This window comes from Pleurodeles waltl, chromosome 3_1, assembly GCF_031143425.1.
Source record: "Pleurodeles waltl isolate 20211129_DDA chromosome 3_1, aPleWal1.hap1.20221129, whole genome shotgun sequence".
Classification (NCBI taxonomy): Eukaryota; Metazoa; Chordata; class Amphibia; order Caudata; family Salamandridae; genus Pleurodeles; species Pleurodeles waltl.
The window spans coordinates 631592723-631664811 of record NC_090440.1 but is presented as its reverse complement, the minus strand read 5'-3'; the positions used below and the strand labels follow the sequence as shown (position 1 = coordinate 631664811).

Below are 72089 nucleotides of genomic sequence, written 5' to 3'. Positions count from 1 at the left end.
TACCGCCTAAGGTCAGTAGAAGCATTTCAGTAACCAATTTTGTACAAACTGAAGTTTATATATTGCCTTCCTGGTTGTGTTTTTAATGTTAAACTTTGTTGTAACTGAACTATCTGTGTTGTATTTGCTTTTGCAAAAAATGAAATGTATATCATTTTAATTTTGGTGTGATAGTATTTTGCAAAGTTCGCACACTGCCCTTTATTTTATCTATAGACTTGGGAGTTCCTTTGATTTTGTGCTAATTAAGACCTTGTTCCCTTGCTTTATAGGAGTTTGATTTCAATTTTTTGTGTAAATTAAAAAATATAAAGTGAAAGGATGTAGCATTGTAGGTAGAAATACTTTATTCTGTTGTTATCAGCAACCATAAAAGCACATAAAAACAAAATAAAATTAACATTAGTTGTTTGACTTACGATCCAAAAGTGGCTTACATCAATTAGTAGTGATAAAAACACAGGGATGTAGTTTGTGAAAAAGCCTCAAGACATTACAAAAACTATTAAGAAAACATCAACAGAATTGTCTAAAAGCCTTTTCTGGCCTTCAATACTGCGCATAAATAAACTGCAAGACCATTACAAACTTTGATTGATGGAAGAGTTTATAGGTACAGAAAGGCAGGACAACACTGTCCTATTTGTAAAGATTTAAAAAATTGTATTAAAAATGTCTTTCTCTGGTTAGTGTACAATTTACAAAATAAAACTGTATGTATTTTACTTTGTATCGAGACTGAATCACAAGGACAGTTCTCCAGTACAGTACTCCAATCATTCATTACAGGAAAACTAACTAATCAATGCAATGTCTCTAGTCTGAAATGAATGAGAACAAAGGGATGCCTAGGATTCAAAACACACTGCAAATATGGTTCCATGCCGTCCGTCATCTCCATCAGTTGATTCCTCATAAAATTTGGTTTTTGTGCTTCCATAGCCCACCTTAAATCAACCAGATGGGTAAGGCATTTCATGTTCTTTCCTGGCCAGTGTTTCCATTATTTCTGGTATAGCATAATAGTCCGGATGACCCAAGTCTATGAAAAAATTCTTAATGTACTCCAACCAAGGAATTTGCAATGAATAATTTGAGGTTTGACAATCTTTTATAATCGCCCTATTCAGACTTGCATATTCTGAAGACCAGACTTTGTGCCATAGCAATACTGGTTGTATCCTTATTAAGTGTGCAATGTGCGTAATCCCTAGTTCTGAATGACACACAAATGATGAAGTGGATTTCGAAATATTTAAAAGTGACTTTAAAAAATCATTTTCCGCTATCTGCAATGCATTGTACTTTTAAAATCCCCATAAGCCTGCCCCATCCATTGCAACAGAAACACATTTGGCACTATAAATTGTCAGCATGTCTTTTAGAGTGATCCTCCCTACTCGTTTGGAAAACTTTTTTATGGCCATCTTAGTTTTAATAAATTGTAGTTTCCTAGAGCTAATGCATTGGGACCAGGTACCTTTATAATCAAACAGGATTCGCAGGTACGAGAATGTCGGTGTAACATCTATTTTCTCTCCCTTTATTGTAATGGGGCAGTTTTTAGTAGTCTTAATGCCACATTTCATCACATGTTTTGGAGCGATTAAATCTAAGGCCTAGTTCTTCCATGTAATTGACAAAGGTTGCCAGAAGACACTGCAAAGCTAGTAGGGTTCCTGCCATAAGAACGGCATCGTCAGCATACATAAGAGCTGGTATCGGTCGGTAACCAATTTGTGGTGAATCATTACATTCATTAACTAACACTGACTCAAGTTTGTTTATATATAGTGAAAAAAGGAAAGGCGCTAACACGCAGCCTTGTCATACCCCTTGATTTATATTGAATGAGCTGGTGCACTCCCCGTGCACCCCAAACTGTGCCTTTGCTCTGCTTCCAGAGTATAACTCCCTTATGAATGTGAACTATAGTTTCAGCTACCCCCAGTTGCAACAAGGTGGACCATAATTTACTGTTGCTCACACAATCAAACGCTGAAGTCAAATCTACAAAAGACTATATATAGGTTTCCTTCCTTGACCTTGGTGTATTTACCAATCAAGAATATCTAAATTTAGAGCCTGTTCCACCGTTCTATCCTGCACGAAAGCCATATTGCAAGCCTGTTAAGATATTATTTGTTACAGCCCACTCCTGTAATCTGTTCAATATAATACAACCAGCTATCTTTGCAAGAGTGTCGAGAAGCGAGATTGGTCTTTAACAAGCGGGATTATGACGTTCGCCTTTTTTAAAATATTGGTACTATAATGAACTCTGCCAGGTTGAGATAAACCTGTGAACAACATGCTATAAGACCTGTGTCAATAGAGGGTCACAAAGAACAATGCTCGACTTATATATGTCCACTGGGACTCCGCCTGGGCCTGGTGCTTTCCCACTCTTGCTTGCAATAATGGCTTCGATAACCTCATTTATACTAAATGGTGGAGTAATAGTCAGCAAATCACCTCTAAAGACATCTGTATCTAAAGTTCGTCATTTTTTAGCAGTATATTTCGGAGAATTGGGCAATCCATCCTCTTCCGTAATAGCTATTTCTATGCTGGGAGATTCACTTTCTCCCAGCAACGGAGAATTTACTACCTTCCAGAACATAACATTATTGTTTTGAACGCTTGCTTCGCACAGGTATTGCAAGGCCCTTCTTTTATACGTTTTTTCCTATTTTTTACGGCCTTCTTATACTCCTGTCTAAATATAGAAATCACACTCCTACTTCTTTCTGAATTATGTAGGGCCTTCTTGAGATTTTTATAAGCCTGTGTGCATTCAGAGTCAAACCAGCCTTTTTTTTTTGGGGGGGGGGGGGGGAGTCCTGACATTATCACATTAATACTGAGTGACTTTTTAATCCCATGGGTGATTGCGGTGAAAGCTCTGATACATTCTTGTGGGTTTATTTTATCATTAAGGAAAATCTCGAAGTCTTTAACGTGGTCACTAAGCAACTGCTTCATAAAGCATATTGGTTCGATCTCAGACCAGTGTAGAGAATACCCATTTCTCGAGTCCAATTCTATATTACTAAGATTATCCACCATTCCCACGTGCTGCTTTTTATCTGAAGGCAAAGAAAGATGTATGCTTTGAGGATAGTGATCGCTAAGTGCAATATCATACATCTGGAGATTAGATACGCTGTGAGAGAAATTAATAGATGTTAAAATAAAATCTATTGTTGTATTTGCGCGTCTGCCACTAAAGGTGGGTTTAAATTGCAAATGACTGCCCTGAATTCCACTTCAAAATGATGAATCAAACTTAATCATGGTGTCATTCAATATGCTACCATAGTAATTGTGGCTAAAATGAACTTGGGCCTCATTACCCCCTACAGATAGGCCACCCACTTTCTCAGTCAATTGTGTACATAAATATGTGTTGAAAATCACCTCCCCATACCATCAAAGTCTCTCTCCTGGTGGAGTTACACACTAGTCCCAAGTCATCCTGCAATTGTCTAATAGCTAACTTTAATAGATTTTGTAGTTTGCACAGAATCAGCTGATAGAAAACATTTAAAGTTAGGCTAATCGCCTTTATCAGGTCGATCTTATTTCAAATGTAAGTACAAAGCCCCCCTTTCAACCTGCTGTGTATGGAAGGGATTGCAGGAGTATGGAATGTCCCAATATCCTTTTATATGTATGGGATCTGCAAACCTGGGCCAATATTTATACTTTATTAGCACTGCATTTGTGTCTTTTTTTTACGCAAGAGTGACACAAACTTACACAATACAGTTGTATTTTGTAAGTTTGCGCAACTTTTGCATCAAAAAATGACGCAAATGTGGTGCTGAAAAAGTATAAACATGGGCCCAAGTCTCTTGGAGGCATAAACAAGAATATGGTCCAATGAAGCTGTCAACACCAGGGCAGTGCGTGCGCTATTGGCGACTAGAATGCAAAAACCCAGCACTCTCAAAACAACGTAATTTTATGCATTGTGCTGATATGTTGTTGTTTAACCTTTTGCATTGCAGAGTTTAATCCTGAAGACTTATTTTTAATGTGTTTACAAATACTGTTCATTTGCAATGTATTGCTGCAGGTTTTCAGAGTGTGTTAGGGTGTGGTTCCTTTCCAGGGCCTTCAAAGACTTTCCCTGCAGCATGCCTGGGTGTGGTTGTGGGCTGGGCCAAGACTCTATAAAAGGGAGCCAGCCCAGCTCCAAGTGCTCACTATTCAGAGGTCCCGGTGCAGAGCAGCAGCTACTTCCTGAGCTCCTGTCCTGGTGGCCTATTTGATCTTCCAGGCGTCTGCCCTTCATTCTTCGTTGGTGATCCTTGTTCTGGGCGGTAAGACGGTGGTTGGGCTGGCCTCCTGACGCCGTTATTGAGAACTTTCATATTCTTGGCCTAATTCTTTAATGATTAACAGATTACTTTGCGCGCTACCATTTCTTGACATTTACATGGTGGCTTACGAATCGGCAAGACGCGCGATTCGTTTCATGTTGATTTAATCTTGTTATTCATTGCGTGCTACCATTTCTTGACATTTATATGGTGGCTTACGAATCGGCAAGACGCGCGATTCGTTTCATGTTGATTTAATCTTGTTATTCATTGCACGCTACCATTTCTTAACATTTATATGGTGGCTTACGAATCGGCAAGACGGGCGATTCATTTCATGTTGATTTAATCTTGTTATTCATTGTACGCTACCATTTCTTGACATTTGTATGGTGGCTTACGAATCGGCAAGATGCGCGATTCGTTTCATGATGATTTAACTTGTTATTCATTGTACGTTACCATTTCTTGACATTTACATGGTGGCTTAAGAATCGGCAAAAGACGCGCGATTCGTTTCATGGTGCTTTAATCTTGTTATTCATTGTGCGCTGTTATTTCTTGGCATTTACATCGTGGCTTACGAATCGGCAAGACGCATGATTCTCTCCTTGAGCTTAATTCATGTTGTTCATTGTATGGCACTATTCTAAGACATTTATTAGGTAGTATTCGAGTTGACAAGTTGTGTGATTTGTTTCCTGAATCCATATTGTGTTATCCATGGTGCACAATCCTTTTATGGTGTTTACTATATATATGAAAATCTGCAACATGTGCAATTCGTGTTGAAACATTTCAAGAGAACACAAAAGGCCAGAGTTTCTAGATGCAATATTGCATGGTCCTAATATGCATTCTCAAAAAAGGATTCATATGACTGGTTTAGAACTTATTCAGAATGTTTTCCTGATTCTCATGTAAAGGAAAGTACTTGAATTTGAAAGTTTCATTTAATCCATCTTGATTCCCTTACAGGTATCCGGCCATCTTGAAAACTTAGTCATTTTAAGCCCAATTCTTAGGTTGTTCATGTTTTCAGAATGACTAGGCTTAGAGTCATAGCGGGGTTATTCTAACTTTGGAGGAGGTGTTAATCCGTCCCAAAAGTGACGGAAAAGTGACGGATTTACCACCAGCCGTATAACGAGTCCATTATATCCTATGGAACTTGTAATACGGCTGGTGGTATATCCGTCACTTTACCGTCACTTTTGGGACGGATTAACACTCCTCCAAAGTTAGAATAACCCCCATAGTCTAGTATTGATTTCATGAGATGTAATTTTCATATTGTGTGTTTTAACCTTTTTCTTACTACAGGTCTCCTTCCCAGCTGTTCACTTCCTAATCCCCTCTTCCCCTCTTGAACTCTCTTAGCCTCTGTGATTTATCTATCAGAGTCTTGGAGCTGTTCAGTGGTGGACATGTTGGGAATGTGCGCAGACCCCAAGGATCTGGTGACTCTGACAGAAGCATAACCATTTTGGATTTTCGATTTTGCTGCGAAGGCCTACACATTTCAAAACAAAAGATCAAGGCCTGGTCTTGCAACCCCTGAATCATATGAATCAGGGGCAGCATGATCTACCTCATTGAGAGGGGTGGGTGAGTGGGTGATTGAGTGAACAAGATCTCCTCCATCACGCACTCCAGATCTGGTATTGTACTGTTCATTATTAATTCCCACAAGTGCTTCCCCACTACTGCCCATCATACCATTATTAGTGTTTAGTGGATCAGGTAAAGTTTTCCACAGAGGTGACCCCCCCTGCTACCGCCAGCCTGATCATCCAACAGTTAGTCCAAATCTTCCAGATGCAAAAGGGCTTGAAATTTGTTACTAATAGGGCTTGAAGCACTTCCCCTTTGAAGTACTCGAGGGTTCTGTATACATTTAGATGGAGAGGAGAAATCATCAACCTCTAACATGGACTTGTTTGCATAATGGATACAGCCGTTTTCGGCTTCATCCTGGTTCCTACTCTCTATTACCTTAGACTGGTGTATGGAGTCAGGGTCTAAGTTTGAGGGGTTATTATGCAAGGGTAAAACCTCTATAGGGCTTCTTTGTAATAGTAGCCTTTCTTCTACATTTGCGATCTGCTTATCTGTAGCCCCCATTGTACCTGAGATTTACTTTATTTAATATTGATGTATGCTCTTTATAAGGGGTTGTGTTTTTTGCATTTGATTGCTTCCTCTTGCCCATCTCTGGGTTTCGGTCTTACACTAAAGTACCCAGTTGATGATACTTTGACACACTTGTTACCACACTAATCCCCTGTTAGTACGCTAGTCGGTAAAACCAATAAAATCAATATAGATCAAACTTAGTACATGGATTAGTAGAACACTAATGTTAATTAATAAAGTAGCAGTTAGAACTACACTTTTCTACATTAATATTAGAGGGGTCGCCCAGCACAGTCCCCTCCAGAGTCTGACTGGCGCAGACGGGCCCGCTCTTGGCCCGGTCTTCGACCGTGGCAGCGGGGCAAAGGTCCGGTGATAAGCGCCTCCGGGTGTGAAGAAAGCAGCAGGAGCGGCTTCCTGCCGCTAAGGAATCTGGAAAATGTAGTCAGCAGCCCCCAGGCCCCTTTCGAAGCATTGTGTTGCTGCAGAACCTAGCTTAAATTAATGTGATGTTTTCCCATAAACCCCATTATGTGCAGGCTTCCATACCTAGCGTGTCTGTCACCTCTTGGGAGACACTGGGGAGAGGTATAAATTACCCTCTGGTGCTTTGCACCAGAGTATTTCCTTTTTTTTTATTGTAGCTGTTGATGCTCAGAAAGAGCTTCCTGATCAGCCTCAATCTGTTTGTGCTTTTGTGTAATGATAATCAGCATGCAGGGTGTGCTGAAATCATTCAATCTAAAGTGAAAGTAAAACAAGCTGATGGGCTTTTTTTTACTTTCACCTTGTCAGTGATCGGGGGGCATAGCTCAGCCCCCGAGCAATGATTTTTTTGGGTAAGAAATGTTGGCAAGGGGAGAATCTCCCCTTTCCAATGGTATATCTGCCAGTAGAATCCCCTGCTGAGGATCACCACAGGAGAGTGATCCCCAACCAGGGATCCACATACTAGACAACAGAGATTTTGGGAGTGGTTCAATAATCAAGGGCTTGTGCTACTTCCCATGCCCATCAAACATTTAAGGCTTTTCTGCCCTGCCTGGGGGTGGTCAATGATGGTAATTACTCCAAATCTGTGCTCCGAAAGGTTTCAACAGTCTTTCTATCCCTCCCCCCTCCCCCCCCCCCCCCCCCCCCAAAAGGTGGATGGGAGCTGTTATCCCAATGTGCCCCCCGGGAGGCAGAAAGCCCACTAGAAACTACGGAAATATTTTAGAACAAAAATACGGGTGGGGCATGGCATGCTCACACCACAAAAAGGCACCAACTGTCTTTGTGCCCCCCAGGGGGCCAAAAAGCCCACTAGACACCATGGGATGCATTTTAAGTATTTATTTGGTAGTGAACAGCCAACCTTGGGCATGGGCCTTTTGCCTATTCCCACTTAAGGGTCAATAGAGTTTCTGCCACCTCTAGGAGTTGGATAGGGGTATTCATCCCCAATCTGGCCTATTAGAGGCACATAAAATCCACTTGACGCCAGGGACTGCATTTATGCAGTAGTGTGGGGGAGGAGCAACCTTCCTGTACATGGTCCCTTGCACCCCCCACCCTGGGCCAAGTAGACTCTCTGACCCCCCAACCCCTCCCGGGGCTGAATAAAGGTATACACCTCATTCTGAACCCCAGGGGAAGAAAACCCACTAGACACCAGGGGCTGCATTTATGATGTATGTTTTGGCAGGGAGATTGCTCCCTGGGCATAAGCCATTGCTTCACCCAACCTGGATCCCAATGCACTTTCTGCCAACCCTCCGGGAGTGGATATGGGTATTCATCACAATCTGCCTCTTTAGGGGCAGAATGCCTGCTACACAAGAGGGACCGCTTTTATGCCATTTATTTTTGGGGGGAAGGTCTCACCTGGGCTCTCCACACTAAGGTCCAATAGGCTTCCAGGCCCCCTCTGAAGAGTGGAGAAGAAAGTGGATAGGGTATTCCCCCAACCAATTTGAGCCCTTGGAGGGATAGAAACTAGACATCAGAGATTGCATATATACAGTATTTTTGGGTGGATGACCCCATGGACATGGGCTAGTTTTCTCCCCTACCCAGGGCCAAATAGACTTTCTTTCCCCCAACCCCTCCAGGGGCAAATAGCCATCTAGACATGAAGGACTGCATTTATGCAGTATTTTAGGGGGTGACCCCCTCGCCCATGGGGTGGATGGGAGTATTTACCCCTAAGCTGGTCCCATAAGCCCATGCTAAACCATCTATTCCATGGCCCAACAGACTTTCTTTTCCCTGGGTGTAGATAGGGTTATTCACCCCCAATGTGCCCGCCTTGGGGACATGAAGCCCACAATATACCAGAGATTTCAAAATGGCACCAAAACAATAAAAGAAGGTGAAGACCTACCCTGGCTTCAAGAAATACCTTCATTACAGAAGGGACAATAGTGTCTTTCTTCCCTCAGGGACAGATAGGAGGCTTGACCCAATTGGGGAGGTTGCCCCAAATCTACCCCATGGAGGGTAGAAAGCTCACTAGACACCAGGGATTTTGCATTTGGGGCAAAAGAAAAAGGTAAGGGCATCACAATCTGATACTGGGCCATACTCCCACCCCAAAAGGACTAACCATTATTTTGTCATCCAAAGAGGGCAGGGAGGGAGTTTGCCCACAATGTCCCCCCATGGAATGTCAGGACTATTTTTTTTCTTAAAATAATAGGGTGGTTCTGGCCCATACAGACATCAGGCTCACTGTCACCATTAAAGCCTCAACAGTCTTTCTGCTCCCTTGCAGACTAAAACATTGCATGCCAATCGCAAGCAAGAGGTGTGGATTTGTAATTTTATGTCTAGTTGGTATATTCCTTTCCCTCCCTCTTCTGTACATTGCTTTCCACCTCCATTCTGATATTGAATGTTGTTATTCAAGAGAGGAGTGTTAGAGAGTTTAGAGAGTCCAAAGAATTGTATTACTGATCTTTACTGTGACTGGAGTTTCTTCCTTACAATAAAAGGATTTCTCCTGGATCAAGACATTCCTGTTTTCCATGTCATCTATGCTGGATTGAATCTCACAGTCTTTCTCCTTCCCTGCAGACTAAAACTTGCCATGTCAATTGCAAGCGAGAGGACATTGATTCTTTTGTGTGTTGTCTTTATATATAAGCCAGGAGATTTGGCCTACATTTCAATATTGCCCCACTTTCTATGGTGATTGGCTGCACTTTGTGGGTTTGGGTAGGCCACCACCTGGGGAAACTACCAAACCCAGATATTTCAGAAAACTAGACATCAAGGGGAGTCCATGGTGGTATGCCTTCTGTGGATCCCAAGATGTTCTTTAGCACACAAACCTCTGCATACCTCAAACTCTGTTTAAAATCAGCATTTCCTTGCATTTCTGTGATGTAAACTTCCAGAGACAAGTGAGAGATATGTAGGACCAGGGTGGTTGGTGTGACATTTGTGTGTCCCCACATATTCTGGAACTTTCCGGCAGGGATTTGTGAGGAGAATGGGTGCTTTTAGCCAAGTTTGAGGTTTCAGGGTAAGAACACCCAGTGAGAGCTTTGCACATATCCCCACCCCATATTTCCCTTGGTGTCTAGTTTGCAAAAATAAACAGGTTTGCTGGGCTTCCCTAGGTGCCTCCTGAGCTTGTGTTAGAGCTGGTCCTTTTTGCTGGGCTATCCCCAAACTTTTTTGACTTCTTCCTCCTATTTTTTCCTGACCTGTTTTGTTGGCTTTAGGACTCTGGGCACTTTACCACTGCCAAAGTGTATATGCTCCCTGTCTAAAATATCTTGGTGATTTGTTTCACCATGATTGGCATATCTGATTTACTAGTAAGTCCCTAGTATAGTGCACCAGGTATGCCAAGGGACGGTAAATTAAATGCTACCAGTGGGCTTGCATCACTGATTGTGCCACCCACATGAGTAGTCCTGCAAACATGTCTTAGGCCAGCCATTGCAGTGCCTGTGTGTGAAGTATTAAACTGCCATATCGACCTGGTAAGTGCACCCATTTGCCAGGTCCAAACCTTTCCTTTTATTACCTGTACGTTACCCTTAAGGAAGGTCTAAGGTAGCCCCATGGGCAGGGTGCAGGGTATGTAAAAGGTAGGACATGTACTGGTAAGTTTTACATGTCCTGAAATTGAAATACTGCTAATTTTGTTTTTCACTATTGAAAGGCCTATGTCTCCAATACGGTAACATGGGGGTTACCTTGAAATATCTTTTAAGTGTAATTCCTCATTTGGAGCAGATAGAGATGTGGAGTGTGGGGTCCCTGAACTCACAATTTAAAAATACAATTCAAAAATCAACTTCACCAAAATGTGTAAGTTTGAGCATGTCACATTTAGAAAGTAGGCATTTTCTTGCTTAACCATTCTATGCCTCTGCTTTTCTGTGGAATACAAATCTGTGTCAGGATGACAGTTGGGCTGTTTGTGAATTCACTCTAGACAGTCACACAAAGGGAGCTGAAATGTGCCCTGCATTTCCTGATGGGTCTTCCTGTGCTAGAGTGGTGGAAGGTGTTGACACTTACACCTGAATAGGGCTGTGCCTGTCCTCTTACAAAGCCGTCTCCAACCTCCTAGGGAGTGTCTGGGTCCAGGGCAGGAAAAGACAGGGGATAGTGCACTACAAAGACTTCTCTTTGAAGTTTGCCTCCTTCAAAGACGGAAATGGGTATAAGTCATGGCTCTTCAAACTAGGGAGCGGGCCCTCATAGGTTATATTCTGGCTGGGAGTGTGTCAAAAGGGAAGGGACTCCAGATATTCTTCAAAATCTCTACCTCCATTTCTAACAATCACACTGTCAATACTTTTTTTTAAAACTGTTTTAATTGATTTTTTAATTAAAAAAAAAGAATAGTAATCAAGATAAATCTAACAGTGATATTTAACACACACTTTCCATGTCATTAAACATTATTGCAGCACATAGAGGCATCACAGCAATGTTTATCAGTGATATTGCAATAGGGGGTACATGAGTTCACACCTTTGCCTATGAAGAGATGGTGAAGGCACCGAAAACAAATGTTGTGAAGAAAGAGCCTAGGGAAAAAGGTGACACAATCTGTGAATCGAGTGGGTGAGTTAAAAAGTTATCTCGCAAGGGTTACTCTATATCTTTAGGTCTCGATGTGGGGGGCTGTAGCACAGCTTAGATTTTGCTAGTGGTGTCACAGGAACCCAAACTCTTTATCCAAGCCTTTACAGTAGGCTGTCACCCCAAGAAGAGGGCCAGTTCTTGTTTGGCTAGTAGCAGAGCAATCGCTGTGTATCTATATGTCACCAAAGGTACATCAGACACATATCCCAGCAGTGCCATCAGTGGGGGCAGGGTCTAAGTCAACATCCATCATCAATGAGAGGTGAGCGAATATATTTCCCTAGTATTGGTGAACAGGGGAGCAAAGCCAGGTCATTTGTGCAAAGTCCACATCTGGTCCACCACATTTGGGACAGCTAGATGATCTGGTGGGGTCTAGCTTTGCAAGCAATGCAGGGGTAACATACGCCCAGTGTAGAAACCTAAAGTGGAGCAGTTTATGGCGACAGTTTGGGGATATGAGTTTTGTTTGAGTACAGCAGTTATCCCAGACTTCATTGGTAAGTGGACAACCCAAGTCAGCCTCCCAACCAGCCCAAATTCACCCATAGTGAGTGTGTTTCAGGGTCATGCAGCTTGTATACAATCTGGCAATGGTGCGCCCTCTATCAGCTGTTGATATCAAAGTCATCAATGGGGCGAAGTCAGCAGGGGCCAGAGGATAAGAGAGAATACAAGACCTGAATGCAGCATGTAGACTTTGAAAGATAAAAAGATCCATTGGTGTGGCTGTGTCAAATCTATGGCCCCCGGATTGCACCAGGGCATGCCCGTTAGGGAAAAGTCACTAATCGTAGTGATATTAAGGCCCATATTTATACTTTTTTAGCGCCGCATTTGCGTCATTTTTTGACGCAAAAGCGGCGCAAACTTGCAAAATACAATTGTATTTTGTAAGTTTGCGCCGTTTTTGCGTCAAAAAGCGGCGCAAACGCGGCGCTAAAAAAGTATAAATAGGGGTCTAAATTTTAGAAGGGTGCACTGGACCACTCATTCCTGGGTAGATGGAATCTAGGGATTTTAAAGCAATGGGATGGCAGGGGAGTATAAAAGGCCCATCCCCAGTAGTTGATTAAGTTTCTGCCAAGCCCAGCATGTAGAGGAAAGTGGTTGTATGTCACCAGGGTCCCGCTTGATGCCTTGGGGGAGGAGGGAGGACAGCGGAATGGGATCGGCATGATCCCTCTCATGCAGGATGTGAGCCACCCTGACATCCACATGAAACCAGTGTGCAGCAAATTGGGCTTGAGCAGCAAGATAGTAAGTTTGAAAATCAGGTACTCCAAACCCTCCCATAATATGGCAGAACCAGGGTCACTCATCTAATCCGAGGCCATCGCCCAGCCTAAACCAAGCGGGTCAGCAAACCCCAAAGCTGGGCAAAGAAGACGTTGGTTAGCAGTATGGGAATATTTGTAAAAAAGTGTAAAAACTGAGGGAGCACAAGCATTTTGATAAGGGTCACACGCCCAGCCAGAGAGGTAGCCTTATCCGCCTCTCAACCTGTACTGTCAACTTCTCAATTGCCGGCTCATAGTTCAGACAAATCACCTGATTCCTGTCCCTATGTATAATAATACCCAGGTACTTAGCTGTGTCCTCACACCACTTGAGTGGACAGTTGCTGAATTCCACAGAAGTAGCGGGGTGAGCAAAAATAGCTCAGATTTCGTCCAGTTAATATGCAGCCCAAAAACTCTCCAAAGCACATAATTTCAGAAATAAGGGGGTGGAGGTTGGATTGTGGGTGACGAACTAATAATAAGATGTCATCTGCATACATGGTAAGTAGTAGTGGATCATTCTTAAACCAAAGTCCATGATGCATATGTTTTGCTAACAAGTATCCGACTAGAGGGTTCATAGCTATAATAAAAAGCAAGGGTGACAAGGGGCACCCCTGCCTGGTTCCCTGATTGATCGGGAATGCATCTGTAAGTACTGCATTTAAAAGTAAAGGAGCATGATGAGTGTTATCAATCCCTTAGGAAGACCTGGTTTTTCCAGCACCATCCGAAGAAAAGGTCACTCCAAGGAGTTGAAGGCCTTCTCTGCATCCAGGAGTGCAACAGTCATTGGCATGGTGGGAGATATGCGGTTCATAGCTGAGAAGACTGTGCGAAGATTGAAGGCTGTGGATTTATAGGGGACAAACACTGTCTGCACTGAAAAAATTATCTTATCAATAAGTAATGCAAGCCGTACAGAGATGACTTTGGCTAAAACCTTATTTTCAAAATTCAATAAGAAGAGGGGATGATACAAGGAGCACAGCTTAGGGTCTTTATGTGGCATTAAAAGAAGTGTACGTACCACCTCGTAGGGTAGGCAAAAGTTCTCCTTTTTCAAGGCCCTCAGCATACATCTCTAAAATATACTGGGTTAGAATCAGCTTATATGCTTTGTAAAAGGCACCTGTGAGGCCATTAAGGCCTGGGGCCTTGTTCCCATCTAATGTATAAATGGCCTGCCCAATCTCTTCAGCCGAAATTGCCTCACTGAGAAATTGGCGCTGTGCATCATCCACACAGAACATTGTCACCTCCTGTAGGTACACCGCCCTGTACGCACCATCCCCAGAAAGAGTGGTGGAGTAGAGCTTAATATAATACCACAGCAGCTTCGTGAGTAAGCTCTTGGTATCAGTGGCCCCCAGGATTGTGAAGCTCCGTTATGTAAGTGGGATGTCGAGTTGGGCACACAACAGTAGCTAATGTTCGCCCGGGCCACTCCCCTTCAATATAACGGTGGGCCCTCGCTTATTTCCCAGAGTAGGCAACCTTGCGCTCCTCCAGCGAGGAGAACTCCTCCATCAGTTTTGAACATTCAGTAAGTAGTAGCCACCATTCTGTGTCACTTCAGGCCTATCCAGTTCTGTGAGCTGCTCCTCCACCCACCTGATGCTGCAGGGGATGTCTCTGAGAACTCCGGTTTGTTTGGAAATATTCCCTGGATATAGGGCTTGAAGGCCTCCCACAGAGTAGCTTTGATGGGCCACCGATCCTGAACTTAACCTAAAATATTCTAAAATTGCTTTCCGGAGCTCGGCATGGAAAACTGTGCCTAGCAGGGCAGAACTGGGAAAGGTCCACAGCTTCTCCAAATTACATTGAAGCAGGCTATGGAGATCTATCCGGACTGGTGCATGATCTGAAAGTGTACAGAGCGTATAAGAGACTGTGTGCAGCCAGGGAAGGGTACAAACAGACAGCAGCTAGTAATCAATATGAGTCCTTGTTGCGTGTGGGCAGAAAAGAAAGAGAATGCAGGGGTGGTGGGGTGCAAGTGGCACCATGCATACTGGACATGGAAGGTATCTTTAATGTTCCGAAGCACTCTAGCAGCTTGTGGTTTACTATTGGGGTGTAAGCCAGTAGAGTCAAACGATGGGTCCTGTATCATATTGAAGTCCCCCCAATCAATGTGATAACAACATCAAACCTGTCCATAATTGAGAACAATGAATCCCCCCACACACACAGAGCCTAATCAGCTCAGTGAAACCCTGTAGAAAAAAACAACAAAACATGCATCTTAGAACACCTTAAACGTTGTAGAAACCAGAGGGTGGGGCAACGCCCCAACCATCAGTGTCCAGAGGTAGAGGTGAGGTGTAACACAGTATCCATTGGTATTGCGCACATGTAAGCATATATGTACAATGATTTGGACAAACAGTAGGCTAGTACAACATAGCATGGCACCAGTGTCTCATCTGTGGCAGCCAGGCCCCGTCTCCATCTATGTAGCAGTTCCACTGCCAAAGAGGTCCTCCCCAAACCAGTCCTGTGAGGGATCCATAGGACGATTTGAGGTATGGGCAGGAGAAGAAGTGGCACTAATGGTATGTGATTTGCAAAGGGTTAATGCATCAGTTGCGTTATCAAAGATGCGGGCTTTCCCTCTGATGTTGATGCGTAGCCTCGTGGGGTATAACATGCCGTATCGAATCCCCCTTTTGTGGAGTAGTGTTTTAAAGTCTCACTGTCAATACTTTTGCACGTTTGTAAGGCCTTCATGATCAGAATAGTATGTTTGGCAAGCATGTATTGGATTGCATTTATAAAAAGGTAACAGAACTTAACTGCAATGTTTAAATAACGTGATAAATATTTTAAGATTGCCAACTTAATAGAATTGTGAAAAATTCTGAGAGGTGCCCAATTATTAATTTTTTCACTGTGGTGGCGTGGCCTTAAAATGTTTGAATACCATTGATATTATTACTGGAACTCTAACACTACGTTGTTAGAACACTTCTGGACTGAGGACGTTCTGCCAGGAAGAAGAGCTGGATGCTGTAGAACAGACTGCTACTCTGCCTGTTGCATTGTCGTGTGGGCCTGCTGCTTGCTGCTTCTGTCCTAGGAGTGAAAGGACTGGACCTTGCTTTCTACATCCTGCTTCCAAGGTTCTCCAAGAGCTTGAACTAACCTTGCCTCCTGTTAAGAAGCCACAGGGCCATCAAAGACCACACCTTCCAGCGCCTGGACTCTCTTGCTGAGAGTCCTCATTTGTCAAATTGTGCCAAATCCAGTTTCTGGGTTGCTGGAAGTGAGCTCTGGCGCAACCAAGAAATAACTCAGCACATCGACACCAGAGCGACTTTGGAACTGGCACCACTCTGTGTCTCCGTGCAGCTGCCTGCACTGGAGTCCTGTTCCTAGCTGAATGCAATGACCGTGTCCTCCACCACAGGTCCGACATTGCTGCAGTGCCTCTGAAGTCCCACCACAGCATGAGTCTAGAGTGTCGTGTCACCAACATCTGTGGCACCTGACTCCAACTTCACCACTGCACCTGTGGCCCTGTAGTGTGATCGAGACACCACGAAGTCAATGCGTCATGTCTTTACCTGCTGGATTCATCGACCTGCTTTGTCGTAAGGAACCGCCACCTCGCCGCCAATGCCACATCACCTCCCCTGAAACCATAAGGAACTGACACCTCACTCCCCTGTCTAGCAGTAAGAAACCGACAGCTCACCTTCCCGGTGGAAGTAAGGAACTGACGCTGCATTGGCTCCAGCAACACCTCACCTTCTTGACTCCGTGCAACATCTTTCTTTGCTCATCGTTTTCCAAGGTACTGTAACCATGGTCTATCTGACTTGGTGGCTGTCCACACTCCTTCACGGGTGGTGCTGAACTGTTGGAGACAACTCTGACAAGGCGTCCAGTTGGAAGTATTTTGTTTCTAAGTGCTGTACTAAAATGTAATCCTTGAAAATTTGTATCTTTACTTTTGTATGTTGGATTTTTGTCATTTTGGTCTTGTTTTAGTCAGATAAATATTGGCTATTTTTCTAAACTAGTGTGGAGTACGTTTTCACTGTGTTACTGTGTGTGGGTACAAAACCTTTATCCATTGCCTATGGGATGAGCCTAACTGCTTGAGCCAAGCTACCAACGGAGTGAGCAGGGGTTTTCTTAGCTGTGTGACTCACTTACCCTATCTAGAGAAAGGGTCCCTACTTGGACAGGGTGCAAACCTCTGCCAACTAGAGCCCCCATTTCTAACAGCTGGGATCCAAAATCCACAGCTACCCACACTGCCAAAGCATGGTCAGTTTTCAGTGGAAAAAGTTTTAGAAAAATGTCAAAACATTGGTACAAAGTAGATTTTTTATTCATCTTTGCATGTTCATAAAAGCTGGCAAGATAGTGACCTCAGCACAGCAAACCTTTTGTTGATGACATTTTTAGGAAAAAAAACAGGCACATTTTTGTGGGGCACTTGCTTCTTATTTTTCCCTAGTAACTCAAAATGTAGCTATATTTTGCCTATTTCCTCTGTCCCTTCCATGGGAATCCACAAATCCTGAATACCTTTAGAATTCCTCTGATGTTGGAAAAAAGGGGGAGACATTGATGTGGATAGCTTATCTGGAAAAATATTCTAATATCCTAGCCATGAATTCCCCCAAATAGCCAGCAGAGGGCCCAGCACTGGGGTGTAAAAGCCCCACCAGTTAAGCAGTTAACTACCACCATTGATTTTGTATCTTTATCAATAACAGTGAAGAACCTCTGATTACTATTATTCAAGCCTATTTTCCTCCTTCACTATTCCTAAATGAGACCAGCTATCCCAGTCAAACTATTCTCTGTCTCCATGGTGAAGGCAACCTGAAATTGAGAAATTCTTGTAATCTTCTTATTAACATCAAATAATTTCCCTGGAATAATCTGTGACACTTAAACCTCATATTTATCAAATATGAAAAGGGTTTACATTGGGAGAGAAGGATCTTGTCTCTCTTCCATCTCTTTAAAGATTCAGCTATTTTTTACATGGCTATGTGTCATGTGTCTTTGTGGGTATTGAAGAGGGTAACTGGTAATTCGTTGGGTCGAAAATTGACAGAGAGATGTGGACGATTTAGTGACTGTGAAAGATTCCCCTAGTATTGTTTGCTTGCCTCTTAGTTTTGTAAGAAAGTGAGGTGTGTGATATATTATGCGTATGCACATATCTGTGATCTGGTTTTAGGACTGGTTAGAGTGAATGACGATGCAATAGAATGTTAATGGGGTATGTGGAATGAAACCCTGGGGTTGGTGACAGTCAGAGAAAGGATGAAGCCCTAACTAGACTTACACAAATGCCACCTTAAAAGGACATAAGATGAAAATTAAAAGATACCATCCTGTACCTGATTGCCTCCTGTATCATCTATGAGAAACCTCTTTCCAGGCTAACCACAATGACAACTATTGTATATTCATTTTGAAATTCCTTATGCGTGGCAGCATTTGCTGTCTAGGAAAATTAAGGGCCTCATTAACAAGCCCTTTGAGCCACTGCTACATCATTTTTTTACACAGCGGTGTGCTAGCAGTGCACTGCATTGCTCCAGATTTAGAGACTGGTGCATTGGGCCTAATGCATCAGTTTGTAAAGCCCTGCGTCACATTATACCTGCAGTAGGTATAATGTCTGACGGGGAAGGCATTCCTAGGCAAAAAGCCACGAAGAACTGATGCAGTGAAATTTACAATATTTCACTGTGGCGTTCTGTGACTTCACTGCACCAGAATTTTACCACCTGCTCGGAGCAGGCGTAAAATTGATGCTGGGCTTTTTCCAGTGGGAGCCTCCTCGCGCTGCTGCAGTAGCATCATTTTCACAACGTTACTTCAGCAATGCGTGAATTTAACGCCAACAGCTGCATCAGAATTTCTGATGCATCTGTGAAAACATGCACCATAGAGCTCTGTATTGTAAATATAGCGCATATGGCATCGCTACAGGATCTTATGGAAGTGCAAGAAAGCTGACACATCGATGCTGATGAGTCAGATTCTTGTAAATTAGGCCTTTAGACTGCCAACTACAGTTCATCCTTAATAACACCAAAGAAGGCCTAAAAATAAGGGGTCTGTTAACTGCAGTCAGTGTGATGGGCTGGGAAATATCAGTGCATGGGGATGTAGTTGTTCAGGTCTAGCTTTAAACAACCATTACAAAAGTAGTAGCAGAGTAGGCTGCAGTGTCATATTTACAAGGGCACACAAATCAACCTTACATGGCCTTGTAAATATGGCCCCCTTTCAAGCATTACTCTGCATGAAAGAGCCATTCCATGGGTGTTGCTGTGGGTGTTCCCACACTACACCCTTGGAATCTGAGACATTCCCAGATTTACAAGGTTTTGTAAACCTGGGAAACCATCAGTTTCCTACACCACCTCAGGACTGGCGTAGGGTTGATGTAATGGGGAGAAATAACACTATTTCTCCCTGTTTTTCCCTCTTTCTATGTGTGCTGCACACATAGAAAGAGGAACATGCCATTAATGATTGTTTATGTGCAGGAGGGTGCCCCTGCACGTAAATAATCATACCTGCAATGCCTGCACCCTTGCACCATGGCGCAAGGGCGCCTGCATTGGCACTAGGCAGCAGTTTGTGCACCAGTGCAGACGACAGTTTAGTGATGCGCTGTATTTCTGTAAATTTGACACACCCTTGCACTTTCAAAATAACACAGTGTGGTGCAGCAAACTAACAGTGCCACGCTGCGTCATTTCCTTGTAAATGAAGCCCATAGTTTACACTGTGCTGTGAAGAACATTGACGAATATATACTACAATGATGAGAATTTGACTCGTTAACATTTACAGAAAATAGAATTAATCAATTAGATTCCATAACATTGCACGGACAGAGGACTGCGACAAAAAGATAACATTTCACTTAATTTTATTACTTTGCTACATTTAATGTGACAAGTAAATTGCATTAAACGATAAAACCTTCTCTTTCACCGATTATACCTCCACCACATTCAATCGCAAATAACATAATGTCTGCAATAAACAGCATTTGTTCTAATAGAGAAACACAAAATCTATGCCAGTCCTACTGTTCCAGCAGGCAGTAAAATCTGACATTACAAGTCCGGTGCATATTTTTTTTTACTTGCAATTACAAGACGTATAGAGAGTGATGGTAACCATTTCATCGTTACAATTAGTCTTGTCAATTTATGCACGCTGTCTGAACCAGAATTCGATGCAGTTGTAACCAAAAACAGCCACCCAAGCCTAACCCATAAGGGAATAGTAAGATTTTTAAAAAAACTTGGGCCCATATTTAGACTTTTTTAGCGCCGCATTTATGTCATTTTTTGACGCAAAGGCGGAGAAAACTTGCAAGCTGAACTGATAGGTGTAGAATCAGGCACCCCATTACCAGAGCACCTGATTTCCCTTTATGCTAGTTTTATTTTGGCCCAAGCCCAACATTGCTGAATGTAATACAGAGTTGCGTTTTAACAAAGAGCTGAGAAATTCAAGACAAGTTTAACCGATTGCATTTCATTTCACCTTTATTCCCCCCTATGACTCGCCAGGGTTCCAACGGGTCTGTTTTGTCTTCTATGCAGCACTGGTTGCTTCCGAGACTTCAGCTGTTTCCAGTGCAGGCAGTGCAGGTAAATTGGAACTGAGAATATCACATTTGGTGCTTGAACATGTGCAGTCACCAATAGTATAGTACTTATAAATGTAGAAACCTCCCAATTTACATGGCAGTTTCACCGCCTTCGCCACAATTCTTGTTTCTGTGCAGCAATAACATCTGCGATTCGCTGTGAAGGGTTGAAGCGAGTACCTATCAAGTAACAACACAAGCACAAATTTCAGTATCCGTATCAATTGAAAATATTATTTTAGTCAAAATCTAAAGACAGTTTTTCTTCTAGGTAAAGCCTAAGGCTGAAACGTCATAATGGAGGAGGATTTTTGGAGGATAGCTTACAGTGATAAACGTCTCTCTTTTCCAAATTAAACACATACATTTTTGCTGGGCTCTGCAGCTGATGGACAGTATTACTTTGATAAGGTTTGCCCATGAGAGGTGCACTTTTGTGCTCAGTCTTTGAGCAGTTCAGTCCTTTTCTTAAAAGACGCTGCATAAAAAATGATTCATCTTTGGGACTGCAAGTCTTTGTTCAAGCTTCAATTCTTAAAGGCTATTTCTTCATAAAGTGCCGGATCATTGTGGCAACAAACAAGAGGACCCGTCTCCCTTGGATCCTTTCAATATACTTCTCCCTGTTCCCTTCCCACACACCAACCTAGGTCTAATAAAGCCACCCTTCTTTTACAGTAACACCTACCTGTGGAAACAGGAGTACCTTTCACCGGTAGGTCCTGTCAGTTCACTTCTCTCACTGAACCTTCCACTTTCCTCGTCTACCTACCAGACCTCAACTACCACACGTAACCTTCAAACCGTACCCCCCAACCGACCATACAACCCACATCCCTGCCTAACACACTTACCTCCCGTACCTTCCTACACACAATGCCTACCTACAATCCTTATCATCCCTAATCTACCTTGCCTTAACAACCATATCTTACCTACAATACCTGCCTAAGATACCACACCTACCTTACATTCATACCGTACATATCTGTAATACCTATCTTCTCTGTCTGCATATCTAGCCTACCTATCATCCGTACCTAATCTGTCATATTTGACCTCCATAGGTCTCTGCCTCTGTAAAGCATTTATTTTATACATGCCCTTGGCAGGGGTGTGTTGTTAAAAAGGGACAGGGTTTGTGTAACAAAATAACACTTTACAAACACTCATGATGAATTTTAGAATACCATAAAACGAATATTATACCAACACTCTCACAATTCTCTACTTCTACTTCTAAACTTTTACACATCGATCAAATTCAAGATTCATTAACACTTAAACTATACTTTAAAAATTAGAACAAAACACATATCTACTAACACTAGGACACTTGCACTACTAATTTACCAGCTTTACCTACTGTGCAATTTAAGGACTTGTTCTATTAAGTTAACATATTCATATCTATCTAATACCTACTTTGCTTAAAATTTTGTTTAAAAATCTCACAATTTTGGTTTAATATTTTTATTCAAGTGTCAGTAAATGCATGTACCTCCTAAAATTCAAATTCTCCGTACAATTAAATAAAAAAATAATACGACATCCTTTCAACACTTTTTTAGCAAAAAAATAATAATTGATACATGCAACATAATTAAGAAGTAGAGCTTTGATGTTTGCTAATGTGTGTTTCTAATGACAGTGATTGATAAATGGGTTTCTGAGTGTGGTCGCGTGTTGTAATGTGTGCAGGTTTGTGGTTGTTCTAGGGAGTGCACTGCCTCGCTAGGTCAGATCAGCCATTCTGCAGGCATTGGGCAGTCTTCAGGTGATGAGAGTGCGCGCAGATTATGAGGGAGCCTAATTGGACCGTCTGGTAAGGCATTACCGCCTTTACATTTGTTAGCACCAACAGATTTCTTAAGGCTCCACTTTGAGAGATTCGCCCACATTAACTGACAGAAAGTCTGAAGTAGTAGGGTAATACGGTGCCCTATTGCTGTAAGTAGGGAAACTTGGCAGTGCAAGACTGGATAATAAACAAACATTGGCAAGCTTACCTACTGTCAAACATACACCATTGCACAGGCAACAACCCAGAAACAACAGTGGGCAAAGGCATAAATACAAAACACATACAAGCACATGACACATAGAGGCACAAATAAAACAAAACACAGACTCATTGACATCCTCCACATTGGACCGCAAACAAAACACAAACACATATGCACATAATGCAACACACGCTGTCAGGCACGAACACCACACATTCAAGCATAAGAATAAACGTGTACACATGTATGGACACATGTATGTAAAGACAGTACACACAAAGGTGCACATAAATCAATATTTCCAATGCCTCCAAGTACGCGTGCTGTGCACTGGGCAAGTGGCAAACTTCATAGCCCAAAATGTAACAAGCATAATTGTAGAGTCACTTTCATCCATACGAGTTCTCATTGTGCTATTGGCTGATAATAGATATGTATTGTTTACCCAGCCCAATGGGCCACATTTCATCAACCACAGAAAGATGAAAGCCCTAGTGCACATGTTGGGATTCAAAGAGGTAATCATGGGGTTAAACGCAGACTCAAAGAGTGGATGCATTAGTCCAATAAGCCTCTCGGGCCAGATCAGGAGTTGCAAATAACTACCACTGCTGCATGCACGGGGGGGGCAGGAAATACAAGCCCCCATTTGGAGAGGAGGCAACAAACAAGAGGACCCGTCTCCCTTGGATCCTTTCAATATACTTCTCCCTGTTCCCTTCCCACACACCAACCTAGGTCTAATAAAGCCACCCTTCTTTTACAGTAACACCTACCTGTGGAAACAGGAGTACCTTTCACCGGTAGGTCCTGTCAGTTCACTTCTCTCACTGAACCTTCCACTTTCCTCGTCTACCTACCAGACCTCAACTACCACACGTAACCTTCAAACCGTACCCCCCAACCGACCATACATCGTATACTGGACTAAAGCATTCACACCAAATAGATTTTCACTCTTCATGAATTACAGTTATCATCCAGTCATCCAAAACAACTTGCATTACAATATACTTCTTGGACACCATGAGAAAGTCTCAATTCAGTATTGACAATCAAAGAAGACAGAAAATCATTTTCTTGCAAACACCTAACACCACGCTTTGGCAAAGTCAGGAGAGCAGGCCTCGGCCAGCATGAAATGTATTTATTTTTTGCTTGCAAATATCTGCACTAAACAATAACAAGTATTTCAAAATACATAAAAAATAAAACAGTGGTCCACCAGTGGCACTGAAGTGAAATCCTTTTCAGGGGCTGGCACAGGAGATCATGCAAATGCCATCACTCACAGCACGAGACAGTCAATGGAAGAAGTAGGCTGAAACCTTCCTCCATGTTGTGGAGGTCGGAGGCAAAATTTGAAAGGCACTTGAACAGACCAATGGGTCAAGAGGGCTGACTGAGAACCTGCATATTTAGAGAATGTGTTTACCAAATAGTGTTGGTATCTTATCTGCTATTTGAAGTCCAGTCTTGGAATATTTAAGAGAAATTAAACAATTCTCAAATATTTTTAAAAAGAGCTGACGTTATGCTATGTTCTTTGCCTATTCACACTGGCAGATAACGTTTTCACCTTCAACAATTTGGTTTCATCCCAGCTGAATTATTGAAATGCATTTATCTTGGCCTGTCATTTGCTCAAAATATTCCTGCAAGACAAAGTTGGGGTGCCCGACGTAGATCCCACATCTCCCCTGTCTTAGCCCATTTCCAGTGGCTTCCAGTGAGACTGTGAGTATTGTTTAGGGCTGTTCAACACGTAGGACAGGTCTATCCCTTCAAAGTCTCCCCTTTGCACTTGTTTTACTAAGTGCCTGCTTCACGGGCATTGAGATGGGCTTTGTACCTTGGTGGTTCCTAAGTTCCACGGTGAAACAGTTGGCGGCTGATCATTCTCCATTGTGTCTGCCTCCAGTTGGAATCAGCTACTGGATGATATTAGAGAAAATCTAATTTGTGTAGGTGTATAGAATTATAGAAGACTTTTCTGTTCCCTCGATCCAAGAGTTGTTCACAGATTAATGGCTTTGTGTGTTCACTACAGACTTGGACATTTAGCACCAACATACTGCAGTCGAGGTGAAAGCTGCACTCTATAAATCCATTAAATACAAATACATGTGGTAGTTTGTAGTGGTATGTGAGATTATGCTTGTGCAAAATTTATCATGCATAACAGTGAATGAAATTTGTCATACCAACGTTACTGGTGAAGTTTTGTAAGCAAAAAGACCACATAATGTGGGAGTGGAACTTATAGTTAATTATTCTGTGTGGTAACCTGGAAGTGCCATTGAGGGCTCATTTGATATTTTCTTCCCAACTAAGATACAAAGAGGTTGGACACCTCTGCTGAGATGACCTCCTCTGGCACCATGGGTACTCAAATTCCAAGCAAGGCTGATCATTTCTCTCAGATAGTTAATGTTGGTTAGAGGGATTGCCCAACAAGCCAGATCCTATTGCCAGTCAAGAGGGTGTGATGAGGCTGATTTTAGGCTCTATGTGAACTGGCAGGTTAATCAACTGACCAGATACATCCTTTCAAACCATGGATTGGGATCCCTGGGCCCAAGGAAGGCTTCCTAGCTCCTGTAGATTTGATTTCTCTGATAAGACCCAGTCAGGACTGCAACACACCCAGGGCATGGGTCCTGGACCATGGTCCCCATGGATGAAATGCTGGTGTCCAAAGGTATGTAGGATACATGTCTGCAGGCTTATGGAGACTTCCTTTTCCTCATGGGTGGGGGAAAGCTTTGACTAGGTGTCCAGTTAGAGTTTTGGCAGGCCCATGGTACAGTTCTCTGGGCCTTACCTCCATTTGCTTGCCAGAGGTGTCACAAATTACATAGGATGCAGTTCTTCAGACCTGTGGAGGGTCCCCTCCTTGGGGAAAAGTGGAAATCTGGACCCGGTCCTTGATCAGGTGAGGTAGGCCAGAATTTATTTTCATGGACCTGGTCTTCATTTGGTGACCTGCGATGACACTAAGTTGCCAAGACAGAATTCTGCTGGCTGGAAGAGGATTCTCCCACTTCAGCAGGGTAAAACGCTCTCACTGGCTCCTTGGTAAAAGCTTCAGCAAGCCTGGGATTCAGTCTCTGGCCTGGGCTCTAATCTCCACCCTGCAATGACACAGACTGTTCCAGATGGTGCTGTAAAGGCCCAGTGAGTGAAACAGGTAGAACAGTTCTGATTGGGTCCCTGGTCAGTGCTCTGGCAGGTTCCACCTGCTGGCTTGGGACTTGGGACCCAAGACGCAAGTGCTTTGTGCTTTCCTGAGGTGGCCCTTACACCCATTGCAGTCTTCCATGAACTTGAAAGGGATTTCTAGGCCCCTCAAGAACAAAACACTCCTAACAGATCCCTGCCTACAGCCTCACATACAGCCCTTTACAGCTGGCCTACAGAGCACAGACTTCAGCCTTCAACCTTGTATGCCTCTCCATGCCCAGCCTTTTTTCTAAGTGTAAACTAAACACTCCTATGAAGGTTGGGTATATTTGTTCATGGCCTAGTAACATTCCTGCAGATTAGTAGGGACCGGGTCCTTGGAACCTGTGCTCTAGATGGGCTTAGAGGGACATCTGGGAACAAGTAGATCCCTCTCTCAGTGAAGAGGGTGTGATAAGAGGAAATTTGGGATCCAAAGGCCTTGGGAAACTGTAGAGCCACCATGGCGTGAATAGCTCTGAAGATAAGTGAGTGAGAGATCCAGACGTCTGCACCATGTAGCCCTGTAGAATTGAGTTTTGGTCAGTGTTCCAAAATGTCACTGAATACCCAGAACAGAGCTCTGCAGGCACAACATGGGCTTCCCTGCTCGGGCAGGGTGGAATGTTCTGACTGAAACTCCAGGCAGAGCTCAGGTAGGTTTGGGGCGCAAGCTTGGGGTTGAGCCTGGGCGTGAGTGCCAGGCACTGACCATTGGTGTTCTGTGCTATGCAGAATACACTTCTGTAGGCTAGGGAAGTATCCCCTCCAGGCAGAGCCCAAACCATTTTCACCAGGTCTTGTTCAATGGTCCTGGGCTCTATTTGCAGACTACAGTGTCACAAAGTGCCCAGAATGGAGTATCATCCAGCATTCACAAAAAATAAAACTCTTTCACAATTTAGCCTCTCAATGCCATAAACACTGTCAAAAATACTTTACAAATTCATGACTTCATCAAATAACTCTCTTCCAATCTCCCGGCCCTAATGGAGACAGGGCTCACAGAGGCAGACGTGTAGTCCTTAACCACCATGACACTCACCTGCAGGAAAATCAAAGGGCCAGAGTTTAGCTCACTTGACTCACTCCTAGCACATGCATTTTTATCTCATCTTCATCTGCTGCATGTGTTGAAACATACCACTATTCAAAAAGAATATAACCTTCTTCCAAGGAGACTCCTTCTCAACCTTGTGGCTGCTAAGTGATCTTTCTTCCAGAATAAGCTTAACATTCGGAGGGATGACCCTACTGGTACCCTCAGTCAAAGACTCATCACGAGCAAGAACAATCATGGTGGTGCTCAGCTGACTGCTGAAAGTCACACACACACACAGGGACTAAGCCTCAACCTCATGTTCTTTGCTTACCCCTTTTTTATTTGATCCAATCAAATCCTAGCAAGCTTCACAGCAAGGATGAATTAGGATCATCCAAACTGAAACCTGACTTAACATCAGCCCCTATCCCAATACAGGGATTGTTTTTTTAGGTCTTCCGACCATTGAAGTCCCATTGTTTACAATCACGACCAAGATCTTTATTCCCCTGAAAAAAGGACTGTCAACCCATGACTCATTGGCTCTACTATAATCTTGCAAATCTACTACCAATAGTAAAAAGGGAATCTGTTGGTTCAGAAATCACATTTACAAGACACAACAAAGGAGAAGAGCCTACGAAAAAGCAGAGCAAATTGAATGAGAATTGTACAACAATATTACAATCAAAGTAGCTACAGCTATATTGTGACAATAATATAAGTTCCAAAATATTGTCCCGGGGGAGTTAATGGAAGTAAATCTACAAAACTATGCTGCATGATAATATTCTGGTGACAAAATAGCTACAGATAGACATTTTATTGTAATAATTTGATGGAACAACCATCCAAAGCAATGCCAGAGCACCTTGAGCATCAGATCAATGAGCATGTGCAAAGGCATGACATTACCAAAGCAAATAAGACACTCCTTGAGACCCAAAAAGAAAATGAGAGAACTCCCAAAACCCTTTAGGGATAGACAATGACCTGTTAGCTTCAAAGTTGCTACAGGTTACTCCCATTCCACTTCAAAGAATGATGAACAGAACAAATGTCTTTCTTATGCTGCACAATCATCACAAACAGCTCTTTTCACAGAAGGAAAAATATGTGTTGACATCTTTGGACAAGTAGATTTCTTCTCACGCCTGGGCTGAAGTCTTGGCCCAGATGCTAATTACCAATTGCAGGCATATAATATCTACCCAGTAGTAGGATTGTAAGTCTCAAAACACTTACATGAGGTTCATGTGAAGTAGTGTCAACTACCACTAAAAGTGTGTACTTAAATTTAATACAATGCTGTCATCAGATCTTGCTTCCACACCCCGAAGTGCTGAGGAAACTTTTCAAATGGCTCCCAAGCTACACCAAAAGACCATCAGCCACACCCTTGTCATCAATAAATTGGTCTACAAGAAGACCCTTTACACTGGTGACATGAAGCAACTTACCCAAAGACTACGAACCATTCAGAACACTGAAGCCAGACTCATCCTCAACCTTCACTCGTAACTCACACCATACCACACCTCAACGAGCTCCACTGGCTCCTGATACAGAAACATGCTCATTTCAACTCCTAACACACAGGTTAATGTTTCTACACAATCTAGTGCTGTCTACCTGAGCAGTAGTATCTCTTTCCACGATTCCCCCAGGCGCCTCCTCTCCACAGGACTCCTCCTCCCAACTACTGACATACTAAGAACCAGATCAGGAAAATGGGCATTCTTGTACATCACTCTCGAAGCATTGAGAAGCCTCCTACTACACATCAGAACCTCCTACTTTCTTCTTGAATTCTGCAAGAAGCTGAAGACTAAGCTCTTCAATTTACTACATACTCTAGGCAGGTCTAGTCACACACACATGCCCAAATCCAGGATACCCTTCCTGGCAATGCTGCACTTTATAAATACTCATAACATAACATGTAACATCATGACTGAATTCCAAGCTTTCACTTTTAGGCAGGCTTCTCTGCAGCAGAGGCAGAGATATCCACCTCTTCTTTGTAAAACTCTGAACAGAAGAGTGTAGTGAAACAACATTCACCTGACCTATATCACACTCCAACTGACCCTTCAAACAAAAAAAAATCAACTCACACCCTAGAGTTTTTCGCTCTTCCCCTTGTACTGTGTGAATGTACAGTTACTAAAAGTCAGCTCTAGCCTCTCGAATACAGCACCAGACATTCAAGAGACAAAAGAACTTCATTAAGGAGGTGACAAATGTTGTTAAATTTGTTGTGGATTATAGGAGGCTGGCCTGGTTTGTAGTGAGTACCAAGGGACACTTACACTCTGCACCAGGTCCAGGTAACCCTTATTAGTGTAGAAGAGGTGTCTAGCAGCTTTGGCTGATAGAAAAGGTAGCTTAGCAGAGCAGCTTAGGCTGAACTAGGAGACGTGTGAAGCTCCTACTATACCACTGGTGTCATATGCACAATATCACAAGAAAACACAATACACAGATATACTAAAAATAAAGGTACTTTATTTTTATGACAATATGCCAAAAGTATCTCAGTGAGTACCCTCAGTATGAGGATGCCAAATATACACAAGATATATGTACACAATACCAAAAATATGCAGTAATAGCAATAGAAAGCAATGCAAGCAATGTACAGTCACAATAGATTGCAATGAGAGCACATAGGTATAGGGGCAACACAAATCATATACTCTAGAAGTGGAATGCGAACCACGAATGGACCACAAACCTATGTGAGCTTGTAGAGGGTCGCTGGGACTGTAAGAAAACAGTGAGGGTTAGAAAAATAGCCCACCCCAAGACCCTGAAAAGTGGGTGCAAAGTGCACCTAAGTTCCCCAGAGAGCACAGAAGTCGTGATAGGGGAATTCCGCAAGGAAGACCAACACCAGCAATGCAACAATGATGGATTTCCGGACGAGAGTACCTGTGGAACAAGGGGACCAAGTCCAAAAGTCACAATCACGTCGGGAGTGGGCAGATGCCCAGGAAATGCCAGCTGTGGGTGCAAAGAAGCTGCCACCGATGGTAGAAGCTGTGGATTCTGCAAGAACGAAGAGGACTAGGAACTTCCCCTTTGGAGGATGGATGTCCCACGTCGTGAAGAAGCGTGCATAGGTGTTTCCATGCAGAAAGACTGCAAACAAGCCTTGCTATCTGCAAGGGTCGTGGTTAGGGTTTTTGGATGCTGCTGTGGCCCAGGAGGGACCAGGATGTTGCCAATTGCGTGAGGAGACAGAGGGGGCGTCCAGCAAGACAACGAGCCCACTCAGAAGCAAGCAGCACCCGCAGAAGTGCCAGAACAGGCACTACGAAGAAGAGTGAACCGGAGCTCACCCGAAGTCACAAAAGAAGGTCCCACGACGCCGGAGGACAACTCAGGAGGTCGTGCACTGCAGGTTAGAGTGTCAGGACCCAGGCTTGGCTGTGCACAAAGGAAATCCTGGAAAAGTGCACAGGAGCCAGAGCAGCTGCAAATCACGCAGTACCCAGCAATGCAGTCTAGCGTGGGGAGGCAAGGACTTATCTCCACCAAACTTGGACTGAAGAGTCACTGGACTGTGGGAGTCACTTGGACAGAGTTGCTGAGTTCCAGGGACCACGCTCATCGTGCTGAGAGGGGACCCAGAGGACCGGTGATGCAGTTCTTTTGGTGCCTGCGGTTGCAGGGGGAAGATTCCGTCGACCCACAGGAGATTTCTTCGGAGCTTCTAGTGCAGAGAGGAGGCAGACTACACCCACAGCATGCACCACCAGGAAAACAGTTGAGAAGGCGGCCGGATCAGCGTTACAAGGTCGCAGTAGTCGTCTTTGCTACTTTGTTGCAGTTTTGCAGGCGTCCAGAGCAGTCAGCTGTTGATTCCTTGGCAGAAGGTGAAGAGAGAGATGCAGAGGAACTCTGATGAGCTCTTGCATTCGTTATCTAAAGAATTCCCCCAAAGCAGAGACCCTAAATAGCCAGAAAAGGAGGTTTGGCTACTTAGGAAGGAGGATAGGCTAGCAACACAGGTAAGAGCCTATGAGAAGGAGTCTCTGACGTCACCTGCTGGCCCTGGCCACTCAGAGCAGTCCAGTGTGCCAGCAGCACCTCTGTTTCCAAGATGGCAGAGGTCTGGAGCACACTGGAGGAGCTCTGGGCACCTCCCAAGGGAGGTACAGGTCAGGGGAGTGGTCACTCCCCTTTCCTTTGTCCAGTTTTGCACCAGAGCAGGGCTGGGGGGATCCCTGAACCGTTGTAGACTGGCTTATGCAGAGATGGGCACCATCTGTGCCCATCAAAGCATTTCCACAGGCTGGGGGAGGCTACTCCTCCCCAGCCCTGACACCTTTTTCTAAAGGGAGAGGGTGTAACACCCTCTCTCTGAGGAAGTCCTTTGTTCTGCCTTCCTGGGCCAAGCCTGGCTGGACCCCAGGAGGGCAGAAACCTGTCTGAGGGGTTGGCAGCAGCAGCTGCAGTGAAACCCCGGGAAAGGTAGTTTGGCAGTACCCGGGTCTGTGCTAGAGACTCGGGGGATCACGGAATTGTCTCCGCAATGCCAGAATGGCATTGGGGTGACAATTCCATGATCTTAGACATGTTACATGGCTATGTTCAGAGTTACCATTGTGACGCTATACATATGTAGTGACACATGTATAGTGCACGCGTGTAATGGTGTCCCCGCACTCACAAAGTCTGGGTAATTTGCCCTGAACAATGTGGGGGCACCTTGGCTAGTGCCTGGGTGCCCACACACTAAGTAACTTAGCACCCAACCTTTACTAGGTAAAGGTTAGACATATAGGTGACTTATAAGTTACTTAAGTGCAGTGTAAAATGGCTGTGAAATAATGTGGGCATTATTTCACTCAGGCTGCAGTGGCAGGCCTGTGTAAGAATTGTCAGAGCTCCCTATGGGTGGCAAAAGAAATGCTGCAGCCCATAGGGATCTCCTGGAACCCCAATACCCTGGGCACCTTAGTACCATATACTAGGGAATTATAAGGGTGTTCCAGTATGCCAATATGAAATGGTGAAATTGGTCACTAGCCTGTTAGTGACAATTTGTACAGAGAGAGCATAACCACTGAGGTTCTGGTTAGCAGAGCCTCAGTGAGACAGTTAGGCATCACACAGGGAACACATACATATAGGTCACAAACTTATGAGCACCGGGGTCCTGACTAGCAGGGTCCCAGTGACACATAACAAACATACTGAAAACATAGGGTTTTCCCTATGAGCACTGGGCTCTGGCTAGCAGGATCCCAGTGAGACAGTGAAAACACCCTGACATACACTCACAAACAGGCCACAAGTGGGGGTAACAAGGCTAGAAAGAGGCTACTTTCTCACACAACACCCACCCTCCCCCCCCAAACGAAGGACAATAAGGCTAACCTTGGCCAGTTGAGACTTTATTGTCTAAGTGGTGATAAGTAGAGAGTAGCTCTGCAATAGACGGGTTACTCCCTTTATCATCTACTATATGGTTACTTCCCTGTGGGGATGTAAACCACCCTGTTTGAAGTTTTTTAGCTAAGCAACAATGTGAAGATATATTTTCAGAGTTTCTATCAGTCAGTTTTAGTTTAGAGCAGTGGGAATTATCCACTGAACCTATTTCTAGTGATGAGAATGCCAGACAGGGATGCTGTCTTAGTAAGGCCATAGCTGGGCAAAAACGTTGTCAATATATCTGGAAGAGAGAACAGGGATGCTGTTTCTCTTTAGTTGGAGCAGGACAGGGATGCTGTCCTATGAGCTCCACACTAGGGCAGGGATGCTCTCCTAAGTGTTGTGAGGCAGTGCAGAGTTTCTGCACTAAAGTTTCTCTGGGAGAGTTGGAGGGATGCTCCATGTTAACTAAAATGGTGCTCTTTTTCTCACCAATGTTAGTTATCCCACAGAGAGGTAGTTCCACCTCAGGGAGTACAGCTATGCCAGCTGACGATTCCCTTGGAACAGGTGCCACCCTAGGAGAGGGTTTTCCCACCACAGGAATGGTATCCTGAATGGTAGGGTGGTTAGGGGATACTGTGATGCCCTTTTTACCTGTTGTTGGAGAGGGATCCTGAGTTTTCAGGCCTTCTCTCCTTTGCTTTTTCATTTCAGTAGAAATGAGAGGGAACAATTCCTCAGGGATACCCAGCATGGCTGCATTGGTATAAAACTCTACATCAGCCCAACCTGAGGCCTCTAGGTCATTACCTAAGAGACAGTCTACAGGTAAGCTAGGTGATACCACCACCTGCTTAGGGCCAGTAACTCCACCCCAACTAAGCTGAACTATAGCTAAGGGAAGAAACTTAGTGGAGTTATGGACATCAATAATCTTATACTGTTGTCCAATGATGTGTTGTTCAGGAGCCACAAGGTTTTCAGTCACCAAAGTGATACTGGCACCTGTGTCCCTGTAGGCCTGGGCCTCAACACCATTTATTGAAACTGTCTGCCTGTACTTATCCATTGTAAGGGGACAAGCAGCCAGTGTGGCAAGGCCAATGCCACTAGGTGTGACAGAAACTGTGTTGGGACTGACTACCCCAGTTTCTATGATGGACCCATAAGTGAACCCAACTACACCCTTAGTTTGACTGTTGCCAGCAGTCCCACCACTAGTACCACTACTGCTAGGGGCACTAGAGCTTGATGTATTAGTGGTGGTAGGCTCAGGGGGTTTACCTGGACAGGACTTATCCCCTGGCCTATGCCCTCTGTTTTCACACACAAAGCACCAAGGCTTTTTAATGTGTGTGGGTTGAGAAGAAGAGGAAGAATTTGTTTCATCCCCACCCCCTGAAGAGTGTTTAAGATTTGAAGAAGGATCTTTGGTTTTACCCTTATCCCCATGCTTATCTTGAGATTTCTCACCATCTTTCTTCTTGCCATCCTTGTCACCACCTGTATGAACTTTTCTGTTCACTCTTGTTCTGACCCATTTGTCTGCCTTCTTTCCCAATTATTGGGGAGAGGTCAGATCTGAGTCCACTAGATAATGGTGCAACAAATCAGACACACAATTATTAAGAATATGCTCTCTCAGGATTACGTTATGCAGGCTTTCATAGTCAAAACTTTACTGCCATGTAACCACCCCTCCAAGGCCTTCACTGAATGGTCAACAAAGTCTACCCAGTCTTGTGAAGACTCCTTTTTGGTTTCTCTGAACTTGATCCTGTACTGTTCAGTGGTTAAGCCATAACCATCTAGGAGTGCATTCTTAAGAACTGTAAAATTATTGGCATCACTTTCCTTCACAGTAAGGAGCCTATCCCTACCCTTTCCACTGGAAGATAGCCATAGGATAGCAGCCCACTTCCTTTGAGGGACCCCCTGTACAACACAGGCCCTCTCAAGTGCAGCAAACCACTTGTTAATGTTATCCCCCTCCTTGTAAGGGGGAACTATCTTGTGCAGATTCCTAGAATCTTGCTCTTTTACAGGATTACTATCTGTAATACTGCTGCTGCCACCATGGGGTCCAAACCCCAACCTCTGTCTTTCTTTTTCTAAGTCAAATGCTTCCCTGTCTAGATCCAGCTGTTGCTTCTTGAGCTTCAGCCTGGACTCTTCCACTCTCAATCTATTGAGCTCCCTTTCTAACACTCTGTCTTCAGGGTGGGTGGGTTGGGCATGCCTTGACACAGAAGAATGGTGTGAATGAACAGAGGGAGCCCTGTCCCTAACAGATGGCACTCTAACAACCTGGCCTAAAGGAGCAACCTCCATACTATGATGAGAACTCACATCAGTACCAGCCCTGCTAGGTGGCCTGCTAAGGGGCAGGTTGGGAAGGTTCCCTTCTAACCCTTTTACTGGGGCTACCCCAGAATCAGAGTGTGAACCATCAGCTAATCTCTCACCAGATGTGCCAACTATGGTCTTATCCTGTTCAATGAGCATATTAACTAACAATTCTCTTGAGGGATTCTTCCCTACCCCAAACCTCTTTCAATGCAGAGACTCCTTGCTCCTTTCCAGCTAAGGTGGTCATAAGCAGTTCTGGTCAGATCCAGAGTTTGACCTGTACCAGACATGATAGAAAAGGTTTAAGGGACAGAAAAAGAAAGAAAAAGTTTCAGAACTTTTTAAAGAACAGAAAAAAACTTTTTCAACTTTTTAAGAAACATTTTGAAAGTTTAGAGGTACTTTTCAGCACTTAGCAATAGAGTAAGAAGAGAAAAGCAAAACTTTTTGGTTAGGTGTACATACACTGAACTTATTTTGTATATTTTTCTCTTATGAAAAGTACAAAATGACAAAGTGGTAAGTAGTTGCAAGTACTTATCCCACCGCTGCACAACCAATGTAGGAGGCTGGCCTGGTTTGTAGTGAGTGCCAAGGGGTACTTACACTCTGCACCAGGTCCAGGTATCCCTTATTAGTGTAGAAGAGGTGTCTAGCAGCTTTGGCTGATAGAAAAGGTAGCTTAGCAGAGCAGCTTAGGCTGAACTAGGAGACGTGTGAAGCTCCTACTATACCACTGGTGTCATATGCACAATATCACAAGAAAACACAATACACAGATATACTAAAAATAAAGGTACTTTAGTTTTATGACAATATGCCAACAGTATCTTAGTGAGTACCCTCAGTATGAGGATAGCAAATATACACAAGATATATGTACACAATACCAAAAATATGCAGTAATAGCAATAGAAAGCAATGCAAGCAATGTACAGTCACAATAGATTGCAATGAGAGCACATAGGTATAGGAGCAACACAAACCATATACTCTAGACGTGGAATGCGAACCACGAATGGACCCCAAACCTATGTGAGCTTGTAGAGGGTATCTGGGACTGTAAGAAAACAGTGAGGGTTAGAAAAATAGCCCACCCCAAGACCCTGAAAAGTGGGTGCAAAGTGCACCTAAGTTCCCCAGATAGTACAGAAGTCATGATAGGGGAATTCTGCAAGGAAGACCAACACCAGCAATGCAAAAATGATGGATTTCCGGACGAGAGTACCTGTGGAACAAGGGGACCAAGTCCAAAAGTCACGATCAAGTCGGGAGGGGGCAGATGCCCAGGAAATGCCAGCTGTGGGTGCAAAGAAGCTGCCACCGGATGGTAGAAGCTGTGGATTCTGCAAGAACGAAGAGGACTAGGAACTTTCCCTTTGGAGGATGGATGTCCCACGTCGTGAAGAAGCTTGCAGAGGCGTTTCCGTGCAGAAAGACTGCAAACAAGACTTGCTAGCTGCAAGGGTCGTGGTTAGGGTTTTTGGATGCTGCTGTGGCCCAGGAGGGACCAGGATGTTGCCAATTGCATGAGGAGACAGAGGGGGGCGTCCAGGAAGACAAAGAGCCCACTCAGAAGCAAGCAGCACCCGCAGAAGTGCCAGAACAGGCACTATGAAGAAGAGTGAACCGGAGCTCACCCGAAGTCACAAAAGAAGGTCCCACGACGCCGGAGGACAACTCAGGAGGTCGTGCACTGCAGGTTAGAGTGTCGGGGACCCAGGCTTGGCTGTGCACAAAGGAAATCCTGGAAGAGTGCACAGGAGCCAGAGCAGCTGCAAATCACGCGGTACCCAGCAATGCAGTCTAGCGTGGGGAGGCAAGGACTTACCTACACTAAACTTGGACTGAAGAGTCACTGGACTGTGGGAGTCACTTGGACAGAGTTGCTGAGTTCCAGGGACCACGCTCGTCGTGCTGAGAGGGGACCCAGAGGACCGGTGATGCAGTCTTTTGGTGACTGCAGTTGCAGGGGGAAGATTCCGTCGACCCACAGGAGAGTTCTTCGGAGCTTCTAGTGCAGAGAGGAGGCAGACTACCCCCACAGCATGCACCACCAGGAAAACAGTCGAGAAGGCGGCCGGATCAGCGTTACAAGGTCACAGTAGTCGTCTTTGCTACTTTGTAGCAGTTTTGCAGGCGTCCAGAGCAGTCAGAGGTCGATTCCTTGGCAGAAGGTGAAGAGAGAGATGCAGAGGAACTCTGATGAGCTCTTGCATTCGTTATCTAATGAATTCCCCAAAGCAGAGACCCTAAATAGCCAGAAAAGGAGGTTTGGCTACTTAGGAAGGAGGATAGGCTAGCAACACAGGTAAGAGCCTATGAGAAGGAGTCTCTGACGTCACCTACTGGCCCTGGCCACTCAGAGCAGTCCAGTGTGCCAGCAGCACCTCTGTTTCCAAGATGGCAGAGGTCTGGAGCACACTGGAGGAGCTCTGGGCACCTCCCCTTTCCTTTGTCCAGTTTCGCACCAGAGCAGGGCTGGGGGGATCCCTGAACCGGTGTAGACTGGCTTATGCAGAGATGGGCACCATCTGTGCCCATCTAAGCATTTCCAGAGGCTGGGGGAGGCTACTCCTCCCCAGCCCTGACACCTTTTTCCAAAGGGAGAGGGTGTAACACCCTCTCTCTGAGGAAGTCCTTTGTTCTGCCTTCCTGGGCCAAGCCTGGCTGGACCCCAGGAGGGCAGAAACCTGTCTGAGAGGTTGGCAGCAGCAGCAGCTGCAGTGAAACCCCGGGAACGGTAGTTTGGCAGTACCCGGGTCTGTGCTAGAGACTCACGGGATCATGGAATTGTCTCCCTAATGCCAGAATGGCATTGGGGTGACAATTCCATGACCTTAGACATGTTACATGGCCATGTTCGGAGTTACCATTGTGACGCTATACATATGTAGTGACATATGTATAGTGCACGCGTGTAATGGTGTCCCCGCACTCACAAAGTCCGGGGAATTTGCCCTTAACAATGTGGGGGCACCTTGGCTAGTGCATAGGTGCCCACACACTAAGTAACTTAGCACCCAACCTTTACCAGGTAAAGGTTAGAAATATAGGTGACTTATAAGTTACTTAAGTGCAGTGTAAAATGGCTTTGAAATAATGTGGGCATTATTTCACTCAGGCTGCAGTGGCAGGCCTGTGTAAGAATTGCCAGAGCTCCCTATGGGTGGTAAAAGAAATGCTGCAGCCCATGGGGGATCTCCTGGAACCACAATACCCTGGGTACCTTAGTACCATATACTAGGGAATTATAAGGGTGTTCCAGTATGCCAATATGAATTGGTGAAATTGGTCACTAGCCTGTTAGTGACAATTTGTAAAGAGAGAGCATAACCACTGAGGTTCTGGTTAGCAGAGCCTCAGTGAGACAGTTAGGCATCACACAGGGAACACATACATATAGGTCACAAACTTATGAGCACTGGGGTCCTGACTAGCAGGGTCCCAGTGACACATGACAAACATACTGAAAACATAGGGTTTTCACTATGAGCACTGGGCTCTGGCTAGCAGGATCCCAGTGAGACAGTGAAAACACCCTGACATACACTCACAAACAGGCCAAAAGTGGGGGTAACAAGGCTAGAAAGAGGCTACTTTCTCACATGGATCACTATAGGGAACTACATGGCCTGCCACCACAAACCCTCAGTGATGGAGAGAAAACAACCATGGGGAAGGAGGCCAAAATCTCTTTGAATGCAATGGGAGGTATGCACTGATGGATACCCAAAAAAGGGAAGAATGAGAGAAGGTAGGTGAAGAAGACATTTTGTAGGATATGCAGCTGTTCCTGGAAGCAGACCCTGATCTTGCCTCTGTCTCACCAACCGCCCTTACTCCCCCCCCATGAACGCTTAATCTCCAACATGCACCCTGACCTGCAAGGTAAGAACCAAACACCTCAATCTTTTCATTATATCAAACTCCACAATCATATTACACTTTCCTCAACAGCACACATCTCTTGGAGATAAGCACACACACCCACACATGTCACTCACACACAGCTTTACACCTGTAGAGTATAAACTCATTATACTAACATTGACACTCTTTCATTCATTGATCACTCATGTCTAGTGCACTGCTAGTGATAGACGGAGCAGGTGTAGCCCCTCCTGTGACAGGTTGACAACCAAGCCCTGCATTTTAATATATCCTTCCCAACCACATATGTATGTTCTACTATTAATAATTTTACGTGCACACCCTAGAGACGGACATACCTTTGTTTGCTGCACTTAATTACTGCCATTAATGCATCTTGTTTGTAAAGGCTCAAACAATGTACTTAACAAATGCTTATAATATAAGTAAATAGGCCCTAAATATGCTTATACATATCATGTCATCTTTTACTTTGTAGGTCCTGTGTTGTAGGTCCATCCACAAGCTGCCACAACCTCTTTCCAATGTTTATTTCAATGATTGCACTGACATTTGAACTGGACTCAGACAGAGGGCAGAGCCTAGTAAGTCAACTGTCAGATCAATTGTGGTTTTCTAGGGATTGCTCCCTCTGTGCAGCTGTGAAGATAGTGAAATTATAATTATCTAACAATAAATGATGTCTGTGTCCATGATCCACAAATAGAATCTACATCTATACTGCTTCACTGCCAATTTGTAAATGTCTTCTGTTCACAATCAATCAAATCATGTGGTCATTGCAGAACACTATTGAGTGATAATCCTTTGTCACAGTACATAATACTCTCTCATGCCATGTCTTCCTATAACTGACACCTTTTCCCAGTAGCTGTCACTCAGAAGAGAAATCCATTGATCCTTATTAACTGCATAACATTATCATGTTACCGTAACCTCATATTTGGGTGTTCATGTTTCAATTCTCTTTATATGTCCCTCACAATAGCCTTAGTGAGACAGCTGTCATTAATATGCACACCATGCCTCACCTATCAGACAGGACTGGAAATCCTGTATGAAGCAATTTCTCCCTATGCCCTCTGTTGGTCAGGCAAATTGTGATCATAATACATATAGTACTATCTATCCCTTTAATATTTGTTTATATCCTTTTTCATTTGTAACAAACGTCTTTTGATGTATCCTCTGTATGAAAGGAATTTGCCTATTTATTGCCATTGGCACATTTGTATTACCATTGGCACAATTTATGTCACCCGTGACAGTTTCACAATGTCTCAATGTGAGGCATCTATCCTGCATGTGTGGCATATTCTTCAAATCGAGGTGATCCCATGCAACATGCTTACCTGACAGAAGAAGCTCCTAAGATTGAATGGAAGACAGACCTGTGCTATGTCTTCAAGACATTGTGAAGTTGCACCAGAAACATCTCTGTATGTTGAGGGAGGAGGATGCATGGCACCATGCCAATGTCATGCACCTTATACAGACCCTTTCACATGTGGTCTCATCTCCAGCTGCAGGGCCAAGTCAGGCAACAGGGTCAACAACCACTTTCAAGGCCCACCACATGCACCTGTACTACCAATAACTCACCTGCTCCCCCCACCATCCTATCTTCTCATACAGCACAACCAGATCCTCATCCTAATGTGTCACCAGTATTGCATACTTGGAGCAGTGGATGCCAACTGCTTCCTCCATTTTTGTGGACTGCAACCCACCATGAATAAAACACCTACCAGTCACTGACCCACCCTCGCACATGGCACCCCACACTTGACTTCACATGACTGTGCAGATCTATGGGCAAAAATTGTGTTATCACATTTGTAAATACAAATAAATTGTACCTTTCATGCACCAGTGCGTCATCTCTTGTGTACATTGCCATGAAGGTATGTGTATGCAAATAATGTCATGATTTGTGTTTCAGAATCTTGATCTAGTAGCATCCCACCTTAGGTCAACACACTCATTTTCATTTACTGGCACACCCAATACTCTGAACTGAGTAACCACACATCCAAATATCCAAAATAATGATTTCATATACATTTGTGTGAAAAAGAAAAATGCAATATGCTCACATTGTATGTGAGTATTGTATGTCAACTGTCCTTGTGCGAGTCCTAGGAAGAAGAGTTAAATTGAAGGGGTTAAGCAACAGAATAATCATGTCAGGCATGCAGGGGACATGTCTATTTACAATGTCTAAAGGGGAAATGCATTGGCAAAGCCAACCATCTGGCATTTCCAATGTGTGTTTATTCTTATTGACTTTCCCTAATGTTTGTATAATTGAAAAGTAAGCATTAGCAAAGCCACTAGCGGTGAGCTGCCATCATGAAATGGTATCACACTTAGTGTACAAAATAATGTTGTTATACCTTCCAAGATGGTTGCCAGATTGAGGTATGCAACATAACATTCTGATAGCTCTTCCTGCTGCTGTTGTCTATGCCAACGTTTGTGACACAATTTTGCAAAACCTCATAATTCCGGTGGTTCAGGATGTCCTTGTTATGTGTATGTGAAAGGCCATTAGATTTAGAATTGCCAGCTTGGCTGTGGTATCATGGTGGTGCAGAAGTGATTTCTCAGGATGGTGTATGTAGTCAGTGTCATATCACCTAATTCTGCATTAACTCAATGCTCTCTGTAATTGAGCAGCCAAACTAGCAGCTCAGGTTATATGTGAGGTCAATAGCATCTGCAGACCTTGACCTCTTTTCTGTGTCCCAATTCTGAAACTTGGATGGGGTCATAGTTCATGGGCATGTTTGTATGAATATGGTACTTCTATAGTGCGGGTAGCCAAAAGGCAATGAAGCTCTGTTCATTGTCAAATGAAATTTGCAAGTAACAGGGGAGAAGTCTAAGTAATGGATGGTTAATACATTGTGATCAGCATCGTAACGAACCTTGAAGGGAGCCCCCTGCAAAGTGCATCGAGGCAGCCCCCCTTCTCTGGCCCACCATCTAACACTTTTGTTGAGGGCGACTCATGGAACTAAATTCACCCCTCACACTGCGGGCGGTAGGGACTTATGTTATGCCACTGATTGTGATGTAGTGTTCTTTAAAGAGGTTAGTTGTCAAAACTTTCCTAAATAGGAGCATTGTTGAAGTGCCATTGATGGATACAGGGATGTTCTTCCATATCCTGGGTGCATAGGTGTAAAATACCTGTTGTCTTGTAAGTCTTATGAGTAAACCCTTTTGCATGGTGATGTTATGGTACACAATCAGATTGCACAATACTTCTCGGGAGTACAGGGGCACACCACATGTACGATCGAGACGTTTGAAGCATGCCCTGAGGATGCCAAAATTGCACTACATGATGATATAGGTACATGTGAGTGCCCTGTTATACATCAGTTCAGCAAGGGTAGTTTGTCATCAAACACGATGAATAGATGGGGAAAAAGTGTATTTGTTATAATGTGGTTACCTTGAAAATATTGCAGACTGTCCTTCACGTTTACTGCAGATTTACATTTACCAAATCTGACAGATGAATTTGATTTACCATGTGTTGCCTTGTAGATGTCTGTCTAATGCCTACCATAGAAAATCATTACCTGCAGCAAATCGCTGTCATATCCGCCAAAGAGTACTAGGGGTGTGCCTTCGCCTGACATGAAGTTTAGGTGCAATTAGGGCATAAGGGGCTGTATAATAGAGCGGCGTGTTGTGTTTCTCACACCCATGGGTACTTGATAAGTAGGAAGGCCACACTTTTTTAAACATTTCGAATTATGAAACTTTAGCAAATATTACAAATCACAACAAATAGGTATATGCACAAACGAGATCGCAGCACGACGTTACCGTTTATGCACTACTGATAATCCTTCATTGGGATAATAAACTTTGATATATTCCTTATCCCTGCAGAAGGACAGAAGGATTCTAAATAAAAGGCTTATTACATGTTGCCAAATCGTTTGTATAGTTTATTCCAACATGAATTCACCCCCGGAAAACATCAAAAGTGAGATCACTTACGATACAGTGCTTTGGCAGGTTCCAGAACAGGATGCGACTGGAACATATCCGGAGCAAGCGCCCTTTTTGACAAAGACAGTTCTTATCTGCTTAAAGCACTCTCGTGAAACACCTAACGAAAAAAAAACATACCAGAACTATAACAAATAAGTCCCCACTCCAAAACAAACATAAAAAAGTTTAAGTACAGAACTTTGGCATCACCAAGTTCTGTGTAACTATCAAAAATATGAAGCATATCTGTTCAGTCACAATGAATTGTAATCTATAACTACGGAGCCATCAGACATCAACACCATCTTGGTGGTTCACCTCTGTGAGGCGGCGCTTTTGAACACCATGTACTAAATCAGAGTTACACCTAATATTTATTTTGAGCCGTGTGGTATCCACTCACAGTAAAAATTAGGAGTATTTAGAGCCAGATTTACAAGAAAGTGGTGCATCGGTCCAATGTGCCACTTTTCTTGCGTCGTCCCTGCCCCACCTAACGACACCATCGCTGCACAGTATTTTCAAAAGGGTGCACCATGGCGGTTGTTTCCACAATAGCGTCATAACTCATGATTCTATTATGTTATGTTATGTTATGTTATTTGAACTTGTAAAGCGTCTGACTACCCAGAGGCCTCGCAGCGCTAAAGGATAACAACAGGAACCAGAGCCGGGAACTAGAGTTTAAAAAAACAGGTTTTGATTGCTTTTCGAAAATTCAGTTTGTGGCTAATTAGTCGAATACTAAGGTGGAAGGAGTTCCATAGTTTAGCTCCCCGATATTCCATCGTAGCACCATGCTATGGTGCTTTGTTGGATTAGTTCCATAAATTATTGCGTTAAATTATGGCGTGTAGGAGGCTGGACTGGCTTGTAGTGAGTACCAAGGGGTACTTACACCTTGCACCAGGCCCAGGTATCCCTTATTAGTGTATAGGGTGGTGATAAGTAGAGAGTAGCTCTGCAATAGACTGGTTACTCCCTTTATCATCCACTATCTGGTTACTTCCCTGTGGGGATGTAAACCACCCTGTTTGAAGTTTTTTAGCTAAGCAACAATGTGAAGATGTATTTTCAGAGTTTCTATCAGTAAGTTTTAGTTTAGAGCAGTGGGAATTGTCCACTGAACCTATTTGTAGTGATGGAAATGCCAGACAGGGATGCTGTCTCAGAAAAACCATAGCTGGGCAAAAACTTTGTCCATATGGCTGGAAGAGAGAACAGGGATGCTGTTTCTCTTTATTTGGAGCAGGGCAGGGATGCTGTCCTATGAGCTCCACACTAGGGCAGGGATGCTGTCCTAAGTGTTGTGAGGCAGTGCAGGGTTTCTGCACTAAAGTTTCTCTGGGAGGGTTGGAGGGGTGCTCCATGTTAACCAAAATGGTGCTCTTTTTGTCACCAATGTTAGTTATCCCACAGAGAGGTACTTCTACCTCAGGGAGTACAGCTTTGCTAGCTGATTTTTCCCTTGGAACCCAGGTGCCACCCCAGGAGAGGTTTCTCCTACCACAGAAATTATATCCTGATTGGCAGGGTGGTTAGGGGATACTGTGATACCCTTTTTACCTGTTGTTGGAGAGGGATCCTGAGTTTTCAGGCATTCTCTCCTTTGCTTTTTCATTTCAGTAGAAATGAGAGGGAACAATTCCTCTGGGATGCCCAGCATGGCTGCATGGGCATAAAACTCTACATCAGCCCAACCTGAGGCCTCTAGGTCATTACCTAAGAGACAGTCTACAGGTAATGTAGGTGATACTACCACCTGCTTAGGGCCACTAACTCCACCCCAACTAAACTGAATTATAGCTAAGGGAAGAAACTTAGTGGAGTTATGGACATCAATAATCTTATACTGTTGTCCAATGATGTGTTGTTCAGGATGCACTAGGTTTTCAGTCACCAGAGTGATACTGGCACCTGTGTCCCTGTAGGCCAAGGCCTCAACACCAATTATTGAAACTGTCTGCCTGTACTTATCCATTGTAAGGGGACAAGCAGCCAGTGTGGCAAGGCCAATGCCACTAGGTGTGACATAAACTGTCTTAGGACTGACTACCCCAGTTTCTATGATGGACCCATAAGTGAACCCAACTACACCATTTGCTTGACTGTTGCCAGCAGTCCCACCACTAGTACCACTACTGCTAGGGGCACTAGAGTTTGATGTATTACAGTAGTGGTGGTAGGCTCAGGGGGTTTACCTGGACAGGACTTATCCCCTGGCCTATGGCCTCTGTTTTTACACACAAAGCACCAAGGCTTTTTAATGTGTGTGGGTTGAGAAGAAGAGGAAGAATTTGTTTTATCCCCACCCTCTGAAGAGTGTTTAAGATTTGAAGTGGGATCTTTGGTTTTACCCTTATCCCCATGCTTATCTTGAGATTTGTCACCATCTTTCTTCTTGCCATCCTTGTCACCACCTGTATGAACTTTTCTGTTCACTCTTGTTCTGACCCATTTGTCTGCCTTCTTTCCCAATTCTTGGGGAGAGGTCAGATCTGAGTCCACTAGATACTGGTGCAACAAATCAGACACACAATTATTAAGTATATGCTCTCTCAGGATTATGTTATATATGCTTTCATAGTCAGTCACTTTACTGCCATGTAACCACCCCTCCAAGGCCTTCACTGAATGGTCAACAAAGTCTACCCAGTCTTGTGAAGACTCCTTTTTGGTTTCTCTGAACTTCATCCTGTACTGTTTAGTGGTTAAGCCATAACCATCTAGGAGTGCATTCTTAAGAACTGCAAAATTATTGGCATCACTTTCTTTTACAGTAAGGAGCCTATCCCTACCCTTTCCACTAAATGATAGCCATAGGATAGCAGCCCACTGCCTTTGAGGGACATCCTGTACAACACAAGCCCTCTCAAGTGCAGCAAACCACTTGTTAATGTCATCCCCCTCCTTATAAGGGGGATCTATCTTGTGCAGATTCCTGGAATCATGCTCTTTTGCAGGATGACTATGGGGAATACTGCTGCTGCCACCATGGGTTTCTAAACCCAATTTCTGTCTTTCTCTTTCCACCTCTAAGGATTGCCTATCCAAATCCAGCTGTTGCTTCTTGAGCTTCAGTCTGGGTTGTTCCACTCTCAATCTATTGAGCTCCCTTTCTAACACTCTGTCATCAGGGTGGGTGGGTGGGTGGGTGGGTGAGGCATGTCTAGAGACAGAAGTATGCTGAGATAGAACAAAAGGAGACCTGGCCCTAACAGAAGGCACCCTAATAGCTTGACTAACAGAAACAGCACTTCTACTATGATGAGAAGGGATACTCTTACTGTGATGTGAGACCAAACTATCAGTATGGTGTGACTCTACATCAGTACCAGCTATGCTAGGTGGCAGGCTTGGAAGTTTCCCTCCCACCTCTTTTGCTAGGGGTGCCCCATAATCAGAGTGGGAACCATCAGCTAACTTTTCAACAGGGGTGCCAGCTCTGGCCTAATCCCGTTCAACAAGCATATTTACCAACAGTTCTCTAGAGGGATTCTTCCTTACACTTAAACCTCTTTCTATGCAGAGACTCCTTGCTTCTTTCCAGCTAAGGTTATCATAAGCAAGTTTGGACAGATCAACAGTTTGGCCTGTGCCAGACATTTTAGAAAGTGTTTAAGTGATAGAAAAAGGAAGTAAAAGTTTTTCAGAACTTTTGGAAAGACAGAAAAAAACTTTTAAAACTTTTTAAGAACTTTTTAGAAAGTTTGAGGTACTTTTCAGCACTTTAGAAAAGTGGTGAGAAAAGAAATGCAAAACTTTTTGGTTAGGTGTACATACACTGAACTTGTTTTGTATATTTTTCTCTTATGAAAAGTACAATGTCAAAAGTGGCAAGTAGTTACAGAGCACTTATCCCACCCCTGCCACCAATGTAGGAGGCTGGACTGGCTTGTAGTGAGTATCAAGTGGTACTTACACCTTGCACCAGGCCCATGTATCCCTTATTAGTGTATAGAGTGTCTAGCAGCTTAGGCTGATAGATAATGGTAGCTTAGCAGAGCAGCTTAGGCTGAACTAGGAAACGAGTGAAGCTCCTACAGTACCACTAGTGTCATATGCACAATATCATAAGAAAACACAATACACAGATATACTAAAAATAAAGGTACTTTATTTTTATGACAATATGCCAAAAGTATCTCACTGAGTACCCTCAGTATGAGGATAGCAAATATACACAAGATATATGTACACAATACCAAAAATATGCAGTATAGTATTAGAAAACAGTGCAAACAATGTATAGTTACAATAGGATCAAATGGGGACACATAGGGATAGGGGCAACACATACCATATACTCCAAAAGTGGAATGCGAACCACGAATGGACCCCAAACCTATGCGACCTTATAGAGGGTCGCTGGGACTGTAAGAAAACAGTTAGGGTTAGAAAAATAGCCCACCCCAAGACCCTGAAAAGTGAGTGCAAAGTGCACTGAAGTTCCCCAAAGAGCACAGAAGTCGTGATAGGGGAATTCTGCAGTAAAGACACAAATCAGCAGTGCAACAACGATGGATTTCCAAACGAGGGTACCTGTGGAACAAGGGGACCAAGTTCAAAAGTCACAAGCAAGTTGGAGATGGGCAGATGCCCAGGAAATGCCAGCTGTGGGTGTAAAGAAGCTGCTACTGGACAGTATAAGCTGAAGATTCTGCAGGAACGACAAGGGCTAGAGACTTCCCCTTTGGAGGATGGATGCCCCACGCCGTGGAGAGTCGTGCAGAAGTATTTTCCTGAAGAAAGACTGCAAACAAGCCTTGCTAGCTGCAAGTTGTGCGGTTATGGTTTTTGGATGCTGCTGTGGCCCAGGAGGGACCAGGATGTTGCCAATTGCGTCAGGGGACAGAGGGGGCGCCCAGCAGGAAGAGGAGCCCTCTCAGAAGCCGGCAGCTCCCGCAGAAGTGCCAGAACAGGCACTACAAAGAGGAGTGAAATGGTGCTCACCCGAAGTTAAACAAAGGAGTCCCACATCGCCGGAGGACAACTCAGGAGGTCGTGCAATGCAAGTTAGAGTGCTGTGGACCCAGGCTTGGCTGTGCACAAAGGATTTCTGCCGGAAGTGCACAGAGGCCGGAGTAGCTGCAAAAGTCGCTGTTCCCAGCAATGCAGTCTGGCGTGGGGAGGCAAGGACTTACCTCCACCAAACTTGGACTGAAGAGTCACTGGACTGTGGGAGTCACTTGGACAGAGTTGCTGGATTCAAGGGACCTCGCTCGTCGTGCTGAGAGGAGACCCAGGGTACCGGTGATGCAGTTCTTTGGTGCCTGCGGTTGCAGGGGGAAGATTCCGTCGACCCACGGGAGATTTCTTTGGAGCTTCTAGTGCAGAGAGGAGGCAGACTACCCCCACAGCATGCACCACCAGGAAAACAGTCGAGAAGGCGGCAGGATCAGCGTTACAGAGTTGCAGTAGTCGTCTTCGCTACTTTGTTGCAGTTTTGCAGGCTTCCAGCGTGGTCAGCAGTCGATTCCTTGGCAGAAGGTGAAGAGAGAGATGCAGAGGAACTCTGATGAGCTCTTGCATTCGTTATCTAAGGAATTCCCCAAAGCAGAGACCCTAAATAGCCAGAAAAGAGGGTTTGGCTACCTAGGAGAGAGGATAGGCTAGCAACACCTGAAGGAGCCTATCAGAAGGAGTCTCTGACGTCACCTGCTGGCACTGGCCACTCAGAGCAGTCCAGTGTGCCAGCAGCACCTCTGTTTCCAAGATGGCAGAGGTCTGGAGCACACTGGAGGAGCTCTGGGCATCTCACAGGGGAGGTGCAGGTCAGGGGAGTGGTCACTCCCCTTTCCTTTGTCCAGTTTCGCGCCAGAGCAGGGCTGAGGGGTCCCTGAACCGGTGTAGACTGGCTTATGCAGAAATGGGCACCATGTGTGCCCATGAAAGCATTTCCAGAGGCTGGGGGAGGCTACTCCTCCCCTGCCTTCACACCATTTTCCAAAGGGAGAGGGTGTAACACCCTCTCTCTGAGGAAGTCCTTTGTTCTGCCTTCCTGGGCCAAGCCTGGCTGGACCCCAGGAGGGCAGAAACCTGTCTGAGGGGTTGGCAGCAGCAGCAGCTGCAGTGAAACCCCTGAAAAGGCAGTTTGGCAGTACCCGGGTGTGTGCTACAGACCCGTGGGATCATGGGATTGTACCAACAATGCCAGGATGGCATAGAGGGGGCAATTCCATGATCTTAGACATGTTACATGGCCATATTCGGAGTTACCATTGTGAAGCTACACGTAGGTAGTGACCTATATGTAGTGCACGCATGTAATGGTGTCCCCGCACTCACAAAGTCCGGGGAATTTGCCCTGAACAATGTGGGGGCACCTTGGCTAGTGCCAGGGTGCCCACACACTAAGTAACTTAGCACCCAACCTTTACCAGGTAAAGGTTAGACATATAGGTGACTTATAAGTTACTTAAGTGCAGTGTAAAATGGCTGTGAAATAACGTGGACGTTATTTCACTCAGGGTGCAGTGGCAGGCCTGTGTAAGAATTGTCAGAGCTCCCTATGGGTGGCAAAAGAAATGCTGCAGCCCATAGGGATCTCCTGGAACCCCAATACCCTTGGTACCTCAGTACCATATACTAGGGAATTATAGGGGTGTTCCAGTATGCCAATCTGAATTGGTGAAATTGGTCACTAGCCTGTTAGTGACAATTTGCAAAGAGAGAGCATAACCACTGAGGTTCTGGTTAGCAGAGCCTCAGTGAGACAGTTAGGCATCACACAGGGAACACATACCTATAGGTCACAAACTTATGAGCACTGGGGTCCTGACTAGCAGGGTCCCAGTGACACATAACAAACATACTGAAAACATAGGGTTTTCACTATGAGCACTGGGCCCTGGCTAGCAGGATCCCAGTGAGACAGTGAAAACACCCTGACATACACTCACAAACAGGCCAAAAGTGGGGGTAACAAGGCTAGAAAGAGGCTACTTTCTCACATGGCGCTACTGCAGCAAAGCACTAGCGAGGCCCGTAGGTTACTATGGGCTCATCACTTTAATGCCTGCCCCGAGAACGCATTAAAAATGACAAAAATCATGTCACAATGATATCAAGTAGATTTCACTGTGCCATTTTTTGCAACCTCCCTGGCGCAGGCATAATGTGGCACAAGGGGTTACAAAGTGGATCAATGCATGCATTGCTCCACTTTGTAAATATGGTACTGGGAAAAGGCCTAGTTAACGTCACATTAGCGTGAAAAAAAATGACGCTAACGTGGCGCAAGGGCTTTGTAAATCTGGCCCTTAATGTGCCACAGAGACTGCTCTCAAACCAGTCAAATTATCGTCAACCTTTAATGGTCAACATTTGAGTAGGTTTATGAGTCACATTCAAGAACAGGTTCAATCTGTCCCAAAGCACAGCAGTTCATAATAAGTCTTGTGACCTTTGTTGGGTCTTCCCAAACTCTAAAAGAGAGCACATTTTTTGTTTGAAAAGATAGGGCTCAGTAGCGCTCTGAAGCACATGTTTTTCATTTCAGCAATGTAAAATGTGGGTCGCCATTTACTTGTCAGTCTCCCTTATTCTGGGTAGTTGGTCCATCTGTAGGGGAGTTAATTGTACCTGTTTTGTAAATACAGTTATGACAATCTACTGATTTCAATGAAGAACAAGGGCTTTTTTAGTCAGGTGGCGGCAGTTACCTGCAAAAAACCATCAGACGGCACTTCAACCAACTTCGCAGTTTCCTCAACCCATTTAAAGTGAGAGCTGCAGGATTTCTGATGGCAGAGCCTCAGCTGGATACACCAACAGCAAATCTTGACCTCATGACCTGCTAGCCACTGGGCTGCGAGGCAGGGGCAGCTCCTCCATGAGGGCTGAGGAGTGTTGCCCCAGCACCAGCAGCGGCAGCTGCAAAACTTTTACAAGGAAACAATAACAAATAGTGTTTGTTTTTGTTTCCTTGTAAAGGGGCGGGCCCCCGAGGGTGACGTGCACTGAGAGGGAGTCAGAGTGTATGTGTTTGGCCGGCCATCTCGGGCTAGCCAAACATACATGCGCACAGGGCTCTCTCCAGCCCAGCAACGTTGTTGCCGGGCTGGAGAGAGACTGCACAGGCTCCTAGTCTGTCTGGAAGCACCCTGGCTGAGTGCTCCCAGCCAATTCTAATGCTGCTTTGAGCAGCGTCAGGATTGGCCCGCAGGGCAGGCTGGGAGCCTGTGCCTGCAGCCTGCAGAGGAGCGGCGTGTGGCGCAGGAGCCAAGGTAAGTTAAGTTAATTGTTTTTAATTGTTTATTACTATTCCTCCCCCCGCCACCCCTTGCTCCTCCCCACCAGCGTGCGCCACCCCGCTCGCCCACTTTAACACCCACGAGCCGCGACTGCTGCCAGGTCTCATTGACAAAGGTCCACCATAAGTAATGTGGAGCAGTCATCACTCATTTTCCCAGACTCTGGGCAGTGAAAACTTACAATTCAAGCCCTTCACCCCCATGTGTGTCAAAACAATCGATTTTTTTATTTACACAAAGAGACTCCTGCTTTGGGGGTTTGGTTGTGTAAAACAAAAATGAATGGTGAGTGGGTGAAAAAACACAGACCTCACTTGGCATTCAGCCTGTCCTAAATGTGTCGCCAAATCAGCAAATACGCAGGACAAATCCTCTCTAGGCTGGCAAGGATCTCTAATTTTGGCGACAGTCCCTGCAGTCGGACAGGGTCCAGCTTGCCCTACAACTGTTCTCTTAAAGGCAGTGTCAAATAATCCTCACCTTCTCCTCTCTGTAGGCATCATTCGCTAATGTTACAGCTTTCACTCTCGCAAATGAACATGATAAAGCGTCTTGAGTGAAAATGAGTCTTGTGATCTTACCTACGGCTAGGTCGGCTGGCTCGGCTAGCTCAGCTGGCACATCGACCAGGCATTTGACGTAGGTCACGAACAACAGGACCGTCAACACAGCAGCCTTCATGTCCTCTGTTTCTCTTGGGTAATGGAGTCTAAGCAAAGACGTTCTTGAGGGGTGTCTGATGCTCCTCGCAGGTGTCCTTATCTAGCCAACAATCTGGGAGTGGCTGCGACAACACCCATACATTAGGGCAGAGTCGAAGTGGGTAATATTCAGTTGCTTTCAGTATTGTTCGGTAACTATAATAACTGTGTATTAAATGAAAGGTGAGCATTAGATACAAACATTGATATTTTAGAAATTCCCACTTCTAGCCCTAAGGTGAAACACGATCACCTAAGAAACCTGCGCTGTAAAAAATAATACAGGTTCCTTTCAAACAGGAAAGGATACAATGTATGTATGAATAGGCTGAGGGCTTCGTTCTCGTCCACGTAATACCCAATGGCCCACATTTAGGAAAAGCGGGGCTGCATTTAAATGCAGCGGCACTTTTTTTGCTTCCCTTAGTGCTCCCTGTCGCCGCCAAGTGTGCGCTGTATTAAACATACTGCGCACAATGGCACAGGTTAGGGACAATAGAGTCAACATTTTTTGTGCTATTGTTGTACTTCGAAGGATTAGCACCAAAAATTGTGGCTCTAATCCTGCAAAGTACATTGGGGCCCTTTAAAAACAAATGATTTACCCCTTTTTAATGCCTGCTCTTTGAGGGTTTTCAAAATAGCTGGCAAAAATGGTGTAGTGGAATCTCATAGATTCTACTGTGTCATTTTTGCAGTCCCCATAACGGCGAATGCCCCCCTTGCATACATTATGGCCCATATTTATACTTTTTGACGCTAAACTGCGCTAACGCAGTTTAGCGTCAAAAAATTTAGCGCCGTCTAACGCCATTCTGAAGCGCCATGCGGGCGCCGTATTTATGGAATGGCGTTAGCCGGCGCTAGCAGACCGGCGCTGCCTGGTGTGCGTGGAAAAAAACCACGTAGACCAGGCAGCGCCGGCGTAGGGGGAAAATGGCGTTAGGGCGTCTTAAAATGGGGCAAGTCAGGTTGAGGCAAAAAAATCGCCTCAACCCGATTTGCGCCATTATTTTCGCCGCCCAGACGCCATTTAAATGACTCCTGTCTTAGTAAAGACAGGAGTCATGCCCCCTTGCCCAATGGCCATGCCCAGGGGACTTATGTCCCCTGGGCATGGTCATTGGGCATAGTGGCATGTAGGGGGGCACAAATAAGGCCCCCCTATGCCACCCAAAAAAAATTAAAAAATATAAAAAATTATACTTACCTGAACTTACCTGAATGTCCCTGGGGTGGGTCCCTCCATCCTTGGGTGTCCTCCTGGGGTGGGCAGGGGTGGCAGGGGGGGTCCCTGGGGGCAGGGGAGGGCACCTGTGGGCTCATTTTGAGCCCACAGGCCCCTTAACGCCTACCCTGACCCAGGCGTTAAATAGTGGCGCAAATGCGGGGTTTTTTGACCCGCCACCTCCCGGGCGTGACTTTTGCCCGGGAGTATAAATACGACGCATTTGCGTCGCCGTCATTTTTTTAGACGGAAACGCCTTCCTTGCATCTCATTAACGCAAGGAAGGCGTTCACGCAAAAAAATGACGCTATTTGCCCATACTTTGGCGCTAGACGCGTCTAACGCCAAAGTATAAATATGGCGTTAGTTTTGCGCCGAATTTGTGTCGAAAAAAACGACGCTAATTCGGCGCAAACGGAGTATAAATATGCCCCTATGTCTGGTTCAGGCATGATGTGGCGCAAGGGGTTACAAAGTGGTGCAATGCATGCATTGAACCACTTTGTAAATCTGGTGCTGCAAAATTGGCCTCGTTGGGTTACATTAGGGTAAAAAAAAAAAAGGACGCTAATGTGGCGCAAGGAGGCGCTAGGCCCTCTTAAATCTGGGCCAATGTATAATGAGCCGCTATGACACAGATGTGAAAGTCAAGGTGATGACAGGAATAATTGTGAACAAAGGGTTCCAGAAGTTTAATTAGAGTTTGTCACTCTATTATTTTACTTGTATCACTTGTTATCACAGGGTAAATGAGTCTTAATAAGTCATGTCGGTGTGAGCCAATGAGTGAAAATGTCCAAAGATGTGCCCGAGCAGAAAACGCATGCGTTCTGGCCAGAAGAATCCTCTCTTATTTCATTGACTCCTAAATCGTCCATATGTACCCTGGAGATTCGTGCCTAGTACCTGAGACAAGCCTTATTACAGGCTCACACGATTATGCATTCGTACCCCAGCAGCTGCCAGTGAAAATCACAGAGTTCTCGTAAAGAACTCGAGTATTCAGCTACATCACAAAATGGGTCTGTACTGTGAGATCTACTTCTGGATGTCACCGCCATAGAATCATTCACTTGCCTGTGCAGAAGTCTAAATATGTTTATAAGATTGGTTATCATTTCTGCTGCTATAGGTTCCACACACTTTCCCATGTGTTTGTATTATGATATATGATGTGTTCCACCCAGTAAACAGATGTAGTTCATTACCCTTTTCACTTTTTACTAGCATAGTTTCCTCTTTTTTCCGCCAGAATTACAATGGTACATTTTTACAAAATGTATAGTTGTTTGAAAGGCACACAGTCGTTTTTCATGACTGCACATATAAATTGCTTCTAACCTCTCGTTTTAATCAGTTTTGCCTAAGAACACAAACAAAGCATACAGATATTTGCATAACCATCCTTGTATCCCAGTATTCAACATTCAACATTCAAATTGGTCATCTGTCCATTGAAGCGTATACTACCTCTACTACAATTCTCTTACTACGACGTGCATTTTTTCCCACTTCAAGACCATTTACATCGCATGCATTTACAACACGTTTGCTTTGTTAAGTGCATAATTACGAGCACACAGTAGATGGCAGTGTTGCCTTTAAAAACGCCCGCGCCATTCTGCTCGCACTGTCCGAGCCATAGTGCTACGCGCCTAAGATTAATTAGGTGTTCCAGGCCTGTCAGAGGACATCTGGTTTCAAAGTGAACTATGTTAAATCGAAATGCCTAAAATTGGCGTACTCCTGGTAAGTAACTCTCCTTACAGAAACAACATATTTTCTCTCTGGCTTCTAACAAACTTAAATACCTAGAAACGTTTATCACTCCAAAACTGCGACACTCAATGAAATGTGGCAAATTATCCCAAACAACTTCTGAGCAGTCTATCTCAGGTTCCACATAGATGGAGTACCCTGTATTTGTCACGGCTGGGTAGAGTTGAGGTGATCAGGCGGAATATGTTGCTCAGGAGGCGCGCAACTTCCATTAGGCTAAAAGTACATCGTCCAGCCCCCACTTTGTGCCATAGCCCATGCTTCAGCCTCGTGGGTGCTTCAGTGCTTAATTTGTAAATAAAATGGTGCCGGTGCTCAAAGCTCTCCTCTTTAACACCCGGCTGCTGCAATTAAAAGTGCGAGCACATAATACTGAGGCAACGTAATCCTGAAGCCACCTTGGGAGTCTTAAATCCATTAACAACCACTCCCAGCCCCTTTAGCTCACTCCTGCAGCTTCCTACTTTTCCCCTTTCTGACGTTTTTTCATTTTTTATTTCCTCCCTCTTTTCCACATGTCTTTTGCTCGCTGTAAATGCTTGAGGCAGAAGAATAAGCCCCGGCCCCCAGAAATAAGTGTCGGTGCTCCGCACCGTAAACAACAAGCACAAATTAAGCACTGGGGTGCTTGTCTCGGGGAATGCCAGGACAGAGCAATGTTTGGGGGTGCGGGTGTCCGAGAAAACATTTTCTTTGTTTTAGGGAAATGCGTTCAGCTTCTCGTGCTGCTATAAAGTATCTTCAAAGAAGGAGCGGAGGTCACCGATTCGAAAAATGCTAATTCACAGACCCCCAAATGGGGGCTGTCGGTGTGCTGGCCTATGTGCTTGAGCGTTCCTTTTTTAGGGGGAGCCAAAGCGCACCGTTCCCTGTAGTAATCTCTCTTTGGGCTTCCAACCACGCCCATGTCACGTCAGTCACTTTCATTGGTTCGTGGGCTTGCCTTTTCAAATCCTCTTGCTTTCATTTGTGAAAGGCATGCCTGTGTCATGCCTTTTCCGGTGTTTAGCCCACCTACACAGCACCGGTAAACTACTAAAAACATACGAGGCTCGATGTTTTCAGCATGGTTTCCGGACTGCTTTATTTGTTTATTTTCCACCCAGCGCGATGGTGCTGGGGTTTACATAGCGCGATAACGCTCTGTTTTTCTGTTTTCAATTTCAGCACGATCTCGCTGCATTTTACATAGCGCGATCGCGCTGCGTTTTTTTTTCTTTTAATTTGTTTGGCAAGAAAAGTCCGGTTAGGAGTTTACAACGCTAATAGCTCTAACTCGAGCAAATGCAAAACCCGTTGCATTGAAAATGCTTGTGTTTTAAAGGGGAGACAATGATTGCCCATTAACACTGCAGGACTAAGGGAGCATTTGCAATTGAAAGGTGATCTCTACCCTGTTTCCACCTTGACTGTTAGCCTGAGTCCATCCAAACAAAAACAAGAATTAAGGTTCGCCTATGTGATTATTAATATGTTGTTTTTTGTTGTAAGTTGTAGTTTGGTGAATAGTTGTGCAATATAAGTTATTGAAAGTCTGTTTAAGTGTTAGGACTTGAATTTTAAGAAATGCAATATATTATGTTGCTACTTGTTTTATTATAAAGTTGGAAGATTAGGTAAATGGAGTAATACTATGATAAAAATACATGTAGGTTTGAAATTGATGCATCAATGGAGCGGATAGGTAATAGGTGGCTGAAAAACCAAGCAAGGTCAGCGTAAGCTCTATTTTTTTAAATTTGAAAGAAACAAAATAAGAAACGTATTTTAAAACATGTTCTTTGTTTATTGTTTATTGATAAGATAAACAAAGAATAACTGTAAAACTTGTGACTGAGCATTTGATCATTTGTGTAATATAAGTGAAAGAAACACACTGGGGGGTATATTTATACTCTGTTTGAGCTGAATTTGCATCATTTTTTTTAACGCAAATTCAGTGCAAACTTAACTCCATATTTATATTTTGACTATAGACCTGTCTAGTGTCAAAATATTAGAGATAACATAATTTTGTGGATGCATGAAACCTCCTTGCATCAATGAGATGCGAGGTAGGCGTCCCAGTCCAAAAAATGACTCAAAGCCCCTAGTGCCCTATTTACCCTCCAGTGCAAAAATGGTGCACGGGGGAGGCGGGCCTAAATAATGTCGCTAAGCCTGCTTAGCACCATTATTTAACGCCTTGGTCAGAGCAGGCATTAGGGGACCTGTGGACCCATTTCCATGGTCAAACACCATGGAAAGAGCCCACAGGTGCCCACCCCAACCCCAGGAACACCCCCACCCACACCAGAAGGACAAAAGAGGATGGAGGGGACACCATCCCAGGTAAGTAGGGTAAATAGAGGAAAGTATTAAAAAAAATGTAAGTGCCTTTGTAGGCCCTAAAATGGGCCCCCCTACATGGCACTGGGTGCAATGTCCATGCCCAGGGAACACTTGTCCCCTGTGCTGGCCATTGGGGTGGTGGGCATGACTCCTGTCTTTTATAAGACAGTAGTCATGTGGTATGGATGGTTTTGCGTTAGAAAATGACGGTAGCTGGTTAACAGAATTTATTTGCCTCTAACCAGCCTAGTGTCATTTTATGAGGCAAAACCTCCTTCTCCCATACCACCACCCCCACCCGGCTAGTGTAATTTTAGCTGACACTAGCCCAACAAGTGTGCCGGCTTGCTGGATTCCATACATTTGGCTTCTGGCTTGCACTCAGGGATGGTGCAAGCCGACGCTATACTTTTTGATGTAAAACTGCCTTTGTGCAATTTTGCATCAAAAAGTATAAATATAAGTTTTTATTGTTTTATTGACAAAGGCAACATATATGTATAAACTTTTTAAAATTACAGATTATTTTGCACTGCACACATTTTTATTGTTGTTTATTTAAAAAGTACACCTTTAAATTTTTAATGATGGTGCTATATACAGTAGTTTGTTTATTGCAACAACTACAGTATTTTTTCAAGCCATTTGTTACAATAAATTGTACATATTTAAGATAACTATTTACAAACCTAAATGTTTTTTTAGAAGTCAAGCATTGGTAAATGCAATAGGTTTCGCCGATGTGATAAGTAATCAGCTATTTTTGTTGTAAGTTGTAGCTTGGTGAGCAGTTGTGCAATATAAGTTACAGAAACTCTGTTTTGTTAATTGAGAAAAACAATATATTGTGCTGTTACTGGTGGTCAACTAACATGGTGCCACAGTAAGTCATACCGTATTGCTGTCTACACCCTGTCTCCTGGTGAATAGCAGATATCTAATACTAGTGCAAAAATGAGCAGAAACTCCTGCAGAGAGAAGGTGTCCAGTTTGTGTATGGAGGCTGTGGGCAGCCGATATTCATCAGGGGTTTTACAACCTCCTTAGAGATTAGAAAAAAATATGACAAATTGAGAAAAGGTATTAAAAAGAAACTGCTAGAGTGAGATAAAAAAGCAGTAAACGTAGGTTGAGGTACGAAAAAGACATGAGATGAAGAGAAATCAAAATTAGGCAACCTTCGTATTGGCAATCTAGGCACTGGACTGGATAAGTCTCCTTTGTAAAACTCTGGCCCTCTGTACTCTTTTTTAAATTTTAAGTAAGCACTGACTCTGCATGTTGCCAGAAATGATGGTGAGCAAGACTAAGATAATTCGGCAGCCCTATGAGCTGCACTGCATATAAAGAGCACAGCGCCCAAGTCTCGAGCAGCAAGAGTTTTCGGGGATATCCCCCTTAAACGTGTAGCGCAGAGGCTACTGCCTTTTCAAATATATATGTGAACCTCGCCCCCACTGGTCATTGGGGACAGGTCACCACTTGACACATTTCCTGTAGAACACAGAGCCCCTAAGCTCTCACTTTAACTGGAACGATATATGATCCCGTGTCTTTGAAACTGGCGAACCGGGTTCGAATCGATGCAAGGCAGACTGATTTTTGGCAATTATCTAAAAACATACTGAGGTGCTCCTTTCAAATGGTCTAAACATTGCAAACAAAGTTTAAAAAATACACTCAACAGAGAAAGGCACAAGAATCTAGATGTGAGGTGCACATACAGAGCACTCTGGCTGCTGCCACAGCACTGCCGGTCTCTCCACACTGGCTGCCTTAGTGAGAGCTTTCAGCACCTGCAATATGACATTACACAATTAACAAAAATTAAGCAACAACATACAGCCAATAAACACGAGCAAAATGCATGCGGGCATGAAAAGATTTTGGCCTTCATTATGACATTGGTGGTAAATGCCACTTACCGCCGTGCTGATGGCCACCAACTTACCGCCACATTGGCTAATATCCGTTCACCATATTTATGACACACACACGGCAGTCTGACAGAATACAGCCACATACACAAACCCCCCAGACCAAAGATCAGTGGAAAAGTGGCGGTTCCAAAACCCACACCGTTGCACCAACAGAACAACACCCATCACATTAGTACCCACAAATCACCACGGTGGACATTCAACGGCGGTAAGCCATCGGCAGTACACACTGCCACGCACACAATGGACACCCAGAGAAAAACCAACCCCACATTGGCCAATTCAAACAGCACACACCTGACACCCATACACACACTACACCCACACACCCATACCAATATAAAACACACACCCAAAGTACCCACAACCATTAATGAATACAATTAATTGCCACAAGACTGATACCAAGACCATTGCAATGACTAGACACACACACCACTCACACCCATGCACCCCTCACACACTCCACATCACGCACCCCAACACATTATCCAACACACCCTCACCAACACACATCTCATAACACCCATGCTCCCACGAAGGCAGCCCGTTTCACTGAGGAGGAGTTAAGGATCATGGTGGAGGAAATCATCAGGGTAGAGCCACAGCTATTTGGAGCACAGGTGCAGCAGATATCAATAGCAAGGAAGATGGAGCTATGGCGGATAATCGTGGGCAGGGTCAATGTTGTGAGACAGCACCCAAGAACAAGGGATGACATCAGGAACAGTGGAACGACCTACGGGGGAAGGTACATTCCATAGCAGCAAGACACCAGCTCGCTATACAGAGGACTGGCGGTGGACCCCACCTCCTCCCCCACAACTCACAGGATGGGAGGAGCAAATTTTGGCAATACTGCATCCTGTGGGACTTGCTGGGGTTGGAGGAGGACTGGACACTGGTAAGTCAACTTTTAACAATTATCACCCCCCATACCTGCATGCCGTCACACACCCACACCCTCACTTTCATCACCACACTCCATCCCACACACTCTACCATCACATCAGCCTAATACCAATCCCAAGGCCTACATGCTGTATCAATGCATGGGCACCCCTCCCGCCCTGCATGGACACTCATCACCAAAGCATGCACAGCATAAGGAAACTATCATAACCACTATACACCAACATACACAAGCAAAAGCTGGCAAGGGAACAACAACCATAGAGGGGAAGCTACAGAAGTACAAATGTCAGACACCTGAAGCATAATACATCATTTACATCCCCACAGGTACCCCAGCCAATGTCACCGGAGAGGAGGTGCCACCACTATTCAGTCCCCCAACAGAAGAAGCCCACAGTGATGACAGTAACTCTGGACTTCTGGATCTGGACGATCTTCCTGGCCCATCAGGGACCACTGGACAGTCGGTCACCCAAGCCAAGTCACAGACCACCACAGAGCCTCCCCCATCAGGAACCAACACCACAGCACCCACCCAGTGTACCCACACCTCTGTCCCCAGGACACGTCAATCAGCAGTGTGCCCACCTGTACAGGGACGCAGGCCACATCTCGCTCACAAGACAATCAGGGACCTGGGGTCAGTGGCAGTGGGCACACCGTTTAGGGGACAGAGGCACAGGCCAACAGGGACACTGGGAGGACTGCTGTGCGCCAGGGGGAGGACAGGACCAGGGAACCGACTCTCCAGGAGGCACTCTCTGAGATCCTGGGAGCCTACCAACATTCCCAGGACACAATGGGCCAGATCCTAGACAACGTGCAGAAGAACAGGCGGCTGCAGGGGGGACAGTATCAGGGGATCAGGGAGGACTTGCAGGCCATTAACACCACACTGGTCTCCATAGCAGGGGTGCTGGCAGACACGGCCAACATCATGAGGGAGGCAGTGTCACACCAGTGGGCCCCTACCACTAGCCAGTCATCTGAACAGCCCTCCTTTTACCCTGCCGCTAGTGGCCAGGAGGCCTCGTTACGGGACCAACAGGCCACCAGCACCCCTCCCCCTGCAGAACGTAAACCACCCTGCAAACGTTCCCTGCAAACCAGACAGAAGCCAGAGACACTTGCTAAGACCACCGCCAGGAAATGAGACTCTCCTGATTGTCCCCCTTGTGTCCCACTCAGTCACCTTGTCCACCTTAAACTGCCATTGCTCCCCTTCCTATGTTCCCATGGACAATGCACCAGTGCTACAAACAGACTGGAACAATACCCTGAACTTTCCTCCATCATCACCCCATTCCACTGCACTTTCCCCTCTATATTTTAGCACTACAATAAACACCCTTGGACAAAACTCGACTACTAGTATTTCATGCATTGCAAATTTGTATTGATTGAAACAGCAACAACCATTCCAAATGAACTGTACATAGAATGAGCATAGAATTAATGACCTGTAGCTGGCTGTTGTGATCACACCAGTAGAATGCGTCATATCACCAACATCGGCAAAATGAATATCCAGACGTAACAGTAACTAGGGTTAATGCCAGCATGGCAATGCCACACAGAATACAACAATAGTCATAGAAATGTGAAGTTGCATTGTCTCACCTGTGTGTCATTGGAAGTACTGACATATCACAGATGTTCTCTTGTCCACATCCTCATCCTCTGCCTCCTCATCCTCACTGTCCTCAGGGTCTACTGCTGCCACAGGGGCATCTCCAGTCTCCTCCTCCTGCAGAATAGGTACATACCATCTGAGGGCCAGGTTGTGCAACATGCAGCATGCCACCACTATCTGGCAGACCTTCTTGGGTGAGTACCACAGGGATCCACCTGTTAGATGGAGGCACCGGAATCTGGCCTTCAGGAGGCCAAATGTCCTTTCAATGATCCTTCTGGTTCACCCATGTGCCTCATTATAACATTCTTCTTCCATTGTCCTGGCATTCCTCACAAGGGTCAGCAGCCATGATAGGTTTGGGTAACCAGAGTCACCTGCAAATATTGAGGGACAACATTTAGCCACACACTATCCGACATGGCCAACACCATAGGCATACACCAACATATATTGGGTGGAAACCAGGGCTCACCTATTGGCCACACCCTGTGCCTCTGTAGTTGGGTCATCATATGTGGGATGCTGCCATTCCCCAGGGCAAAGGCATCATGCACTGACTCAGGATACTTAGCATTGACGTGGGAGATGTACTGGTCCGCAAAGCACACCATCTGCACATTTATGGAGTGGAAACTCTTACGATTCCTGAACACCTGTTCTTTCTGGCGGGGGCACAAATGCAATATGTGTTCCTTTGATCGCACCAATTATATTGGGGATATGTCCCATTGCATAGAATCTGGCCTTCACAGTGGCCAAATCCTCAACCTGGGGGAAAGCATTGTAACTGCACATGTGTTTTATCAGGGCAGACAACACTCTTGTTAGCACGTTTGAGAACATTGGCTGTGACCTTCCTGCTGCCAAGCCCAGTGTCACTTGGAATGAACCAGTTGCCAGGAAATGGAGCACTGATAGTACTTGCACAAGAGGGGGGATCCCAGTGGGGTGACGGATAGCAGATATCAGGTCAGGCTCCAATTGGGCACACAGCTCTGTGACTGTGGCCCTGTCCAGTCTATAGGTGAGTATAATGTGCCTGTCCTCCAGTGTAGCTTAAGACCACCAGGGGTCTGTACATGGGGGTATGTCTCCATCTTCTATTCATTGGCATCAGTGGGCATCTAAGGGACACAGGAGTGAGTAGGCTGTCACAAACTGAACAATGGAGCCACAACAGCTGTCCGCAATGTGCAAACATGTTTTGGGACAGTGTAATTAGTGAAGTATGTGCCTATTTATCCTGTGACGCAGCAATAATCGATAGGCCTGTTCACCCCCCCTGAAATGGGGACCGCCTGTTCTGTGTGTAGGGACAGGTGGAAGTGAGGTAATGCCGCTGACATGCACCATGGCGGTAGGCAGTCGTGAACCGCTGTGCAATTCCTTATTGGTTAATATTGGGCCCTATGGGGAACAGTGGCCAATGGTGATCTACGCCGGTGGTGGCGATATGCACCTCCGCGGATATGACCGCCATTTTCTTTCTGATTCCTCACTTGTTTCCTGACCTTCCATAGGAGAGGACCTACACTGCATGTGCTGCTGTGACCTCTGTCTGGAGTACGGACTGTTGTATGGGCCTCCAGACCAACAGTTGAGTACACTGTGGGCACGATGCATGTGGCATGAATGCATGGAGTTGTGTGTGAAGGCCTCGTGCAAGGGGGGTGGGTGGATGTCCTCTTGTCAGTATACATGTTATGGGCTGGGCTATGTGTGTGCTAATGGTGATGCAAACAGGTATGGTCGACAATTTGTGTGATAGGCTGGACTGTTTGTCTAATGGTGTTCTCCTGTCTGAATTGCCCCTGCAGGTCAGCGCCCATCTAAAGAAAGGAATATGGCAATAAAAAAAGAAAAATAACTTCAAATTGGTGACCTTTCTACACAAGGGACAGTGACATGATTTTAGGCCCTTGTCACAAACGCCAAGCCCTAGTTTACCACTGCATAACATATCTATCTATACTATGCAAATTTGAACACAGTCGCAATTATGCAGTTTAGAATTTTTACGGCGTTTGGACTTTGTGACTAAAAAGGATGGCCAATGAAGGGCTGTGATGGATGGAGCAATCCCCACTGGGCACATAGCATGTAATCATAGGCAGACAATACAATGTGGACGGCATTGTCCTTTCTGATGGACAGTATTCCCCGTGTCCTCTGCACCTGCCCGCGCCGGACCAGGCTCAGATGAAAACAACATGGCGGCCCCGGCTGGAGATGAGGTTGCTATCAGGAAGGAGCAGGTTTGAGGGCCATATACCTCTGCTCTTCTCCGTTCTGTCACCAAGTCTGCTGCCGGGTCCTGCTGTTAGCATAACACGCTAATAATGATGGACGGCGTCTAAAATGTTTTGTTTACCTAGCAACAGACCTCTTCTGCATGGGGGTATTTATTAGTCACCTTAAACAAGTTATGTCTGGTTAATATACATTTTAGAGGGCGCTCAGATGCTCTGACCCCGTGTCTGTTCCCTTCACTGGCAACAAAGGCATTCATTCTCCCCGTGCCTTTGTTTCAGTTCACAGAACCAACTCCAGAAACAACAACAGCAAATTTAATTTAATGGGGTGCATTTGTTTACCAAAGTGGCTTTGGAGAAGAGGCAACAATGCCAAAACACCCTTTGTTGTGTGGAAAAAGCCGCTCTATTGGAAACAGGTGCACTTTCAATTAACCAAACCTTGGCCTTCGCCTTACAAAACTAAAACCTCACTATACATCCAAATCACCTAGCCAAAATTCTCCCCCCTCCCCGGTCTTCTCCCCTACCATTAATCTTAACCCTGCTGTCTCTTCCTACATTCATGTTTTTAAAACAAAGTATCATTACTCCTAATGCCAAGTTTCCTTCCTGTCTGTCCTGCAGTAGTGGGAGGGGACAAACTTTTTCCCTCCCCACCTGAGAATCAGCCACTGTGTCATCTATGACAAAATGGTGGCCGAGAATACAAAATGTCCCCTTAATATACACCCTCCCCCAATTCCCACCCAGTATAGCCCACACACAGCACAAACATTGCCCTGGGCCGTACCACCTTCCCCAAAAATCCGGGGGGGGGGAGAACTCTCTTCATTCGACAGTTCCCCACCCCCCGTAGCCCCAGTGGGGAAGAGGGAACAATGCCACAACACCCTTTGTTGTGTGGAAAAGGCCACTTTATTGGAAACAGGTGCACTTACAATTACCCAAACCTTGGTGTTCGCCTTACAAAACTAAAACCTCACTATACATCCAAATCACCTAGCCAAAATTCTCACCTCTCCCATTACCTTGTCCTCCCCACTCCCTTTCATGTTAACCCTAGCGTCTCTTCCTACATTCATGTTTTAATACTGTTTTCCCTGTCAAACCCGTATGGTCTCCTTACCCAGGTCCTAATGCAACCTGACAATCGACTTTGCAAAGTATCATGACTCCTAATGACACGTTTCCTTCCTGTCTGTCCTGTCCTGCTGTTGTCCACCCCCCCCCTTTATTTCCTAAAGTGTTCTGCCAGGTTCACTATCCATACCTATTTCAGTTGTCATGTGAACTTTTACTGCCTCCGCCACCAGAAAAAGACAGCTACTCTGACTTTTTCTGCCCCCCCTATTTTTTTTAATCGCTCCTACTGCATCTCCTTCAGTGTTTCTTTCATATGGAGCAGATACAACTCCATCCCCATGAAATACAAATGAACCCTGTCCCCACTAATGATTTCTACATCCTCAAACCTTAGGTCCCTGTGCTCCATGCAAGTAATACCTTGCGTGGCACAAAAACCCCTCATCTCCTTATTAATTTTCCTCCTTGCTCGCTCAATGGCCCCCAGCTTTTTAGCCCCTCTCCAAACCCGACGCGAAACAAAAGCTGTCAAAATCACATGGCACCCACGCCACTGACGAAGAATCTCCTGCAGGTCCCTCTTCATGTCTTTCATGAGGTCCAGTTCCATTTTTGCCACCAGGTAATTTTCTCCCACATGCAGAATAAAAACATCCGGACAACCCTCTCGCACTGTCAACCTCTGTAAACCCAGTAACAATTCCTGCCATTTCATACCCCCCTTTACCGTCCCACTGCACATGATACCGTGCTGCATCCAACCCAAGGTTTTCTCCAATGGCCGTTCTTTGTGCTTGGCGCTGTGCCCACTTCACAAAAAAATGTCCCATAACCCAGATAGAAAGAAAACTCACATCAGGATCTGGCAACACACCTGCATGGAAAAAACAAAATTATTAACATCAGACTCTTGACCACTGTTGCCCCCCCATCTAACGTACCTCCTAAAACTGTCAGACTTACACCTCCCCAAGCTCCTTGCTCCATCCCCTCCTTCTATCCTCAGTGGCGACACCAATCCTGAAAGAGTGAGTTCCGAACTGCGCTGCCTCCCGTCCTATCGCTCTCAGTCCCTTCCTCATAACAGCTAAAAGCTGGTATGGTGTGACCCTCTTCCCATCAGCATGTTGGAATACCACCCCGAGTCCCACTGTACACCTGCCACTGCTTCCCAAGTGACTGGGGGCATATCAAAGACACAGGATACTGCCAGAGGACAACATGGACCCTTTTCCCCAACTGGTCAGTTTTGGAACTCTGCATCCGCATTGTTAGATCGTGTACGCAGAAATTCACAACCTGCCATGTAATTCATTTAGAGCCCAACAATTTGGAGACCAGAATACCCCAAAAAACATTCAAGCCATAAGGGTCCTAAACAACATTACTTCATGCACATCCACACACACGTCTCCCAAAACCCCCAATATTTCCTTCAATATGGTCAGCGACAACAGCTGTCTTGCCCTCTCTCTCCTGCCCCCATCCTTGGCCCAAACTTCGAGAATCCACTGACCCAGCTCCCCAGCCGATGGCTCATACCCCCACAAAAACTTTCCCATAAAAGCCAGTGCCGCCAACTTACCTGCTATGGTTACCCTGGACTGCCCTCAGTCTACTAATTCCATTATAAATTTCACCACATCTTCCACTCTCTCCCTATGAAGATCCCTCCTACCTGCTCCAGACCTCAAAAACTCTTGCCATGCCCCCACCTAAGCATTCTGCGTGGATGGGGCCAACTAATTCATCACCAAACAAAGCATCAATTTGTTCCTATGCTCCACATCGCTTCTGGCATTTCTGTCCTGCTCAGGTCCTCACCCATGACTAACCCATGGAATCTCTCCACTGTGAAAAAGACACAGTATCCACAAGTCATTGTTCACTCCCGGAACATGGTGTGCCTTAAACATAATGTCCTGCCTTAAGCACTGCAACACAAACACCCTAAGCAACTGTAAAACCAGTGCATCTATCGCAGACTGCCTATTAACTACCTGCACAACTGAGTTCAAACAAGAAAGGGGAGGTAATTAGTGAGTGTAAGGCGCATCTACCATCATATAATAGCTACCTGTAGTATCAAGTGGTTTACGGTGCAATTGCTAGGGTTACACCCTCCAATAACCCTAATCTAGTAACAATTGTTACCCCAAAGTACACATAAAGTAATCGCACACGTAAACAAATTAAACTCAGTTTTTCTAAGTGAAAAATTATATTCAAATATTATTAGATCCAATTTGTTGACATTCTATTACCACAAATGATATCATATACATCCAAAATTGTGTCTGAGTTGAATATTCTTAATGTCCATAGTCCAAATCAAAAAATCATAGATTCATGTATAATCCAGATGAAGATCCGAGCTTGTTTTAAGAGTTCCTTTCACATTTTAATCCTTCCAAAATAGTCCACTAAACTGTTCATCCGTCCGTCGTCAACACGTCTTTCATCCGTGGAGTACCCCTGGATTTCATCAGGACCTACTACAATAGTATATCTATTAGTGCTTTTAATATTATATCACATACCAATAAACCAATCTTAGTGTTTAATCAAACACCACTCCAAATTATGCTTTATATGGTGGGAACCTCCCCAAAACACCATAACCAAGTGAAAGTCAATAGTGTAACCATCCTTACAAAATATCCAATGTGCAATCCAAGTGAGCATGACAAAATCGTGATACAACAATTACATATTTGTGAAATCTTATCTACACATCTGTGATTAAATATATTGTGAAACATAACCTCTAATTGGTGATCACCTCACCTCTAGCAATCGAACTTATTATGCAAAACCTAATTTAGTATATAGACGCACATGTTACATCCTACCTTGTAAAATGCTCCAATTGTCTACATTGTTGGTGTGTTCCCCTATTCTTGCACATCAATCGATAAATTCTGCTAATACAAAATTATATATTCTTATCATTTGTTACCCCACAGCTTAATTGTAAATATAATGCATCGATGCCCTTATCTTATAACTCACCACTTATTCAGTCCTTTGCAAATTCAATGGAATCGGTTTCCCATATATTTATCTTCTCCTATAACGAACATATAAAATGTCTAATTACCTTCTAACATCGAAGACATGTTCCACAAAGCTTTTAAATGTATTATTAAGTATGAGCGTTTCAAATATACGCTATATCTCCCAACTCACCTGATGATAAAGTAGCTTGGTTAGAGCGAGTACGCTTCCGATTGTCGAAGCCGAAGCTCTGCGGCTTCCGCATATTTAAACTGCAGTTTCGACACTGCAATAGACGAAGGACTACGCTCGCAACGAGCATAAAAAGTAGAAGTAAAAAGCGGACTTCAAGTGATTCTAGTTCTTAAATCTGCCAAAGCACCATGACGCCATTTTGTAATGAAACCTAGAAACAGTTTAGTGGACTATTTTGGAAGGATTAAAATGTGAAAGGAACTCTTAAAACAAGCTCGGATCTTCATCTGGATTATACAAATATGTAAATGTTGTATCACGATTTTGTCATGCTCACTTGGATTGCACATTGGATATTTTGTAAGGATGGTTACACTATTGACTTTCACTCGGCTATGGTGTTTTGGGGAGGTTCCCACCATAAAAAGCATAAAAAGCATAATTTGGAGTGGTGTTTGATTAAACACTAAGATTGTTTTATTGGTATGTGATATAATATTAAAAGCACTAATAGATATACTATTGTAGTAGGTCCTGATGAAATCCAGGGGTACTCCCCGGATGAAAGACGTGTTGACGACGGACGGATGAACAGTTTAGTGGACTATTTTGGAAGGATTAAAATGTGAAAGGAACTCTTAAGACAAGCTCGGATCTTCATCTGGATTATACATGAATCTATGATTTTTTGATTTGGACTATGGACATTAAGAATATTCAACTCAGACACAATTTTGGATGTATACGATATCATTTGTGGTAATAGAATGTCAACAAATTGGATCTAATAATATTTGAATATAATTTTTCACTTAGAAAAACTGAGTTTAATTTGTTTACGTTTGTGATTACTTTATGTGTACCTGCACAACTGTCCCAGTCTCCGTATCCAGCTCAATTCTCAAAAACGATAAAGCCGTACAGGGCCCCACTGTCTTCTCAGGGGCCAGGGGCACACCCAGGTCCCCCATAATGTCCTTAAATTGCTGCAGTACCTCTGCGCACCTCGTAGATTCCGCTGATGCAGCAAAGCCTTGTCCACATACCACCGGCCCTGACACTGAATATCCAACAACTCAAAATCCTGGGGGTGAACCTGCAGCAGTCGGAAAGTAGATTTCATATCTGTTTTTGCCATCAGTGCCCGCCGCCCCAGGGCCTCTATCATGTCAATAGCCATGTCGACCGACACATAGGAAACTTTTGTCAGCTCTTCAGGTATGAAATCATTGACGAGGACCCCTCCAGCCATGAAAGATGTTGAATCAACCTGTATTGTCCTGCCTCCTTCTTGGGCACAACCCCAACAGGGGACACCATAAGGTTCTTGTTAGAAATGGGGTTTCTGGTTGGCTAGGGTATGCACCTCAGCCAGGCAGAACTTACCCACTCTAGTCAGGGCAAGGGAGTTACACGTCCAAGATAACCCCTGCTCACCCCCTTGGTAGCTTGGCACGAGCAGTCAGGCTTAACCCGGAGGCAATGCGTAAAGCGTTTGCACAACACACACATACATGTGACGCAATATCCCCACCACAAAGGAAACACAACACCAGATTATATGAAAATACACTGTATTGTACACCACGTAATTATTAGACCAACATCACATAACAGTACTATCCTGCTACCTTAGCAGTTGTCAGAACGTTACACATTAGTTACTCTGCAAACTAGCAGTAGTCACACATAACACACAGGTTACTCAGTATTCTGCAACATAAGCAGTAGTCAGGAAACACGTTATCACATTAGCACACTTGTAATAAGAATATCATAAAACGCCCATAGTAGGAACATTAGAAAACCTATGGCAAGTTAAGCAAACATATTAGCAAGTCATGCCCATAAAAGGAACATGTGCACACATATGTAAACACATCATAGGACAGGCAGGCAATATAACATAATTACAAAGTCTGTAAAAAGAACTTTAAATCAACGTTACATTAGTCCGTTTTAAAGTACCTGAAAAATGATGAAAAGGCACCTCCAGTGCCTAAAACGAATAATGGGGCGGCACTTCCAGTGCCTAAACAACCAATGGGGCCCCCGGCGCTCCTCTGCGCAAAACGGGGGCCTCCTGTGCATATTTGGGCCAAAGAGGGGCAGCAAGCACCCTCTCAGCGTTCCTGACGGGCCCCTCCTGGGACCCGTAATCACTGGGGGCCCCCCGGGCCTCCACCGGCCCTCCTGTGGGGGGCCAAGGTCAGGGAAATCCTGAGGATCTGGAGGGGGGCGTCACGCACCCCCTCCACTCTGCGAACAGGCCCCTCTGGGGGCCCGCAAACTCCTGGGGTCTCCCGGGGCCTCCGCTGGCCCTTTCAGAGGGGAGACCCCTTCACAATTGCCCTGGGCCCACGAGGGGGCCCACCAGAAAGCCGGCGGCACGGGCGAGCCTCTGATGAGGCGGCTGCCCCGCCCGCACGCGCCGAGAGAGCCCTCCGGGGCTGGAGCAGGTGAGGGAGAGGCGTCCTCCTCTCCCTCCTGCTCGCACACAACGCCGGCACCCGGTCGGGCCGGCCGGTGCCCCGGGGGCGCTCCTCGGAGCGATCCCTACCCCGGGGGCACCGCTAGGAGCAGGCTTGCTCCTTGTCACGTCCCAGGTGGATTTCTTGTGCCCCGGGGGCACGGAACGGAGCGCGATCCTCGCGCTTTACAGAATTAAGTTCCCCGGGCTGCGGCGGTGATTTTCTTTCACGAAGCGCTTTTCACAGCGCTTCCGAAAATTATGCAGCCTGGGCTGCGGCGGTGATTTCCTCTCAGCAGAAACGCGCTCCAGGAAGCGCAAGGGCACAATTTAAAAGCCAGGGCTGCGGCGGTGATTTCTTTTAGGAAAAGAAAAGCGCTTTCCAAGCGCTATAGTGCATCAGCAGCCCAGCACTTAAAAGAATGCCTGTTTCTCCTCCAGCATCCTGTCAAAGATGTAGAAGATCGTTGCAGGGGTCAGGGGCCACAGCACCCTGCCCCTGGGAACAACTTAAGCAAAAAGGAGCACAGGGCTGGTGGGCCCAGCTACAGGCCAGCACAAAGGGTGCAGATGGTGGCAGTTCCTCCTAGTGACCAGGCAGGTCACAGGTCAGCACAGCAGCAGCAGTCCATGGCGGTTTCCTGGTGAGTCCATTCATCAGCGTTCTGTGTCCAGTTCCGAGTTCCAAGAATGTTCAAATTGTGGGGAAAATTCCCCTGTACTTATAGTCAGTTCTTACAGTGTTTTACAGTGGTAGGGAGAGGAGGTTCCAGCCAGTTACAACTGGTTCTGGGAGTGCCCCCTCTCTCCTTTCAGCACAGGCTCCAAACATCAGTGGGGGGTTAACGACCCTATTGTGTGAGGCCAGGGCACAGCCTTTACAAATGTAGGTGTGCCCCGCCTCTCCCTTCTCTCAGCCCAGGAAGACTATTCAGTATGTAGATGCACCTCAGTGACACCTCCACCCTCCCTGTGTACAGGCTGTCTGAAAAGTATGCACAAAGCCCCAACTGTCACTCTGCCCAGACGTGGATTGGAGTCAAGCTGCAAAACACCAGAATCATAAGCACAGATAAATGCGCACTTTCTAGAAGTGGCATTTCTGTGATAGTAATAAAAAATACACCCACACCAGTAAGCAGTATTTATTATCACCATCACAACCATACCAAACACGCCTACGCTAGCCCTCATAAATCAGACAATACCCCTACACATAAGGCAGGGCATTTCTAATGCAATCCTATGAGAAGGCAGCACTCACAGCAGTGAGACACCAAGTTAGGCTGTTTGTCACTACCAGGACAGGCCATGCAATATGGCACATGTCCTGCCTTTCTACATACATGGCACCCTGCCCACAGGGCGTACTTTAGGGGTGACTTACATGTAGTAAAAGGGGAGTCCTGGGCCTGGCAAGTAAATTTAGATGCCAGGTCCCTGTGGCAGAAAACTGCGCACACAGGCCCTGCGCTAGCAGGCCTGAGACAGGTTTGAAAGTCTACTTCAGTGGGTGGCGCAAGCAGCGCTGCAGGCCCACTAGTAGTATTTAATTTACAGGCCCTGGGTATAGAGATACCACTGTACAAGGGACTTATAGGTAAATTAAATATGCCAATCAGGTATAAGCCAATCATACCAACTTTAGATGGGAGAGCACCTGCACTTTAACACTGGTCAGCAGTGATAAAGTGCTCAGAGTCCTAGAGCCAACAGCGAGAGGTCAGAAAAAACAGGAGGAAGGAGGCAAAAAGACTAGGGATGACCATGCGTATGGCCAAAAGTCCAACACAACCCCCTACCAGCCAAAATCCAGGGGAGAACAATCAATACCTTGATGTACTTTCCTGATTGGGGCGATAGAACAAGGACCCAGGCCCACAACAGCAGGGGCATG

General features: G+C 44.9%; 1 protein-coding gene across 1 annotated transcript; it reads right to left on the bottom strand.

Annotated features, from left to right (window-relative positions):
• Nucleotides 1-19743: 19743 nt before the first annotated feature.
• On the bottom strand, nucleotides 19744-51414 carry LOC138284403 (integumentary mucin B.1-like). Its single transcript, XM_069223139.1, has 3 exons — nucleotides 51244-51414; nucleotides 42414-42525; nucleotides 19744-20672 (listed from the first exon to the last, which is right to left on the bottom strand). Exons 1-3 carry the CDS (start codon nucleotides 51341-51343, stop codon nucleotides 20438-20440), a joined length of 447 nt encoding a protein of 148 aa, XP_069079240.1. The 5' UTR covers nucleotides 51344-51414; the 3' UTR covers nucleotides 19744-20437.
• Between the last annotated feature and the right edge of the window lie 20675 nt (nucleotides 51415-72089).

Excerpts from the sequence above, each read along its gene's own strand:
- LOC138284403 (XM_069223139.1), bottom strand. The coding sequence starts at position 51,343 with ATGAAGGCTGCTGTGTTGACGGTCCTGTTGTTCGTGACCTACGTCAAA. Across the intron at positions 42,526-51,243 it reads GCCAGCCGACCTAGCCGTAG|GTGTTTCACGAGAGTGCTTT; the intron begins GTAAGATCACAA and ends TTTTTTCGTTAG. Across the intron at positions 20,673-42,413 it reads ACCTGCCAAAGCACTGTATC|GTACTCGCTTCAACCCTTCA; the intron begins GTAAGTGATCTC and ends GTTACTTGATAG.